Below are 72,089 nucleotides of genomic sequence, written 5' to 3'. Positions count from 1 at the left end.
TTAAGAAAAATTTCCTCTTAAATTGCAGGAATTATATTATTTATTCAAACCGTTAGAAAATTGCTGAATATAATATAAATGAGTATGAAACTTTTCACATTACTGCCATGAGCTACAACACGAACCGTATTCAAGGTACACAAACGTTTTGAAAATTTCTAAAAAGTTTTTGAAACCACAATCAAAATTACATCATTTCACAACAAAACACTTAAATTACTGAGCCATATCCACGTTGTTGGATTGTCATTATGCCGCCACATTACAGAAAACGGACTGGATAAATAATTATAGGGGCAACGAACATATTATCCTCATATTTAAAATTAATTATGGAACCAGTCCATTACGCTACCGATACGGAAAAAATAGGCAGACCTGAACATAAGAAAATAAATTATGGATAGATTCAAATCTACAAGTACTTATGTTCAGCATATTGTTTAAATGGACGGTTATTCTTGTGTGGTTAGCAGGTTACAAGCACCTCTTGCTTTGTCATTTATTTCTGATTCGGTTCCCTCACTATATTCCTGCGTTATTCATGTAATCTATGTTGTATTAAAAAGATAAAAGTATTCTCGTCTGGTAAGGAGGCTCCCTAGCACCTTTATCTTAGAGATTTATGAGTATTTTTGGACATGTCTGGTTAATATCCTGCACATCATTTATGCAGAGTATGGCAATAATGTAAGGATTTATGTAACAACAGGATAGTACAGTGGAATAAAAATAAATCGACTGGGAGAAAGTGTTAGCAAGCTTCCTTCACCTTTCACGTCCAATGGCAGAACAAGACAGTATTCTACATCCTTTCGACAGCACTTCTTTGTAACTAGCACAGACAATACTACGGCTCTATATCCTTTCGACAGCACTTCTTCGTGACGAGCATCATATTCTACTGTTAACTTTGTTTCAAATCGGCATTCAAGATGGAGATAGTAAAAAAAAAAAAAAAAAAAAAAAAAAAAAATGCAACCTGTCATCCTTTCCACAGCACGACTTCGTGACTAGCATCATATTCTAGGGTTAATCTATTGTTACGTCTGCATTCAAGACAGAGATGGCGATAAAGACACTATATCCTTTCCTCTAAGCACTTATTCGTGACTAGCACCATATTCTAGTGTTAATCTATTGTTGCAACTCCATCTAAAGCCAGATGCCTTGTGGCCACAAATGTGAGAGAGAGAGAGAGAGAGAATTAACTGTAGAGAAACAAGGGCAAAATCTGTATTACTTTCTCCAGGATAGTCACAACGGAAAAGGTCTTACGAACCCTCCATCTCCCCTATAAAACTACCTATATAGCCTATCATATTTTATAAGCCTTAAAAAAAAAAAAATCACTAAAGGAACGAATGTAGCATGAGACTGACTAGGAGAGTATACATACATTGTACACAGATACATTACACACGTACATACATACATACAGACTTTTTTATGCAAGGAAGAAGGAACCAAAGGCCAGGAGCCCGATAACCGTTCCCTCCAAGAATAAACAGCAACAATACAACAGAGTGCTAAATTCAAGATCTGTTCATTTTGAGATGCCTGGACTCACTGCGTTTGAAAGACTGGAGATCATAGAAGCAGGAAATACGGACAAAGGGAGACAGTTCCAGAGATGACATACATATAGATACAATGTCAAAGATAAATGCAGATAGATAGATAGACATATATGTAAAAATTGATTCCAACATACGGTCCAATTGAATGGCAGATAAAGACAGTGTAAAGTAGATAGATGGATACAGATAGATACCACCACATGGTCAAAAGAGATTGGTAGATGCAGCAAGTCAGATAGATACAAATATCAACATACGATGTAAATGGTAGAAAGATAACAGGACAGACTGACATATAAAAAGATAAAAGTCGGACTAATACACTGATAAATGTGTGGATGGATATGGATAGGTAGGTAGGTAGGTAGATGGACAGATGGATGAATGAATAGATAGATGGATGGACAGGTGGATGGACAGACGGTGAGAGAGATGGATAGAGACGGACGTACACATATACGGGTACAAATAGACAGAAGATAATCAAAAGCTGAAAGTAATTAATACATTGTATAATAATATTTAAATAGAAAAGAATGAATATATAATAAAACGAAGTTTCTCTCTCCCCCTCTCTAACGTACAGTACTGTATGAATACCTAAAGCTTTCAGATGTCGTGATGGGATTACACGTTAGATCAACCCTACATATATCACTAAGGGAGAAGGTCCTAGGAGTGAGTATCAGTAACAGACTATCTCTGGGTGACCACATAAGTGAGACGGTATGTAACATGTATACACTGCTTGCTAATATGAACAGCATTCACATATATAAATGAAGACGTGCTGAGAGTGATAACGACATCATTCATCAGACCAACCCTGGAGTATGCATCAGCAGTATGGAATCATCTAAAAAAACACAGAAAAGATTGAAAAAGTTCAAAGGGCAGCTACAAGATTGGTACCAAACTCAAGGGATCTAAGCTACAAAGAAAGACTAGAAAAGCTGAATCTATCAACACTACAGGAGATAAGGAAAAAAGGAGACATGATTATGTTATATAAATGTATCTCTGGGAAAGAGAAAACAACCAAATGAATAAGGTATATAACCTAAGGGGAAGCATCAGCAAGAGGACACTGCAAAATACTGCATAAAGAGGCGATAAAGACGTATGAAAATTCAGTTTCCCTAATAGGGCAACTGATCAGTGGAATGCACTACCGCAAGTGTGCCAAAACTATTCATTAATATTAGGATATGTATTATAAAAATGGTTTAATACACGGGACAGTACGAGCCTGACTCATTCCTGTAAAGATAGTTATGTAAGAACAATTAGGTAACACACACACACACACAATACTGACAGATTAGGAAAATACAAGTAACATCTACTCATGGAAATAAGAGTGGCAAGAGACTTAACACTGATAACACATTCACCTACATACCAGTTTCATGTGTAGTTGCTCGCCATATCAGGCAAATCAGTTCTCTAGGCAGAGCAATCCACTGCTCTGCCGCGATGAACAGCCCACCTGAAAATGGGAACAAATATTTATATTTATTCATGGAGGTAAGACTGACTGTCAACCCTGATGGTTAAGAAAATAGTAACAAATATATTGGTGGTAGAGACAGACATTTCTGAAGGTGTTAATACAGGCACCTGCATACCAGTTTCATGTGTAGCTACTCACCATATCTGCAGCTCAGCAGTTTTCTTGGGAGGGCAATCCACTGCCCTGCCGCGATGAACAGCCCACCTGTGAAAGGGGCAAAGTATTGGCACCTACTGTTAGTAGAGGATGAAGAGAATGAACATTCTGATGGTCTTAGGAGATGGGAAAAAATAACTACCTGTCTTCGTTCACTTTAATTGTCAAGGTCAGTTCAAGCCGTGGGTGTATTTCAAAGTGCAACTCCCGTTTTGGTCTTACTTGAACCAGTCGTAATGGAAACGTTAAGGGTCAGCCAAACAACTTTTTTGAATGTCACGAGGCAAGATGTAACTGCGAAAAGTTAATTAAGTTTTGATCTGATTTAAACCCAAGTTGATGGATGTTAAGTTAGAGCAGAATGAAATATAAGTAATCAACGTCAATTACAGAGCAAAGTAAAATATTTAGATCAGTAGTTGGTGGGTGTGGGTGTTGCTTTGAGTTTTGTTATGGCTTTTACATTTATATGGTCATGTGGAGACAATAAGACTGACTAGAAATGGGGTGAAGGAGGGTAGGGGATGGCCAAGGATGAGACGATTGAGGTGCATGTAAGAGTGGGTGAGTTAGAGAGGGGGCAGCCTGATGGTGGAGGACAGTGACATTCAAGGCGAGTAGTCTGTGGCCACGCCTTTGGGATTTATCTTACCAGCTGCATAACCTGTTGTTTTTCAGGTTGACTAGAAAAGACTGCTTTACAGTATGTGTTGCACAGCCACCATAACCTGACAAGTGTTTAGATGACTGCGCCATGCTTGCTGCCATTTGGTGAACGTCACCCCAGCTTCACCGAGTCGGCTGATGATTCCCTCCTGTTTGGTCTGCCTTTAGGTAAGCAGACTTGTATTTTCTTTATCTGATATCAGTTTTGTGGTTTGTGAAGTTTCATTGTCGCGATCACTGATATAATATTAGCCGACACATTAAAAGCTGATAAACTGCAAAACACTGACATTCGGCTGATGGCTACCTCCTGTCTTGATGGCGGGAGGTAAGTAGTCCTGTTGTTTTCTTTTTTTTCCCAGTTGTTTTTATCATACATTTACATTTGGTACTGATGTATAAGGTGATACTATATACGATTTTTGCCCTGACAATACCTCCTCGTCCTTCTCCTCCCCCTTGTCTCCTCTTCCTCACCTACCTCCTCCTCCTCCTCCTCCTCCCCTTCGTCTCCACTTCCTCACCTACTTCCTCTTCCTACTCCACCCCCTTGTCTCCTCTTCCTCACCTACCTCCTCCTCTTCCTTTTCATCCCCCTCCTCCTACAACACAGCATCCACAATTCCCCCCACAAATACCCACTGGTCTTTCACTACAGTGCTGGTGGCTGGGACGCACCAGGGAGTCCAAACACCTGGTACACGAAACTCCACATAAGAAGAGAGGATAACTGCAGTAGGCCAGTTGGCCCACGTCCCACACATGGAGCTGCCTGTACTTCATTACTATAATTATTATTGTACACTAACCTATTTTCCATCCCTTGCTGGTTCTAAGGTTGGAGCAGGTACAGTACACCAAAGACTATGTACAGTAGGTTTATTTCTAGCTGTCTAGGTGGATGGATGGGCTAGAAAGGGTATTAGGAAAAGAGGAATGGTGATGGATTTTAGGCAGGCTCTTTAAGCAGTTTTCAGCAGAATATTAGGTAGCTGGATTTTAGGTAACTAGGCAACTGAATTTTAGGCATCTTTTGGTTCCGTTCGTCTGCGGTCCTCGTTCTGTTTTGTGACTGTCAGTTCAAAAATTTCTTCCCACTGCTGGAGCACCAATGTATTAGTTTCCAGACGCTGTACTAATAATTTATGCAACTGTCACACTGCAGGGTGCAATATGTGATAAATTTGATTCACTGACTTCTTTTGGCAGATGGATGGGCACACAGGATGCCTTTCATCCACCTCAGATGAGAAACTGAAATATAAACCTAAAGTCTCTGGGTGCTATGCGGTGCTTTTAATTAGATTTGCATTACCAGTGGGAATGGAAGATAATGTATTAGCACCATCAGAGTTGAAGCTATAGGTTTGACGTTAATATCACTGCTTTCAAGTGTGTTTGGGAGTTTTATCACTGCAGAGCTTTAGATCAAGTGTTCATCGTGGTAGATCAGTGGATTGCTTTGCCTGGAGAGATGCTGAGCTGCTAGATACGGTGAGTGACATTTAGCTGGTATACAAGTGGCTGTATTAACGTCAAAATAGTCAATCTCTACCAACAATTGATGTTTTGTATCAATTTCCAAACCATTTGAGTTAGCCAACACTATCTCTTAACACGAATAGATGTTAATAGTCATTAAACACCATTAGTTATGACAAATATTCTCTTAACAGTATCCTTACCATCAATAAATATAAACGTTTACATTTTCAGGCGGACTGTTCATCGCGACAAAGCAGTGCATTGCTCTGCCAAGAGAACTGCTGTGGTGCCAGAAGCAAAAAGTGAGGGCCACAATGCAGCAGAAGAACTATCATGGAATTTTCACAGGAAAGATTGAAAGGAAACTTTTCCATGCTATCTTAATCTACATTGCTCATCTCCATTACATGAGGCCTTTGAGCCTGTGGTGGGCTATTCAGCCAGTATCCTGAGATACAAGGCCACTGCATCATTCAGTTTACCACAGTTACCTCTCCTAGGTGTTACCCTAGGTACTCATTTCACCTATCAACCCACAAAGGGTGGATAGACACCTTAGGTGAGCGATGCCAGCAGCCCACGCTATGATTCAAACCCTGGTGCTACAGCTACCAATGTTTACAATCACTGCAGCAGTATTAAAGGGGTTTATTAACCCCTTCTGTACTGCAGTACTACTCTGTGATACCTGTGTACCACGTAAAAAAAAATGTCCGTGGCATGCTACAGAAACTGAGTGTGGTATGCATGCTGGAGGTGACTCGAGGTGTAGTACTGTGCCTATGATTCCCTCATGCTGGCATCAACATCAATGCCGAGGATGAATAAAATGACTTCGTATGCCAAGGGGGGAGAAAAAAAAAAAAAAAAAAAAGAGTAAGGCCTTCATTCAAACAGTCCATCCTATAATGGGTAAAGTAGACAAGGCAAGAACAAGATGTTGCCAGGCTCAATGGGTGAAGTCCAGTCATGTGTTTCTGATACAAACAATATCTGATAGGCAATATAACTTCCTCTTATGGGTATACTGTAATGCATTCTGAAAATAACCATTAAAATCTATGGGATATGACCAGAGGTCTAACAGGATAAGGCAATGTGACAGGACCCACAAAAGGTTTCGTCTAAGGAATGGTTGCGATGCACTGCCCATAGTGCCACACAGAGATGAGCTTAACTTTTTTTTTTTTTTTTTAATAGATGATCCCATTAGATCTTGAGGTAAGTATAATTAAACAAGGTTTGCAAAAACAACTAACATGATATCTGTTTTCACCCAGTGTGAATACATCTTATGCCTTATAAAAACACTCATTCTCCTCACCAGTATGCCCAACATTTCTCATTAACTGAGCCTAAAATTGCCATCATTTTAATGCCGAGTGGAAACCATAGATGAACACCATGGAATGATGTTATTCATGAAGTGCTATGAAAAGGATGTATAACCATGACATTTTACCACTGAGGTACATGAAATAAGCTGCGAAAGAAATCTGGGCCAAATTATGATGAAAGACCTATAAAATCTATCTATCTATCTATTGCCAGACGCCTCAATCCCGTTTGGGGTGGCCACAAACAAATTGCCTCCAAGTCACCCTGTCCCCCGCCATTTCACTGCCCTGCTTCCAACTCACACACCCCCTCTCTCATACACCTCTCCACCCCATCCCTCCATCTCATCCTCAGCCTCCCCCTCCCCCTTCCCCCCTCCACCTCACTCACATACACTCTCTTCACCAGTCTTTCACCCTCCATCCTCTCCACATGGCCAAACCACCTCAGTGTGTTCCTCATAACGCTTCCTATCACATCCACATCCACACCACAACGCTCCTTTATATCCTCATTCGTCAGCCAGTCTCTCCATGTGACTCCACAGGCTCCTCTTAAATAACTCATTTCCACTGCTCTCACTCTTGACTTGTGTCCTTCCAACAACATCCAAGCTTCACTTCCATACGTAAGAGTTGGTATCACAATACTGTCATGTAGTAACTTTTTCACTTCCATGCTCACTTCCCTGTTTCTTATCACTGCTTTCAAAGAACCAGCAACCTTTCTTCCCTGCTGTACCCTTTCAAGCACTTCACCATCCAAACCTCCATCCTTACTCATCACACTACCCAAGTACTTAAACGTACTCACATTTTCCAATTCCTCACCATCCAACCTCGCTGTACATTCACTGACTTCACCTCTCTCAAAGACCATCACTTTACTCTTCCCTACATTCACCTTTAGATTCCATTTCTTACACACTCTCCCAAACTCATCCACCAAGCCTTGCAGCTCCCCTTCGTCTTCACTCAACATCACAGTATCATCTGCAAACAACAGTACAGGGAGTTTCCAAACACTACACTCTCTCACCACGGCCACTCCAACATCCACTACCCTACCTTGTACCTCTTTTATTACCCCATCCATGTACAGATTGAACAACCATGGAGACATGGCACATCCCTGTTTCAACCCAACTTTCAAAGAGAAAAATTCACTTAGTTCACCATCCACACGCACTGCAGCCTTCGCACCATCGTACATACTCTTCACAGCATTCCACAACTTCCCATCTACTCCATATATTCTTAACACTTTCCACAATCCTCGTCTATCCACCGTCATATGCTTTCTCCAAATCCATGAAAGCCGCATAAAACTTCTTTCCCTTCTCTAGAAACTTTTCCACTAAAGATCTAAGAACGAATATCTGATCTACACAACCTCTTCCCTTCCTAAAGCCTCCCTGTTCTTCTCCAACTAATTTCTCTGTTCTTTCTCTAACTCTGTCAATAAGTATCCTACCATACACTTTTCCTATTATACTAAGAAGACAAATGCCCCTATGATTACCACACACTTCTTTTTCCCCTTTTCCTTTGTACAAGGGAATAATTATACCTGACTTCCAATCCTCCGGGACTCTACCTTCCTCCCAGGCCAATCTGCACATCTTCCACATCCATTCTACTACTATCTCTCCCCCATGCTTCAGCATTTCACCACACACTCCATCAATTCCTGGGGCTTTCCCCGATTTAACTTTCTTCATTGCTTCCACAACTTCTATCCTACTGATTTCTTCCTGTCTTCTCACCTCCCTCCTTCTCCCAGCCATTCCCCAGCCACTTACACTCGCATTACTTCCATCCTCTATGTTCAACAATTCCTTAAAGTATTCTCTCCATCTGCTCACTTTTTCTCCCTTCTCCACTAGTAATCTACCATTTTTATCTTTCACTCCCCTGCTAACTTCACTTCCACCCTGTCTTACTCTTTTCACCTCTTTCCAGCTATAAAATCGCTTCCTAAATTATATGGTAACAGTAAGAACAGGCTGAAAAGAAGTCACCTGCATCACAGGTGCTAAATTGACTGACTTGCAAACAAGAATATGCAAGACAATGTAAATCTTACCAGCAATATAATGAAGTCTTGCTGATGCCATAAACTGCACTGTTTTCAATCCAGTCTTCCAGGTCACACTGCATGCTCCATTCCTTTTCACACTTCACATCATCTTCATTCTCAATTCTGCTCTGGCTTTCACTAAAAGGGACAGTTCTCTTCCACTCTGAAGGTCAGGGCACTGATCATTCCACTCAGCATTCTTCTTCTTGTCTCTAGATCCTGAAAGAAAACCCAGTGGGTAAGAGGCATGAGTCAAATATTTACACTCATGGAAAGTGTATAAATAACATATGGTAAACCACTAACAGCCAATTCAATTAGCCCTTTCACAGTGTACAGTAGAGGTCCAGAGCCAAGATACTGTATTCTCTTTGCAGCTTATTTCACACATCTCAATGACACACAAGAATACTATGACCTTCCATTCTTTTTTATGGCACTTTTTATTTTTATTTTTTTTATCTAGCACCATACTCCTGTGTTATTCTCTCATTAACAGCTTTATTTCACATAGTTCAGTGACAGAATAGGTTCAAAACATTTAAGGATGGGGGACACACCAACACCCTTGATACCATTTCACGTGATACAAAAACCTTTGGTCAATGGTAAGATTAAAACAGTTATCACATAAGCTAAAGCCCTATCTAGTCTGAAAGCTCTACCTCTAAATCACCAGGCATCAAACTTGTCAGACCCAATGCCCTTTCCAACTCAAGACCTCTACCACTAGACCACTGGGCAACTAAGACAGGTAAGTGCAAGTAACCAGACTACTGATATCCAAATTTCTGCTTCCCTGAAAGGCCAATATTTTGTACCAAAACATTATCCAATTCAGTATTCCCATTTATCTGATTTCCATTTAAGGATACTAATGCATTAACAACACAAACTGATATACCCTGCCAAACCCCAAGAATGTGTGTCCACCCTATTTTTTTTGTAACAAACCCTCCATGACTACTCAACAACCCCATAACTAATGTGTCACCGAACTCTCACACTGTTCTCTGAAATATCTCTAACTGGAACCTAACAAATATGACACCTTGGGATGCAGATGGGAGCCTCTACGAGGGCCTGAAAGTTTTTCCTCGAGACCCGCTGATATATATATATATATATATATATATATATATATTTAAAATACCTGAAGTACCCTTGTCTAAAACACGTCTGGCCTCCACTGTCAACCCATGAAATCCATGAATGTCTTACCTTGCTCTATTTTTGTTGTTTCCCCAAGAATTTATGCACCTTCGGGATGGTTTATCCTCTAACCAATTCACTGCTACAGGTCTTCCAAAGCAAAATAAAATTGGCTGGTAGTTGGGAGGAAAAAACATTTTGGGGTTAACGACTGCACTCATGTGAGATGCAGCCTGTTTAAATTTCCAAACATAAATCTGCCAACATCCTGAATGCTGAGCTATAACAGATTAACACCAAAATGTGGTGCCTGTCATGAAATATGAAAATGTGGACCCGTAGTACAGTACTGTCCTTCTGGTACAGTTATAAGAGGCTGCAAAAGGTCAGAATCTCCACTAAGTGAAAATAAACATTTTACACTAACTACAGGCATTGTACATTATGGTGGCACTGAGATAACTACGAGGTTCCACTGCTGTTGCACATTCAACTCCCTATCACCCAGGTGAATGGACTGTGGATGATTGGGAACTTCAGCCTGCAGTCTGCTAGGTTCACATATGAACTGGAGATTGCAACTACTAATGTTTCGAGGAGCCTCTGCTACAAGGAATTATTAGCTTTTTTTTTTTCTATGCAAGGAAGGAACAAATGTCTATTAGCCTGCAAGACTGTTCCCTGTCAAAAAAAAAGTAAATAAATTAATAATAATAATAATAATAACCAAGATTAGTTAAAAACGAGATGCCTGGATACAATGCATTTACAAAACTGGAGGTCATAGGCATCCCATCTAACCCATTCAGTCTACAAAGTCCACCTTAAAATGAATGATCACAAACATTAAAAGCTCAATGGACTGGATTCGTTAAGGAAAAGTCTTCAGCGTAAAGGAGATGTAGCTAAGGGTACAGCAACCTACACCTAAGGTATTATATGATCAGAAAAACCGTCACTTCAGTTTCACACCCACACACAAGACAAGGGTTTCATGACTAGATTAACCACTCTATTAATCCATTCGGTACAACTGCCATTTTATTAAAACGGAGCATGACAAGCATGCTAAGTTCTAATTCCTGAAGCATGTCAAAACCAGACATGGTAATAGTAATATACTACAGTAATGAGACAATTACAGGGTTACACCAAAGATAATGCAACCTTTTAAGCGTAACAGTAATCCCCGATTATCAGTCAATTCGGCCATGTTGGATAATGCATTTTTTCAGAATGCCATACTACCGTCCCACAGCTCCTCTACAGGGAATACATATAACCCCTAAACTGTACTTTACTGTATAACTATTTGAAAGGAGAGAAAAAAAAATGTACCTGATAAACAGAATCGGACAGTAGTATACTGTACCGGTAAAGCAGTACTGCAAACGATTCTGTACATTATTTTCATGCGGTCAGATGTGGTAAAGGACACGTTGTGTTAGGTAATTAAATATACTACTATAATTTCACAAAACTTTCCTTGTCAGATAATTACGTTTCTTAGTCAATGTGGCGTCGGATAATTGGTGTATTACCGTGAGGTACTTTGATAATTAGGTTTTCCATGTTAAAAATCTATGATTGAGGAGTTGCGAGGATGTATGGGGCTGGAATGTACCGTACACTGATGTAACGGAAGGGGGGGGGGGGGTAGACTGAGATGATTTGGGCATGTTTTAGAGGATGGAGATTGACAACTGGGTGTGGACGGTGAGAAATAGCTATAAGCGTCGGGGGTTGAGCTGCAAGAGGTAGACCGACAAAAAACTGTGACAAGGGCAGAGTGCGACCTCAGGGATAAGGGTGCTGAATAGGGAAGCTGCCAGTGATCGAGCTGCGTGGATAACCATCATTAGGTGATCAAGGTCGACGCATGCATGCATGTTGGAGCCTTTATAAACAATACAATATCCCATTTGGCCCCTTCAAAGCATGGGAGCCCCGAGGCTTGGCTACTCTAGTTAAGATCATTAGAAGAGTAAAGGGCCAACATAAACCCCGAGTAGAATTTCCATGCTTCAAAAACCACTGCAACTATAAGTTATATTTTGCAACCGAATTCATATATCATTCTAGCAAAACATGGGTGCTAATGAATTAATAAACTTTATTAAAATAAATGTAACTATACTCAGTTTTTCTAATCGAGGCGAAGATGCACTTACAGGTTGGTGATGATTGGCTGCAACATTACCTCATAATCTCTTTACTCGTTAGCATTATTAACAACTTATGTCCGAGGGGGAAATTTGGGCTAGTAAATGTTAGTCGGACATGTTGCAGTCAACCAATCATCACCAACCTGTCAAGTGCATCTTCGCCTCAACAGAAAAAAAAAAAAAAAAAAAAAATGAGTATAGGTATTTTTAAGATACATTTAACTCATGCTGGGAAAAACCAATGGCCCTAAATTGGAGCACCTAAAATCATAAGCAATTGTTCTTCTACAAAAATCTCTTGGAAAGCAAACTAAATTCTTCTACGATATCCTGGTGCGTATAAACAGGACATCATCCTATTTGCACACTACCATTTCCCCGTCGCTCACAGACAATACAACATGGTTAGCTCAAACACAAAATTATAGGTGTTAAACCAACCTAACCCAACCCTAACTACGTAAGCATTCATGGATATGTGGGGTTAGGCTAGTTTAATGCCAGTACGTGGCTTTGATGATTGTCAAATTAGTTGAATTTTAAAAATCCATTCCTATTAATGATGGCTGTACTGCTAACATCTGAAACTTTAATTTCAGATGGATGTTTTCACAAGGAGCTATAATACAGGCTTACTGGTTTTTCTCAACAATTACAAACGAACATCCTCCCCTACAAGTATGAAGGAAAGTTGCCTCCCTTCCATTATTTTACAGATACTCTACTCTTATACCAAACGCTCAGATGTAGTTGCATTAATTATGCGACCTCTCTACGCCTTCCCCTGTGGAACACAGGCATCTGGCACTGCTCATGACTTGAATGTCACAATACCATAATGCAAAACTTCTGCCTATCAGAATTTATTTATTCTCAGAACTACCTCTTTGGAACTCTTCCCCAGATTAGTTTTCCCCCCAACTTTCAACAAACAGCACTGCAAGTTCAACTGTAAATGATTTTTTATAAAAAGAGGACACCTTTAATCCGGTCCATCTATCTACTAGGGAGACAAGTGTCCCTATGATTACCACACACTTCTTTTTCCCTTATTCCTTTGTATTGGGAATAATTATACTTCCGATCCTCCTGGAGTTTACGTTCCTCCCAGGCCAATCTGTATATTATATGTATCAATTCTACTGCTATCTCCCACCTTTGCTTCAGCATTTCACCAAACACTCCATTAATTCCCGAGTATTTCCCCATTTTGACTTTCTTCATTGCTTCCACTACTTCCATTCTACTATAATCATTTCTTCTCATCTCCCTCTTCCCAACCATTTATATTAGCGTTACTTTCATTCTTTGTTAAATTTTCACTGAAGTGTTCTCTCCACCTGCTGACATTATCTCCCATCACCAGCAATCTACCATCTTTACCTTTCACTCTCCTACTAACTTCGTCACCTAGTCTTACTCACTCAACCTCCCTCCAGAACATTTTCTTACATTCCCTCCAAACTCTTCATTTACTCTAACTAATCTTTTCACCTCTCTCCTCTATATACTCGCAACTCTCTTATCTCTCAACTTCCTCCACACCTCTGCTTCCCATTCACTCACTCTTAAGCTTTCTTTTGTGCCACAGACTGTCTCACCTCTTCATTTCACCATGCTGTTCCTTGCACCCCCTTTAGTCTTATCTTCATCCCTCACACACACACACACACACACACACACACATATTAGACCAACCCTGGAATATGCATCAATAGTCTGGAGTCCTCATCTCAAAAAGCATATAGACAAGATTGAAAAAGTTCAAAGGGCCGCTACAAGATGGATACCAAGCTTAAGGGACCTAAGCTACGAAGAAAGACTAAATAAACTGAATCTACCAACACTACAGGAGAGAAGGAAAAGAGGTGACATGATAATGCTATATAAGTGCATATCAGGAAAGGAGAAAATAGACATAAATGATTACTTAACATATGGAGAAGCATCAGCAAGAGGACACTGCATAAGAAGAGAGGTGATAAAGACGTAAGGAAATTCAGTTTCCCAAACAGAGCAATTGATCAATGGAATGCACTACCGAATGAAATAGTGTGTGCCAAAACAATTCACAAATTTAAGGATATGTACGATAAATATGGTCTAAGACACGGGACAATACGAGCTTGACTCATTCCTGTAAAGATACAATTAGGTAAGAACAATTAGGTAAGAACACACACACACACACACACACACACACTGCCTTCCATTCATCCAGCTCACCATCCACCGTTCTCATCACTCGCCATGTATACCTGTGGATTATTTTGTGCCTCAGGAGAGGCTTGAGCACCACCATTCACATCTACTCCTGCAGTCAAACCCCACGCACCAGCTCCATCCACCTTAACATTCCCTAGTTTTCCATTCATATCACCATCAAAAACATTCACTTTCCTTTCAAACTTTTCCCTACATGCTTCCACATTTGCCCAGAACTCATCTTTCACACTCCTGCACGGTCTTCTGCCGGCGCATACTGTACTGTATACACATAATCGCCCACACTGACTGTATATTCCTACTTTTAATCTTACCCACACAATCCATGGACCAACTGACCCATGCTCTCTTATAGCCTCCTTCCATCTCTTGCACACAATACATGCACCCTCTTTTTCCCTCTCAATCTCACCTGCTCCTGCACATTCATTATGCTCAATCCATACCCCCCTCCCCTCATTCACACCCACCTCACCATTTGGTCTCTGTCAATCCACATATGTACATTTCTGCATCCTCAAGCACCTGAACAATCTCTCACATCATTTGCACCCCTCACATTCCATGCTGCCATGCCCATCGTGTCTAGGGTATAGAATTTTGTTTTGGTTTTCCTTCCTCAGTTCTAAGTTAAAAATATATAGGTACACTACCGGTAATAATTCTCCATAGACGGCCCTAAACAGTCAGCATTTATTTTCCCTTATTACCACTGCATCAAAGGTAAATCTGTTTACTACCAAAGACCACAATAAATATGAAATTAAACAAACTTAAATATGACGCACATACACGTAAATCGATGGAATTCAAATAAGCCATTTTGTAAGCATAAGGCCGCTTTCACAAGAGGCCATAGGTGGCCGTAATGAGTTGCCTTCCATAGTTTTCAATGGAGCCTTTCATACGAGGCCACTGCGGTTGCCCGGCCGGCAACCAGCTCCCGGCGGTGGCACTCGCTGTAAAGCATATTTTCAAATCGCAGCTTTCATACGTCTACACTAGTTGCCGGCCCCTTCACACTAGGCTACCAGTGGCGGCCACCGGTGGCCTTGTGTGAAAGCGTATTACCTGTAAACCATATTACTTGTACCTGAAACTTAACATTAACAGGCCTTTTATAGTACCTTAAGCTTTCCACTGGAAACTGGCTGGGAAGAGCTAACATGGAGAAATGTATCATCATTCCCACATCCGAAAATTGTACTTTTACTGATGCTGTAAAACATTAATACATTCCCACAGAATATCTTACTCTTTTACAAACTTAATCCTTTATCTCAGAGTCTTCAGTCGGTGGACCAAGTGAATAGAATGCTGAAGACGAAATACGGAGGCCATTATTTCCCCGGCATCGGCACCATATATCTCAAACTAAAAGCCAGATGGGAATCCCCGTAACTTTACACTGTCTAATTTATATGCAATTAAATCTGAACGCAACTATCTGCTTACCTCATGCTTTTCACCGGGTAGAGTAGATGCAGGATCAAGCTCAAGTTCCCCCAACATACTGCACCGAATCAAAATGTCATCCTCGCAGTACTGCCACGACTGGTGATGACGTCAGCAAGACAGTTGCCAATCATAATGGCTAATAAGCTTGGTCAAAACTAAAAACACAACCTCACTATACCCACGATTTCACAAAAAAACTCCAAAAGTATTTGTAAATCGTTATATTATAGCCAAAACGTGGGAAAATGAAGTAAAATGCCAACAATGCAGCAATATAACCGATCACCGACCACTTGCCCGAGTTGCCATATCTAAGCAGTAAATCATCAAAACTCGAAAACAACTCAAAATGTGCTATAGCAGAACAACAAACACCTCACAAGGGAATCCCAAGAGATCTATTGAAATTTATATTGCAAACAATTTGGGGGGGGGGGAATAAAATTGTAAAGAAGGCTACCTCAGCCTAACCAACCACCTACCCAAGTACTGTAACCATAATAGCAGATTTCGTTAAACTTGCCCTCAAAACCAGCAAGGCTTGCTCAAAATGTACTTAAATATCAGGATAAGCCACTTAGCCCTACAATATGGAAAGGTTTTCTCATGGGTAGCGCCGCGTAGTTTGTGTGCCCGCCGCCAGGGTCCCAGGGCAGCGCTGATGTAGTGGCAGACGTGTATATGCACCTCGCCTGACGCCCGCGCCTTTTGAAATCAGCCGATGAATCCGGAAATTATAGTGCCATGGTCCACTGCGCAGCTTACGGACACAACAGCGAAACAGAGACAGTAACTATGGTGGAGGCAACGAGTGCGGTGTTTCAATATGGCGGCCAAAGTCACGCTCGCCGCGGAGAAGGCCCCTATATATTTTAGAGCTCAGTAGAATAAGCCCAACTCGACTATGACTGTGTGTGTGTGTGTGTGTGTGTGTGTGCGTGTGTGTGTGTGTGTCGTTCATGCTCATGTCTAGAAGCTTAATATATGACAGTTAATATGAAATAGAAGACATCAGCATCACTGGCAACTATATAGGGGTATGGGTATACTATGTAGTTCTGGAGATTTTGTAAGTCATTATAGACTGTGCACATTATTCTCTTCTATGGTACTGATGCCAACTACAGAAAATGCTAAAGTGTAATATGCAAAGTAGATAACTAAAGATGAGATGCTTGGAAGCCTATGCCACCCATAACCTGATTTAGTGAGGACAAACGTAAGCAGGGTCATGAGTTTGAGAGTGAAAAAGCAGCCACGATCCATGACATGAACTGTTAAGTATACCTTACATGCTTTTATGAGACTGTTTGCAACATATTTACCATATGCAGCCATCTTCTGTGCTTCCTTCATGCAGTCACTGTGCTCAAAAACTTTTTACTCTGTTGTCCTGTATCGAAGTATTATGAGTACTGGCCAGTTTCTTGCTTGAGCCATTCTACCCTCTACAGTAGTTTCTTTTCATACTTACCTTTCTTTTGTCGCCACTACCACAACCATCATAGTCATCAATATGATTCTTATTCCAATTAAAACGTGGTATACAGTGGCATCATCATCATCAAGACCCATCATCATATCATCTGCAGAGTCAGTTCACTTCTGGACAAAGTCTCTTCCAGGCTGTTAGCCTGTTCAACACGGTAGCAGCAAATATCCAAATCTACTCTCACCATCTTGTTCTGTTCCTTTTATTCTAAGTTGTCAGTCAGCTACCATTATCTGTTATCTGCTGTGATTACTCTCTCTACTTCCATGTTCCTATATCTAGGATGCACTACTTTTTAACTCTTCAGTAACACCTACTGTACATGTAACATAACTTTCCACTCCTTTTTGAGGGCTCCTGTTTACAGTATATTTCCTAGAATCCATGTTTCCAATCCACAAGCTAGAATAGAGAGGGCACACTGATAACGTAACCATCTTTGACAATGGCACTGTCACTTTGTTGGCTGGCGATTTAAGGTACAGGTACATCGACCTCAACAGAGAAGCATAAACATTATGGTTTATAAACTTCTGTATTTGAAGCCTTTTTCAGTAGTCCCATCCTGGAGTACTTAATAATATTAATATAAATCATGAATGCCTGAACAAGTGTATGTTTCATGCACTGTGATGAAAGACTGAAATGGTCATTCATCGGTTGGTCGGCAGTCGCAAATCCAGGGACCTGCGTCATTCCAAACCGAGTACAGTACTCTCGGAAGAAATTCATCCCTATCAGCCTACAGTATATGCTAAGAGCCGTTTGATCTAATACTGCATTACACAGGGTTGCCTGGTACGGCTAAAGCGATGGGAGATAGACAATACCAGATATTAAAAAACTATACCCTAGGTTCTGATCACCTCCCAATCATCGTCACTGCCAAAACCAGAATCACTCCAGCTGGCCACAAACACACATACACTAATTGTAAGAGAGCCAAGTGGGAGGCCTTTGTAACTGAAACAGAACAGTTCGAAACACTAAACAGTACACCCATCACAAACATCAACATCGCTGTGCACACTTTCAATACAATCATACAAAACGCACACAAAAGACACATCCCTAGAGGCAACAGAAAGAGAGACAACCTCAACTTCACACCAGAAATTCAAGGCCTCATCAGACAACGGGACACACTGCGACACTCCCCAACACCCCATACACAAGACACCATACAACAAATACAAGAACTCAACACTCAGATAAATAATAAAATATCAGAACAGCAAACACTAAACTGGAAAAATTACCTCCAAACACTTGACCACAAAACAAACATCAGCAAACTCTACAAAACACTAAACAGCATCACACTTTCCAACAGCAACACCACACAATCACACGCTGCCATCACAACAACAGACACCATACCCTCAAACAAACAAAAAGCAAACACTCTCATCAATCACTTTTCACAAGTAAGCCATCTAAACCCCCATCCCGAAGACCGACGTATCATCCGACGTAAGAGACAGTTCCCCACAGACCCAGACTACGCACCTTTCACTTACAACCAGACGAAGCACATCATTAACAACCTCAAGCACTCATCTGCCTATGGACCAGACAACATAAGCAACATTCACCTTAAACACCTAGGACCACAAGGCATACAAGCACTCACCAACATATCAAACTACAGCTACTCACACATAATACCCAACATCTGGAACCATGGCAATATCATCACTATCCCTAAACCCAACAAAGACGCCACGTTACCCTCCTCACATCGCCCCATCACACTCCTCTGCACCCCCTCTAAAGTCACTGAACGACTGTTACTACAACTAGTCACACCTCACATTCCCCTAGCCCAGTCACAACATGGCTTTAGGCCACTACACTCCACAAATACCCTTCTTACAGACCTTACGCAGAGAGTTTTCGATGGCATGAATTCAGCTAGGCCACCACACAGAACACTCCTAGTCACACTAGACATTAGCAAAGCTTTTGATGCCATCCCCCGCCACAACCTCACAAACAAAATACTCAACACAAACATGCACAATAACACAAAAAAAATGGCTGGCAAACTACTTAGCAGGCAGATGTGCACACGTAACATTTGCCGGTCAGTCTTCTAACACCAGAAACTTCACAAACGGCGTCCCCCAAGGATCTGTTTTGTCCCCTACATTCTTTAATCTATACATGCACGACGTACCCACACCCCACACACCACAGATACACATAGCTTCCTATGCAGATGATATAACATTTACATGTACGCACCAAAACGCAAACACAGCTGCACACATCATTCAACCTTACCTCAACACACTACACGAATTGTTCACCACAAACAGGCTCAAAATAGCCTCAGCCAAATCTACAGTGACTCTTCTCACAAACTGGACAGCAGAACACAGCCACATCCCACACCTCACCATAAACAACACTCCCCTACCACACACATACACACACACACACAAAATCCTTGGTGTAACATACAATACATCTATGTCATTTAAACAACACATCACAAACATTAAAAATAAAATAACACCAAGACTCAATGCTTTGAGGTCACTTGCCCATACAACATTCGGACACAACAAAGAAACCACCACTACAGTATACAAACAATACATACGTTCAGTGATGAATTATGCAAGCCCTGCCTGGGCTTCTAACCTGACCAAAACACACTGCAACACTCTACAGACCATACAGAACAAGGAAATAAAAATAATCACAGGCTGCACAGCTACTACACCCACAGACCACCTACATCAAGAAACCACAGTCCTGAAAGTCAAGGATCACCTAGACATGAGAGGCACCCAGTTTCTTGCAGCAGCCTCCACAAACCCACAACATCCACTACAGTACATGGCAGCACATCCACCCACACCAAGGAACATCAAAACAACAACCAGCACACGATACCATATACGAGTACAAATACTGTCATCTCTCCCTCCTCAGACCAGCTTCCAGAAGCATATCCACACTCACATCACTCACCGCTCCATTCAGTCACTTAAAGACAACACACAGCTGCATGCACGGCCTCCTGATATCCACCCTTCTGAATCCTATCTTCCTCGTGAGGACAGGGTCCACCTGGCCAGGCTGAGGTGTGGGCACCATCCAGCCCTCTTAAGCTACCAGAAGAGGCTGGATGACTCCGTCGCTGAAGCCTGTCCAGGATGCAACACAGCACCCCATACTATTAAGCACAGTATGGAAGACTGCATTGCACACAATCACCTACGCCAACAACACAACATACTGTGGGAAAGCCCGGTCTCGGCCATGGCCTTCCTAAGGGACTCGGGGCTGTTCAGCCAGACTCCCTAGCGAACAACTACTACTACTACTACTACTACTACTACTATACCGCTGGATGGATTTAATGTTCCTGAAAAATGTATAGCTTACCATAAGTACATGGAGAATCTTGCATGAGAACTCAGACGCACTGGATTATTTCTTCTGAAGTTGGCAACGAGTATTATATAAAACACTGTCAAACATTTTCAGCACTAAAGACGAAATTACTTGAGAGGGCATACTTTGCGATCACAATTTTGACTTTCTTACTGCATATTATTTCCCCTGCTGCCTTCACTCCTACCCACTTCTGGTTATTCTTGTCACACTGTGCCACCATCAACATTTTATCGCTAATGCCGAAAATTGTACCGTACGTATGTATGTAGGATGATGAAAGGAATCAAACTGATCCCTCAAGTTCGACATTGCATTACTGCTTGCTGCCACCAGACGATTTTATTTAACTTCTTGCAATGAAGACGTTAATGTAGGCTCCAGTATATTTCTAGTTTGAAGTTTCTCCAGAGTTAAATTGTATAAATAAAGCAAAAATTGAGAAAAGTCATCGAATTACAGGGATTAAAGGGGTTCAATAAGCTTTAGTGTACCTCACTCCCCATGCTTTGTTACTTAAACAGCTACCAGTGAGAGGAACCACTCATCATTGTGGCACTGACATGCCAATGTCCTTTAACATTCAGCTGCAAAAATCTTTCCAAATTCTCTCCCTATTCATTAACACTCCTTCCCTCAACCCCTCCCCTCCCTTTCACCTGTTTCCATCACTCTTTTAACTCACATTCTTCCCCTTGCCTACCTCTCCTTTATTGCACCTCATCACCCTCTCCCAGTTTCATTCCATTCCCTCTGCTTCATTTTCCTTTGCTACAAGTACATGAATATCTTTGCCATAACACTGAACCCTTTCAGTTCAGTGATATATGTTAACTTATTCTTCCTACTTCCAGACGATTTATCTGGCTATGGAGGACCTCTTTTGAAAGGCTATATCTAACCCCTCCTCTGTTAAGTCACCCCAAGTTGAATAAAGTGGTATGAAGAAAGAATATAATGAAAAATGAAATTACCATAACAAAAAAGTATATATTAAGAAAGTTTGCAGCCAAACCTGACACATTCCAGACACCCACGATTTGCAGACTTTCTTTGAGGCTAGCCTTTAACTTTGCCTAAGAGTACTGTACACTAGAAGAAAGGGTTGACATATGAATACGTTTACAGTGGTTTTTATGTTTACATATTGATTTCGTTCCTCCCAAAAGACAGAAACGAGAGACGATATTGTATAAACCGCAATGTTGGATATTTTAGAACCAACAGATTGTTACCATGGTAATGTGACATCACCTCGGCTCCCTATTAATTATACCATACATCATCATTTTAATCTGCAAACTATGGTACATGGCTGCTTGCTATTTTGGGCTTTCAGGTTGACTGGGCCCCAAAGGTCATTCCATCACCAGTTTTTTCGTCCAACTTTGACCACACCAAATTATAATTCGGCCAAACTTTACACTAACCAAACCAGCGACTTAGAGATGAATGGATTTTAAAGCTAAACTGCTCTGATGATCCCTGCAGGATGCCACTGCCAATTTAAAGAAACCTTACCTTACTGCCCTTAGTATACTGTATGTTACTTTTGTGGCACATGAGTGTCATAAAGGAATATATAAATGTCAAACCAAAACTTTGCCACATATTTGTAACCAGTTAAAAGGAGCTCACCTAGACTTTTCAAAATGACTTATGAAGACATCTTTGATAGTAAAAAATTGTGCGTAGGAATATAAAGAGAGAGAACAACTGTTATAAACTGCTTGGTGCATACTAAGCAGCTCCTGCACACACAGGGATAGTAAAGGACACGTTATAAGCGTGACCTCTAGCGTGAGTGGATGATAATGGGTGCTGGGAACTGGTACGGGCTCACAGAAGAAGAGGATATCTGTCAACCACTCAGGGAATGATGCACACTGTAGTTTGATAAGATCCACACCTGGTTCAAGGTTACTTGCACTTGGAATAAGGTTGGCTGAAGAAATGAGGCACTAATGTGATACCGCCTAAAGATGGGTGTTGTACAAGAGGCAGTAAGATGGGTAGGGCTGGTGTAGAAGAAAGGGTGGAATAGGTTAAGACAGTGGTTTGGCAGGGTGGGTCTAGTACACTGTAAATATGACCACTGTAGGTTATATGATATGGACATTGATGACCACTGTCGGTCATATGATATGGGAACTGGAGCTTTAATTCTCCAGCCAGAGGAAAGCAGGCATGCGCTACTCATACACTTGGTGTCTCACATGTAAAAACGGACTGCAGTGAGTCCATGTATTACGCAGGTAATGTGGGGAGTAAGATTCCAGCATAAATGGTCCCATGAAATATGCTGTTACCAGTAAACAGTATGGCTAAGACAGGGGGAAGACCTTCAGAAAGTTTTAAGAAGTCCCTATTACAGCCCTATTAAAAGCTGAACCCTCATCAAGCACATGCTTAATACACACTGATCATCATTAGACCCTCAAAATCACTCCCCCCAGAATCATCAGGTGAGTCTAGTGCAAGGTCTACTGCAGGAGAAGTCTGGGCTGCAGTGAGGATGATGGAGGTGGCCAAGGTGGTGCCTGTTGACTTTCGAAGCAAGTAATAAGTTGCTATGAAGATTTGCTGATCATCTTATTTAACAACTGCTTATCATTAGCCACAAGCCTGTCGATGTCTGCGTAAATTTCATACAACCTCTTAGTTAAGAGATCCAGGGTCAGACATGTATCCTTCATTATGTCTGCCAACTCAAGAGTGCAGCTAAGTTGTTTGCAGGTGGAAACTCCAGGTGGCCTCTGATTCACCAATATTTCATCTTCCTGCAGCTGTTCCTCTACCTCATTCGTGATGCCATGATTGTCACTGGTGCCTGTAAGCCAACAAGCTGCAGGATATCTTCCCTCATAATGTCTCTAAAACATTTCTCCCAAGATGGGCCTTGCCACAACTCTCAAAGCATCTGTGATCACACGTGGAACCACTGGGTAATCATGAGGTAGCACCTTCTCCATCTGTGCTGAATTATTTCTAGAGTTACCTTATACCAAGCAGCAACAGCATTTAACACACAGGCTTTTGTGTTACATGGCTTCAAGAAATTTTTAATGGTCTTAGCACTTCTCTTCACAATCAATACATATTTCAAACTAATACTCAACCCACAAATCTTGCCTGCCATATCCACTCCCATATCCATTGCTGGTCAACTGGTTTTGCATGAAACACTGTAATGGAAGCGCTTGAGAACATCATGTGTTTTTTCAGTAGTATGCATCACCAGTTTGCTCTTGCTACCAGACCAAGGGCTCTTCTGTTGCTTCAGGGGGTATAACTGTTCAAGTCATGCAGGATAAGTGTTACACTGATGGTGAATTACATGAGGTTCCAACATATGCATAGGTCAAGACCATGACACAATGCAGAGTTAGTGAGGGTGAAAGGGACAAGGGAAGGGCACCCACAGTGGTGTATGTGCACGTGTCAAGGTCATGGTGTCTGTGTCCAATGACCACCATGTCACCGTACAGGTATTCTGATTGATGAAGGAAGCAATCTAGGGTTTGTCAGTGCAATCTACCAGAGTAAACCCTAGAATGGCCAGCATAAAAAGCAGGAGGCTAAAGATTCGGGGTGCTGTGTAAAGGATGGTTGGTGTACTTTATGCCTGTGTAAAACATGGGACTGCTGTATTCCATTTCCTCTCACTCTTCCTTATAACTGGTTATGCTACCCAGGTATTATGAAAAACAAATCTTATTTAAAAAAAAGTTTATTAAAAAAATCAACTGGAATTTTCTTTATCCATGTATTCTAGGATAATTACTGTATATACCCGAACTCAAACGTCTCTCGTACATAATGTAAATAAACTAGATTATTTTAGGGGTGGAAAGGATCAGTACAAACCATCTCTTCCTCCCCATGTGGGAAATCGACACAAACTCTCCTTATGCACTAGGCTGGTTGCCAAGAGGGTTCTTCACTACTATGATGACGGAGTCCCCTCTTAGGAACATCTTTTGGATGTATCTGTCAAAGACACAAAACCATAATATAGCAGCCATTCTTGAGAATGAATGATGATCTCTTAAGCCTGAGGCTGCAAAACTTACAATGCAGAGAGACAACACCTGCGATCATCATCTCTGATGCCTCGCTCCCTTAGGACATGGGATGACCATAAAAGAAGAGTCACCTGACTCCTGTACTTTATCCTCAAATACAGAAGACCTTGCTATAATGGACTAATTGGGGGGATGCCTGATCCAATAAATCTGACAGTCTGTTATATCTGATGGCCCCCAGCGGTGGGATTTCAAGAATGAGTTTGAAAACAAAGATGGCATCATCTTATTATAGTACTGAAAATGGTAGGTATACCCATTCTACACTGACTTGGCCCATAATTTCACCCTTTTGCAGCTTATTTCACATACTTGTCATATCATTTCATCATGACTTGTACAGTATTACTATAGTCTGTTATTACAATTCGGCAATCAACATGGAAAGAGGGCAATTTCAGGCCAAGTTGGAGTAATAAGGGTAGGAAGGACATGTATTGCGACGAACTGCACCTGATTTAATGGACATTGTTCATTATAGCCAACAAAGTTCAGTGGGTTTCATGGCATCCTTTAAATTCGATATCCACCATAATGGATTCCATCATTGCGAAGGTCTACAGTTTTCACTCAGTCTCTTTCACTCATTTTTAATATAAATTTTGACATGAGGTGATGTTCCTCATATGTTGTTTTGGCAGGGCTAGGCAAGACTGAGTACAGTATCACCATCAGCATCCTTGATCTACATGTGAAAAGCTGACAATACAAACCATTCATGACGCAATTCACATTACATTTTATCTTTACTTAATTATACTTGAAAATTTTGATTTAAGTATGAATACTATGAGGTTTTAGGTAGGGAAGAGATTATGTATTTCAGATATTCAGTCTTTAGTGGAAAAGTTTCTAGAGAAGAGAAAAAAGTTGTAAGTGGCCATCATGGATTTGGAGAAAGCATATGACAAAGTGGATAGACAAGGAATGTGGAAAATATAAAGAATATATGGAGTAAATGGGAAGTTGTTGAATGCCATGAAAAGTATGTATGAGGATGCTAAGGTTGCAGTGCATGTGGATGGTGAACTGAGTGAATTTTTCTATCTGAATGTCGGATTGAGACAGGGATGTGTCATGTCTCTATGGTTGCTCAGTCTGCATATGGATGGGGTTATAAAAGAGATACAAGGTAGAGCAGTGGATGTTAGAGTGGCCCTAATGAGAGAGGGCAGCGTTTGGAAACTTCCTGTATTGTTTGCAGATGATACTATATTGTTCAGTGAAGACGAATGGGAACTGTTAGGGTTGGTGAATGAGTTAAAGAGATTATGTAAGAAACAGAATCTAAACATAAATGTAAGAGTAAATTTATGGTCTTATAACAGAAATGAAGTCACTGAATGTACAGTGTGCTTGGATGATGAGGAAATGGAATATGTGAGTGCATTTAAGTACTTGGGTAGTGTCATGAGTAAGGATGGAAGTTTGGATCATGAAATGCTTGAAAGGGTACAACAAGGAAAAAAGGGTGCTGGTTCTTTGAAAGCAGTGACATGAAATAGGGAAGTGAGCATGGAAGTAAAAAAGTCGCTGCATGACAGTATTGTAATACCAACTCTTAACACATGGAAGTGAAGCCTGGACCTTGTTGGACGGACACAAGTCAGTGAAAGCAGCGGAAATGAGTTATCTGAGAGGAGAATGTGGAGTTACATGGAAAGACAAACTGACAAATACTGGAAGTGAAAAAGCATTGTGGTGTGGATGTGGATGTGATAGAAAGCGTAAGGAGAAAGACAGTGAGGTGGTTTGGCCACATGAAGAGGATGGAGAGCAAGAGACTAATGTGGAGAGTGTACAGCATGTGTGAGGTGGAGAGGAGGGGAGTGAGGGAGGGGGAGGCCATGGATGAGATGCAGGGATGGAGTGGAGAGGTATATGAGAGAGGGGGTGTGAGCTGGGGGAAGGGCAGTGAAATGGTGGGGGACAGGGTGACGTGGAGGCAATTTGTGGCCACCCCTTACGGGATTAAGGTGTCTGGCAATAGATAGATAAATGAATACCACAAGTGTAATATGAATAAGTTCCTACCTTTTATTGTGGTAGGTGGGGGAACCCGCCATCCACTCACTCAATGTAGGGATGCCACATGGTCTCTACACTGAGTAACAAGGCAAATGATTTCCTGTACCCAGGAAACCATTTGCTACGCTGGGTGGTAACCACACAACCAGGATTTTTGGCCGGGTTAAAGTGTCCCCCAGATTCCCCTATCTAAAATCACTTAACCATGACAAACATTTCAGAAAGCCTCAGAGGGCCTAATACCTGCCCAGGGCCCCAACCAAATGGGAAGATTCGCATGGCCATGTGGAATGTGAGAGTGTGAATGAGGAGAGCAAGAGGGTGGAAGTGGTGAATGTGTTCAAGACAGCAAGATATGCCATGCTGGGAATGCGTGAAACAATGATGAAAGGGTGTGAAGTGGGGGAGTGGGCGGGTGTAAAGTGTGTAAGGTCGGGCATGAATGGGCAAGGAAGATGCAAGGAAGGAGTTGCTTTGTTGATGAATGAAGTGTGGCAGAGTGGAATGAGAGATTATACAAATGTGTCAGCTCAAGATGTATGTACCGTATGTCAAGTTCAAGACTGAAAAGGTGAAAGTGACTGATTGTTGCATATGCACCATGTGATGACAGGAGTGAGAGGAAGAAAGACAGGTTTTGGGATTAGCTGGATGAAGCAGTGGTAGATATGCCCAGGAGCTATAAAGTGATCATAATGGGCGATGTGATTGGAAGGGTAGGCACTGGTCCTGTGGATGACATAATGAGTTGCAACTGAAGGATATGTGTCAAGAATGGAGGTTGTGCATTTGTAACTGGTATTTCAAACACAGAGATGCAAATAAATATACATGGTACAGAGGGAATGGGGGTCGTGTTGAAAGGAGCCTGATTGATTACGTGCTCACTGAGAGGTCGATGCTGGGAATAGTTGCTGATACGAGAGCCATGAGAAGAAGTGGAGGTCTGTCAGATCATATGACTGTGGTATGCAGGATCAAGCTGATAGGAGTGAGGTGGACCAGAAGAGAGAGGAGAAGTCAGGGAGAAAGAATGAAAGTCAAGATGCTGTGGATCAAACAAATGGCGGATGAGTATAGGACCACAGTACGAGAGAATTCAGAATCAGTGAATTGCAATGATATGGATCTGGACAGTTTGTGGAATGCATACTGTATAGGGACTGCTTGGTTAGGAATGAAAAGCGGTGTGTGTGTGTGTGTGTGTGTGTGTGTGTGTGTGTGTGTGTGTGTGTGTGTGTGTGTGTGTGTGTGTGTGTGTGTGTGTGTGTGTGTGTGTGTGTGTGTGTGTGTGTGTGTGTGTGTGTGTGTGTGTGTGTGTGTGTGTGTGTGTGTGTGTGTGTGTGTGTGTGTGTGTGTGTGTGTGTGTGTGTGTGTGTGTGTGTGTGTGTGTGTGTGTGTGTGTGTGTGTGTGTGTGTGTGTGTGTGTGTGTGTGTGTGTGTGTGTGTGTGTGTGTGTGTGTGTGTGTGTGTGTGTGTGTGTGTGTGTGTGTGTGTGTGTGTGTGTGTGTGTGTGTGTGTGTGTGTGTGTGTGTGTGTGTGTGTGTGTGTGTGTGTGTGTGTGTGTGTGTGTGTGTGTGTGTGTGTGTGTGTGTGTGTGTGTGTGTGTGTGTGTGTGTGTGTGTGTGTGTGTGTGTGTGTGTGTGTGTGTGTGTGTGTGTGTGTGTGTGTGTGTGTGTGTGTGTGTGTGTGTGTGTGTGTGTGTGTGTGTGTGTGTGTGTGTGTGTGTGTGTGTGTGTGTGTGTGTGTGTGTGTGTGTGTGTGTGTGTGTGTGTGTGTGTGTGTGTGTGTGTGTGTGTGTGTGTGTGTGTGTGTGTGTGTGTGTGTGTGTGTGTGTGTGTGTGTGTGTGTGTGTCTGTGTGTGTGTGTGTGTGTCTGTGTGTGTCTGTGTGTGTCTGTGTGTGTGTGTGTCTGTGTGTGTGTGTGTCTGTGTGTGTGTGTGTCTGTGTGTGTGTGTGTCTGTGTGTGTGTGTGTCTGTGTGTGTGTGTGTGTCTGTGTGTGTGTGTGTCTGTGTGTGTGTGTGTCTGTGTCTGTGTGTGTCTGTGTCTGTGTGTGTGTCTGTCTGTGTGTGTGTCTGTCTGTGTGTGTGTCTGTCTGTGTGTGTCTGTCTGTGTGTGTCTGTCTGTGTGTGTCTGTCTGTGTGTGTCTGTCTGTGTGTGTCTGTCTGTGTGTGTCTGTGTCTGTGTGTCTGTGTCTGTGTGTCTGTGTGTCTGTGTGTCTGTGTGTCTGTGTGTGTCTGTGTGTCTGTGTGTGTCTGTGTGTCTGTGTGTGTCTGTGTGTCTGTGTGTCTGTGTGTGTCTGTGTGTCTGTGTGTGTCTGTGTGTCTGTGTGTGTCTGTGTGTCTGTGTGTGTCTGTGTGTCTGTGTGTGTCTGTGTGTGGGGGGGGGGCAAGGTCACAACAAAGAAGAAAGGTACGGCATGGTGGGATGAAGAGGTTTGGAGAGCAGCAGAGGAAAAGAAGAAGTGGCTAGAGTGGTTACAGAACAGGCACTATCTATCTATCTATCTATAGCCCGACGCCCTAATCCCGCAAAGGGTGGCCGCAGACAAAACGCCTCCAAGTCACTCTGTCACCCACCATTTGACTCCCCTCCCCCCAACTCACCCCCCCCTCCCCCATATACCTCTCAACTCCATCCCTCCACCTCATCCTCGGTCTACCCCTCCCTCTCCCTCCCTCCACCTCACCTACATACACCCTCTTAGTCAGTCTTTCATTCTCCATCCTCTCCACATGTCCAAACCACCTCAGTGTATTTCTCCTAATCTTTTCAACCACATCCACATCTACCCCACAACGTTCCTTCACTTCTTCATTTGTCAACCTGTCCCTCCATGTCACTCCACATGCTCCTCTCAAGTAACTCATTTCCACTGCTCTCACTCTTGACTTGTTCCCCTCTTGCAAGGTCCACGCCTCGCTTCCATACGTCAGGGTAGGGATCACAATACCATCATGCAGTGACTTCTTAACTTCCATACTCACCTCCCTATTTCTCATCACTGCTTTCAGTGTGCCAACAACCTTCCTTCCCTGCTGTACCCTTTCACGTACTTCATCCCCCAAAGTTCCATCCTTACTCATCACACTACCCAAGTACTTGAATGCACTCACATTCTCCATATCCTCACCATCCAACCTCACTGCACACTCTGTGACTTCATTCCTCTCAAACACCATAACTTTACTTTTGTTTACATTAACTTTCAGCTTCCTCCTCCTACACACTGTCCCAAATTCATTCACCAAACCTTGCAACTCCCATTCATCTTCACTCAACAATACTGTATCATCAGCAAACAGCAACACCGGAAGCTTCCAAATCTCACCCTCATTCATTAAGGCCACCCCCACATCCACTGCCCTACCTTGTACCTCCTTTACGACCCCATCCATATATATATTAAACAGCCAAGGAGACATTACACACCCCTGTTTCAGTCCCACATTGAGATCAAAGAACTCACTCAGCTCACCATCCACTCGCACCGTAGCCCTAGCTCCCTCGTACATACTCTTCACAGCACTCAACAATTTCCCCTCCACTCCATATATTCTTAATACCTTCCACATACCTTTCCTATCTATTCTGTCATAAGCTTTCTCCAAGTCCATGAAGGCAGCGTACACTTTCCTTCCCTTCTCTAGATACTTCTCCACTAAACATCTTAGAACAAATATCTGATCTACACACCCTTTTCCCTTCCTAAATCCCCCTTGTTCTTCTCCAACTAGCTCCTCTGTCATATGCCTAACCCTATCAATGAGTATTCTACCATATATTTTACCAGTCACACTAAGAAGGCAAATACCCCTATGGTTACCACATACTTCTCTCTCCCCTTTTCCTTTGTACAGAGGAACAATTATACCTGATTTCCAGTCCTCTGGAACCCTTCCCTCTTCCCAAGCCAATCTACACAACTTCCATATCCACTCCACAACAATCTCACCCCCATACCTAAGCATTTCACCACACACTCCATCAATTCCTGGGGCCTTTCCCAGCTTAATCTTCTTCATCGCTTCCACTACTTCCGACCTACTGATCTCTTCCTCCCTCCTCTCATCTCTTCTTCTCCCAGCCATTCCCCAACCACTTATACTCACACTGCTCTCACTCTCTACATTCAACAAATCCTCAAAGTGCTCCTTCCATCTCCTCAATTTCTCTCTCTTCTCCACCAACAATCTATTATTCCTATCTTTCACTCCCCTACTATTTCCCCTTTCACACTGCCTTACTTTCTTTACCTCCTTCCAAAACAATTTCTTACTCTCCCTCCATTTCACACTCAGATTCCTCCCAAACTCTTCATCCACTTTCTTCTTACTCTCCTTCACCAGTCTCTTAACCTCCCTTCTCCTGCTCACATATACCTCTCTCTTCTCTCTCTCATCTTCTCCCCTACCTCTACTCGCCAACCATTCACCATATGCCTTCTTCTTTTGTTCCACAGCTCGTTTCACCTCATCATTCCACCATGCTGTCCCTTGCACACCCTTGCATCTCCTCCTCACTCCACAAACCGCCTCACACGCTGTGCTTATCTCTCAATTGAAAAAAAAACTGAATATACTGAGATCAACAAGCATGTAAAGAGACTAGTGAAGAGGAAAAAGGAGGGAAATGATAATCTAGAAAGAAAAATGGATACAAATTACTCTGAAAATAGGATGTAATTCTGGAATAAGGTGGAAATGTAGAAGTGACAGCAGAAAGAAATATTAAGTGTGAAGAATGTAAGTGGCAGATTATTACCCCATGGGGATGAAGCAAGGACCAGGTGGACAGAATACTTTGAAAGCCTGATGAACGAGAATAGAGACAGCATAGCTGCTGTAAATGTGATTGGTTTTGGCGGGTGTGCAGAGAAGGAATGCAGTGCCAGGAAACGTGACACTCACACAGGTGAAGAATGCTGTGAAGTGGCTGAAAAAAGGAAAAGCAGCTGGGTTTGATGAGGTGTATACAGTGATGATTAAGTGTAGTGGAAAGATGGAATGAAGTGTTTGTTGGAGATATTTAAGAAGGCATGGATGTGTGAAACTGTGCCAGCTGACTGGAAAAAGGTTGTGATTGTGCCCCTGTACAAAAATAAAGGTAAGTGAAGTGAGTGCAAGAATTATCATGGCATAAGTTTATTGTTGCAGAGAAGGTGTATGGAAGACTTATTAAGGAGAAAGTAAGAGAGATATCAGAAGTCCTAGTGAGTGATGAACAAGGTGGCTTTGGATGTGTGGATCAAATATTTGCAGGGAGACAGATGGTGGAGAAGGCTTGTGAGAAGGACTATAAAGTGTTTATGGCATTTATGGATCTGGAAACAGCATACAACAAAGTAGACAGAGAAGGACTGTGAAAGGTTTTGCGCATGTACGGTGTAGATGGTAAGCTGCTAGGTGCCATCGAGAGTTATTTATGATGGCAGTGAGGCATGTGTAAGGGTAAATGGGCATCTAAGTGAATGGTCCATGACCAATGTGGGCGTGCGACAAGGTTGTGTGATGTCCCCATGGCTGTTCAATTAATATATGGACTGGGTGATGAGAGAGGTAAAATCAAGAGTAATGGAGAGAGGGATGGGGTTGGTAATGAATAGTGATAGATGGAATATCTAAAAGCTGTTGTATGTTGATGATGCAGAATTACTTGCAAATACTAGACAGGAACTTGGTAGATTAGTGGAAAGTTTTGCTGATATCTGTGAGCATCATGCCTTGAGAGTAAATGTAGAAAAGAGTAGAGTGATAGTAAACGTGAGAGAAGGTGCCCAGTGATGTTACAGTGAATGGAGAGAGAATGGAATTGGTGAGAGAGTTCAAATACCTAGGTACAGTGATAGAAAAGAGAGAAAAATGTGCAAAAAAAGTGGAAAGCAGAGGGACACAAGGAAGGAAAGTAGCTGGTGCTATGAAGGCCTTGATAAGAAACAGAGGCTTGAGTGCTGCAGCTGTGCAAGACGTACATTACGGAGCGTTAGTGCCAACTTTAACATAAGGATGTGAAACTATGGTGTGGCATGAAAATGAAATGTCAAGAATGCGGGCAATGGAGATGGGACTGCCGAGGAATGTATGTGAAGTATGGAGGTGGATAGGATACGAAATATAGATTCGTGAAAGATGCGGGAGGAGGAAGTCTGAGGACACCAGAACTGAAGAGTGAACTGAGGTGGTATGGTCATGTAGAGAATGCATAACAATTGAGTGGTGAAAAAGTTATATCTGAGCAAATCTGAAGGAGGGAGGTGGCGAGATAGGCCAAGAAGAAGGTGGAGGGATATGGTGGATGAGTGTGTGAGGAAGAGGTATGGAATTTAGTGAGGCTAGGGGACTGACGGGAGATCGAGCTAGTTGGATGAATGTTGTGAGAAGAAGTGATTCGGCACCCTTTTTTAACGTGATAGCATCCAGATTGACTCTATCGGATATGTTTATGTCATACTACAGAATGTGGTGAAAGTTTTTGGCATGTCTGATAAAGCAAGGATTCCAGAGGCTTGAATGATGACTGAATGGAAGCGTGGCCCATAGGACTGGGCAAACTTGGGCTGTCTGGAAGTTACTACTCCTCACCCTGCCCTAGCGTGGGAAAAGAGCTCCGGATGATGATGAAATATTGAATTGTTGCAAATGAACTGTCATAACTCATGTCTCTCCTTCCAACACAATTATCTCTGCTATGGTCTCAAGACGAGTTTAAATTCCACTGTTATTACCAATATTCTTGAGAAATCGATATCTAATATGCCTAATGATGATTGATGAGTTTGTTTGAATGTGTCTGGTGCTGGTACAGCTTTCAATAGGGACATAATAGGGGCTTTGTGAATGTATGTATGAATGTATGTACTGAATGTGTATATGTATGTATATATATATAAAACGGTAAATAACTTTCATGATCTTCCCTCCCATTTTAGCCGTATCATAATGAGTCTATTGGTTCCTCTTATGTGATCATCAATCACAGGGCTTGTCTACTCCCCCCTCAATTAACTGCAAAAACGACGAGGCCACTGTAGGTCTACTTCTGGTAATATTTCAGCAATGTCAACTACATTTTGTGTTTCACCAACACCAAGCACTTTTGGGGCACCTCCTATCACACCATTAGTGGAGTTTTACAGCACCTCTGACTTAGAATAAATGAGCTGCTCATTCATCTACAATACAGTACACTCTCAATTATCCAGCATAATTCAGCCAGGCCCTAGGTCAAATAATGTGAAATGGTGAATATCGCATGGTACCCCCACCCCCAACATCAGCTCAATATTCAGCATTGAACCAGATACTGCATTACTATCTGTCACAAACCTCTTTCCTAAAAACTTTCCCATGAGTAAAAGATGAAAAATATGCATAAAATACAATAAAGTAATACCATGCCGATTGGTTACAGTTTTCGAGCAGGTTTATACACCTCAACGCTGGATATTGAAGAGAACCGCCAGTTATGTCCTGTTTCGGTGCCAGATATTGCTTTAACAGAGCAAAGCCAGCAGCACTGGGAACTGCAACGAAGGAAAATTGAGAGTTTACTGGTCAACGCAGAATTTCCGTTCAACTCTTCGATTAAAGTACAGTACCCTCGCATCTCAGACGGGTTTGTCCAAGATGTTTTGCGTCCCAGATGGAGACCATAAATAATAATCCAATATATTGCTGTAATATGGTTGTATATGTCCAATATGGATCCAACGGTTCATAACAGCCCAAATCTGAGGAGAATGCAGCTATGACGGTCTCACCTGGTCCAACACAGCTCCCGCGACCAGGAGAGTGACGCGGCTGTGATGTTGTCCAATGAAATATTGGCATCTGGTCACATGATAAGCAGGCAGGGTTTCCTTTTGTCTGTCTCACCAAAGCGTCATGGACACTTACCGCGTGTTGCACTCAGCATTTGCTCCTAGGTTATTGCCTCTCCTTATGTAACCATGCCTAGCAAACCGTCTGCTAACCCCTTAAAGCGCCGCTATCTACTTCAGGCTACTAAGCTAGAGATAACTGAGCTACTATGCTGAAGATAACTAGCTCAGAAACACACATTTTCAAGGTGAGGAAGTTTTTTCTGGTGCCAAAATAGGTCTAGGTTGATGATTTTAGTGGCATTTTTCGAAGATACATCGACAAAACATTAATTTTTTCCACAAGGTCTTGTGTTGGTCCAAGATATTTCTCGTCCAAGAAGGGACCCCTCAGGCGACAATATTACCGTCTTGGACGCGAAGGTACTGTATAAGAGGTGTGTTCAAAAAGTATCCGACCTTTGTTCATAAAAAAATACTCGTATCCAGATACAACAAACTTACACTAATCTCCTTCAAAGTAGTCCCCTTGGGCTGCCACACACTTCTCCCAACGATTCTGCCACTGTCGGAAGCAGCGCTGAAACGCCTCTTTTGGGATGGCACACAGCTGGTCCGTTGCATTCCGCATGATGTCTTCTCTGGACTGAAATCTGGTCCCTTTGAGGGGCATTTTCAGCTTGGGGAAAAGCCGGAAGTCACACGGAGCCATGTCGGGAGAGTAGGGAGCTTGACGAAGCACAGGTGTGTTGTGTTTGGCCAGGAAACTCTGTATCACATGTGAAGAATGGGCGGGTCCGTTATCGTGATGGAGCTGCCAATTGACCGCTGCCCACAGGTCCGGCCGTTTGCGTCGCACAGCATCATGAAAGTGACGCAGAACCTCTTGGTAATACTCCTTGGTAATGCTTGTGCCGCGTGGTGCGTACTCGTGATGAACCACGCCACTGGAGTCGAAGAAGACGGTCAGCATGACTTTGACATTGATGCAGACCTGCCATGCCTTTTTTGGCCTCGGGGATGTTGGATGCTTCCATTGTGATGACTGCAACTTGGTTTCTGGGTCGTACCCATAAACCCAGGACTCATCGCCAGTGATCACTGTGTTGAGGAAGTTGGGATCGCTGTTCACAGTCTCCAGCATGTCCTGTGCGATCTCCAAATGGAGTTGCTTCTGCTCAATCGTTAGCAGCTTTGGTACGAACTTCGCTGAGATTCTCCTGAAGCCCAAATCCTCCTTCATAATGGAATGAACGGATCCAGTGCTGACGCCCACCTCGTCTGCAAGTTCTCTGATCGTGATTCGACGATCCTGCATCACCAGGGTCCTCAATTGGTCAATGACGATCTCATTTCGGGATGTTGAGGGCCTACCAGAATGTGCTTCACTCTCCACTGATGTGCAGCCATCACTGAAGCGGTTGTACCACTCCTTTATCTGTGTGTTGCCCATTGCTTCGTCCCCGAAGACCCGTTGAATCTTGCGGATCGTTTCCACTTGGGAATCGCCAAGCTTTACACAAAATTTGATGCAGTAGCATTGTTCAAGTTTTTCCTTCATTTTGTCAAAAAAGAAAATCTGACGACGCTCACTTACACTTCCTCACTCATCGGCAGTCTGCCGTCGAATGACAGCTTCTGCTGGTGGGAAAAAATTCATGCATGCGCATTAGGATCGCCTACATACATGCACCAAACCACGCCTCCCTAGCTTCATTTGTTTACGCACGAAAAATTAAGGTCAGATACTTTTTGAACACACTTCGTATATCATTTACATACCAACAGTCCCAGACAAAAGACACGGTACGGATTGCGACATAGATGTACGGGGTGCAAATGATGAGGTGGAAGAGAGAGTGATTGTCCAGGTGCTTATGATGCAATAGTGGATGTATGTAGAAAAACTGAGACAAAATGGAGAGATGAGACTGTGAGAGTATGGATGGGGTATATGTGCGTGAGTATGTGAAAAGAGAGGGCAAAAGAAGAAGTTTGTACTGTTGTGTGAAAGAGATGGAGAATATAAGACAGTATGGATCCAATGGCTCAAGGATTGTGTGTATAAGACTGAAAGTTGGACTACAAATGTGGGTGATCGTGAATGTGTATGTGAAAAAGCAATATCATGCAATTATAATGAAAGAAGAGTTCTGGACAAATGTGGGCGATTGTTTGTGTGTATAAGCCTATGCAAGATCATGCAAGTGGAGTGAAGAAGAGTTCTCGACAAATGTGGAAGCATGCATGGAAAAGTTTGAAAGGAATGAGTGAGTGTTTTTGATTGGAGACATGAATGGAGAAGTAGAGAATGTGAAGGTGCATGGAGTAGTTGGTGAGTGGGGTGCACCTGCAGAGGTGAATAAGAATGGCAGTGTTCTACCGGACAATTGTGCATGGAGGTGGTTGGTGATGGACAATATCCTATTTAGGCACAAAATGATCCACATGTATACGTGGCAAGTGATGAGAAGGGAGGGTGGTGCACTGAATGAACAGAAGGCAATGATTGATTGTGTGTGTGGGTGACAGAATGAGAAGGTGTGTAATGAATGTAAAGACAGAATGAGAAGGTTTGTAATGAATGTAAAGACAGAATGAGAAGGTGTGTAACGGATGCAAGAACATACAGAGGTTGGGGAAGTGGACTTTCTGACCGAGTCAAAGTTTTTATGAAATAGAGGAGGAGGAGAAGGAAAGGACAGGAGGAAGTAGTCCATACAAGAAGTAGAAAGGTTACAAGAGGAAGGAAAAAAAAAGGCAGAATATAAGAAAGAAATGGAGGAGCAACTGGGTAAATATGATTTGGAGCAGATGCAGGACCTGGAAGGTGTGTTCAAGATATTCAAAGAAGAAATCTGTGCAGCATGTGAGGTGGTGTGTGGGGTGAAGAGAAGACAAAAGGGAGTGCAAGGAACAGCATTGTAGAGTGAAGAGGTGAGATTGGCTATGACGCAAAAGAACAAAGAATACAGACAGTGGATGAGAAAGTGGGGTGAGGAGGAAGCTGAGAGACAGAAGAGACAGTTATGTGTAGAGTGGACAAAAGAGGTGAAAAGATTAGAGTAAGGTGTAAGTGGATGAGGAATTTGGAAGGAATTTGAGTGTAAAGTGCAGGAAATGTATGAAAATGTTCTGGAAAGAGGTAAAGAGAGTTTGACAGGGTGATAAAAAAGAAAGCTGGGAGTGAAAGATAAAAATGGTATACTGCTAGTGGAGAAGGGAGAAAAAGTGAGCAGATGGTGAGAATACATTACAGAATTATTGAACATAGAGAATGAAAGTACTGTACTGTAATGCCAGCATAAGTGGCTGGGGAATGGCTGAGAGACGGAGGGAGGTGAGAAGACAGTACGAAATCAGTAGGATGGTATGGTCCTTTCGCAGCAAGAAGTCCGTTCAGGGTGTGGCAGAAGTTGGAATTCCCCCGAGTGCGACGTTGCCAATTTGACCACCAATTATCGGATTATCACTCTGCCTCCCTACCTTCCCCCGTCACACCTGTTTCTCGCTCTCTCTCTCTCTCTATATATATATTGTATATATTTATTATTTATTTTCAATTTTTTTTCCACACCACTTATGAGGTAAAAGTCTAGGCGCGTTTTATTTTAAGAGGTTTCCCCTGTAGGCCTAATCCTCTCTCTGATCTTTAATCATAATCTTCTTCGTCATCAGAACTTTCTGTTATATTGACGAGAGAGAGAGAGAGAGAGAGAGAAACAGGTGGGATGGGGGTAGGTAGGGAGAGAGTGATAATCCGATAATTGGTGGTCAAATTGGCAACTCTACGGCATGGCAACATGGGAAAAAAGCACTGCCACGTGTCATAGAATTCATTCAAATCGTTGTTATAATTCTAAAAAGTGATACTCAATGTACTATATAGCTTCCTTTACTATATACAGAATATAAAAAACAATTTTAAATAGCACATAAATGGGAAATAAGAGAGAGAGAGGCATGTACTACGGTTGATTTGGCAGCATCGCTAGAGGTGATTCACCAGGTGGGCCCCACCCTGAACGGACTTCTTGCGGTGAAAGGACCATAGTACTGACAACAATGAAGAAAGTCAAAATGGGGAAAGCCCCAGGACTGATGGAGTGTGTGGTGAAATGCTAAAGCATGGGGGAGAGACAGTAGCAGAATGGATATGGAAGACGCGCAGACTGGCCTGGGACGAACGTAGAGTTCCGGAGGATTGGAAGTCAGGTATAATTATTCCCCTGCATAAAGGAAAATGGGAAAAAGAAGTGTGTGGTAATTAAAAGAGCATTTTTCTTCTTTGTGTAACGGGAAAAGTACTGTATATGGTAGGATACTTACTGAGTTAGGGAAATAAAAGAGGAATTAGTTGGAGAAGAACAGGGAGGTTTTAGGAAGGGATGAGGTTGTGTAGATCAGATATTCATTCTTAGGTCTTTAGTGGAAAAGTTTCTAAAGAAGGGAAAGATGTTCCTTCATGGATTTGGAGAATGCATATGACAGGGTGCACAGACAAGGATGTGGAGAGTATTAAGGATATTATGAAGTAAATGGGAAGTTGCTAAATGCTGTGAAGTGTATGTATGAGGGTGCTAAGGCTGCAGTGCATGTGAACTGATTGAATTTTTCTATCTGAATGTTGGATTGAAACAGAGATGAGTCATGTCTCCATGGTTGTTCAATCTGTATATGGATGGGGTTATAAAAGCTATACAAGGTAAAGCAGTGGATGCTGGAGTGACCCTGATAAGAGAGGGCAGTGTTTGGAAACTCCCTGTACTGTTGTTTACAGATGATATTTTATTGTTAAGTGAAGACAAATAGGAACTGGAAGGCTTGGTGAATGAGTTTAGGAGTGTATGTAAGAAACGGAATCTAAAGGTGAATGTAGGGAAGGGTAAGTTATGGTCTTTGAGAGAAGTGAAGTCACTGAATATACAGTGTGGCTGAATGAGAAGGAAATGGAAAATGTGAAAACGTTTATGTACTTGGGTAGTGTAATGAGTAAGGAGGGAAGTTTAGAGGGTGAAGTGCTTGAAAGGGTACAACAGGGAAAAAAGATTGCTGGTTATTTGAAAGCAGTGATAAGGAACAGAGAAGTGAGCATGGAAGTAAAAAAAAAAAAAAGGCCACTGCGTGACAGTACTCTGATAACAGCTCTAACATATGGAAGTGAAACTTGGACCTTGCTGGAAGGACACAAGTCAAGAATGAGAGCAGTGGAAATGAGTAATTCAAGAGCAGCATGTGGAGTTACATGGAGAGAGAGACTGAAAAATGAGGAAGTGAGGGAGCATTGTGGTGTGGATGTGGATGTGATAGAAAGCGTTAGGAGAAATACACTGGGGTGGTTTGGCCATGCGGAGAGGATGCAGAGTCATAGACTAAATAGAAGAGTGTATGAGAGTGAGGTGGAGGGAGGGGGAGGCCGAGGATGAGATGAAGGGATGGAGTGGAGAGGTATATGAGAGAGGGGGTTGTCAGCTGGGAGAAAGGCAGTGAAGTGGCATTGGACAGGGCGACATGGAGGCAATTTGTTTGTGGCCACCCCTTACAGGAATGAGGCAACTTGCAATTGACAGATTTATACAGCTTTACTAATTTACAATTTTTCAGTTATATAAGATGCATACATAGGTGATCATTTAGGAATACTGTTATTTTTATCTTCATCGGCAACTCTAAACATTTGGCGTCATCAGACACCCACCTCTCATCCACAGTTCTAAGGTCCTACTGTACTTGATTTACATACTTCTGCTTGTGGATTTATACACTTCTCCAGTCTCATTATTAATTCATATGATCAACATTTACAACACAGACTGATACATGTAAGGCCCTTTGAAATTTAGAAACAGGCTAACATTCTCACTGACCTCTCCCTGTTAACTGGCTTGGCTTTCTTCTGTCCCTTGGCAGTCTTTGGTTGTTCCATCCAGATTTCCGTCACATGTTCCAGGACCATGTTGAAATGACGGTCGAATGCCTTCACCCGCCCCAGGAGCTTCTTATTATTGCGACAATTGATCAGAACCTGTGGGATAAATTAAACTGATGTATATACAGAAATGTCCCCCCACAACTGCAACCTTTTTTTGATATATCTGATGCTGTAAACTGGGTGACTGGCATATTAGCTTTAAAGACACCTAAGAAACTTTAAAGTGACAATTAAAAAAAAATGTATGGTAGTGAGGTCTGGGCAGTAAAGGAAGAGGATATTTGTAGGCTCAAACATACAAAAATTACACTGATTAGATAGGTATGTAGTGTGTCCTTGAATGCAAGGCTTGGGGGGGGGGGGGTAAGGGGCTAGGATTGCAATAGAAGAGTTGAGGGAAAGGATGGGACTTGAATGTATGGTGCTGTGATATGGAGGGATAGACTGGGATGGTTTGGGCATATTGAAAGGACGAGGCGCAGAAAGTGAGAAGTGTGAACAATGGGAGTAGGGATGCAAGAAACAGACCCCCAAAATATCTGAGATTAGGTCATAGAGTGCGGTCTCAGGGAGAAGGGACTGAATAGGGAGACTGCCAGAAACTGAGCAGTGTGGAGGGCTGCCATTAAGTGATCAAGGCTGACACATGCATATTGGAGCCTTTAAAAATGATATGAGCATGTAAGGACTTGTTTTGGAGTACAGCTGTATTAACATCTTCTGGCCACAATGTCATTTCTTTTCTTCCTGCTGCTACCAGTTTTATTTAGTTTCATTAAGAGACTTCAAACAGTTGAGGTCAGATATCACCTTCCACAATCTTGTCACCACAAAAGGTCTATGATACCCTAAGCTGAACAGAATCATCTGGAAGCAGCAAGAAATATATATAAATGATGTCCTTTGGTGGAAGAGGTAGATGTTGGAACAAACTGGGACACATAATGAACTTACTCTTACTTACCCTGTATGCATATGTGAATACTGAAGAAGCTATGGACAAACAGAGACAGAGAGAGAGAGAGAGAGAGAGATTCTTGTCAGTAGCTACCTGTGTGTTATTCTGAACACTCTCATTGAGGATGCGGAGAGGTCCTGTGGCAAACTCTTCCTTTTCCAAGGCTGCAAGCTCCTCAGGGTTCATGTCACTTCGACGTTTCTGCGTTGCACTGATAACAAAAACAGGACCATTATCATCCTAACCCATAGTTCAACAACTACACTTAAAAAAAAAAAAAAAAAAAAAAAAAAAAAAATCTCCAACTGCTTCAAGAAAAATATTACAGGCAGGAAGAGAGAGCAGCTTGGAAAGCTGCCATTAGGTGATCAAGGCTGACGCATGCAAGCATGATGGAGCCTTTATAAATGATGATACGATACGAATCCTTTTGGGAAGCTGTCAAACTGACTAGGCTTCCAACCAAGTCATACTGTACATCTATGATTCTGTTTGACATCTAACAAACCACTATAAACTTTGACTGCCGTGTGGCTACTGTAATGTATTTACACTGAAATTGTAAGAGATTTAATCAAAGCCACATTTACAGCTGCAGTGTTATCAACTGTTTGTGCACCTTACACTTTCTCCTTGTGCAACCTTAGGATACAAAGAGACAGTTTATTTTACCTCACAGGCCACCTGTGTCAAATGAACGTTATTTTCCACCCTGTAAAGTACAGTACTACATAATTTTACTGGTGTTAATGATGAACGACAGCACTACTGCTCCTGCAGTAGCTCTTGATATCTCTAAAGCTTTCAATAGAGTATGGCACCATTCCCTGCTGTCCAAACTCCCTTGCTATGGACTAACGTCTTTTGTTCATCTGATTTCTTCATACCTTAGTGACAGGAAAATAAGAGTAAAAGTAGATGATGCATATTCCAATTTCCACTCAATTAATGCCGACGAGACACGGGGATCAGTTCTGGCGCCAACCCTATTTCTGGTTCATATTAATGATCACATATCTGTCACCCACAATCCCATTCACTCATACGCAGATGACTCAACACTACATAGTTCATTCACACTCAGACACCTATTTACAGAAGTCTAATATCTCTATCTCTCAACTCAGTACAGCCATCTCCATAAATCAAGATCTATCTACGATCAGTGAATGGGGACAAAACAACCTTGTCTCTTTTAATGCTAGTAAAACTAAATATATACAGTTTACTAATAGACAGATATTGCCAGATTCATACATTACCTTCAGTGCTACTACTATTCCCATCTCCGAAAGTACTGAAATTCTTGGCGTCTCACTAAACAGTGCCCTCAGTTGGACCTCTCATGTCAGATCACTTGCTAAAACCGCCTCAAAGAAACTTGGATTATTGTAGAGTCCGTAACTTCTTCGCCGATAAGCAGTTAGCTATAATTTATAAGAGTCATGTGCGCTCTCAGCTTGAATATTGCTCACCCTTGTGCAATGGTTGTGGAGAGGTTGCATTAAGACAACTAGAAAAAATTCAGAACAAAGCTGTTAGAATCATTAACAACTCTGTCATTACCTATAAACTACCTCCCCTGCATGTAAGAAGGAATGTTGCCTCCCTTGCATTATTTTACAGATGTTTTTTTGGCAAATGCTCAGACGAAGTTGCGTCCATGGTGCCACCTCTCCATGCCTTCCCTCGTGCTACACGGGTATCTGGTAGCGCTCATGACTGGAATGTCACTCAGCCATACTGCAGAACTTCTGCCTATCAGAATTCTTTCATTCCCCAAACTGCATCTCTCTGGAATTCGCTTCCCCAGAGTTGTTTCCCTCCCAATTTCAACCCACAGCTGTTCAAGTCTAACTGTTACAGATATTTCATGAACGGACGACACCAGTAATCTGGTGCATGGATTGTTTTTTTTTTTTACTCATTTGTTTTTCCTTCCTCCATTGTTATTGAGGGGAAAAAAAAAAAAAGTGATGATAATGCCATACCATGAAAAGGGGGAGGACGGAGGTAATGTTCAGATACCTTAATGCATGCTGGGAATACATCACTGGGCAGCATAACATCATTCTGTGCATACTATGCCTAAGATGTATACTCATTAAGTGGCTGAATTTTTACACCTCATTACATACCTACGGTAACACTAAAGCAATGTATACTCTCAAGGAATCTCCATATTAGGGCTGACCATGGTAAAGTTCATTTTGTATATGGACTGGAAGCTAAGCCAAGTGTCAGAACCAATTAATTCCCAAACAGTTGCTGGAAGTTATTTGGGAAAAAAAAATCTAAGATACATAATATGATATCAATGTAAGTCTCAGTTTAAACTTGGACTCAATGAAATTATGGCTGAATGTTTCTAACCTGAGAATGATGATTATATGGCTGGTTATCAAGCTTGTAGCCATATTTCACTCATGGCACAGTACCTCCCAGGGTTGATGAATGCCACCCATCGACTACCTGCAACACCTCAATACTTTTTTCGTTTCCTTTTTGAAGGCTCCAACATGCTTGCATGTATTGGCCTTGGTCACCTAATAGCAACTCTTCACACCACTCAATCTCTGGCAGCTTCCCTACTCAGCTCCTCATCCCCGAGGTCACACTCAATGACCTCGTCCCAGGTCTTTTTCTAACTCTCGCAGCCCACCCCTAACATTAATACTTCTCACTTTCTGCACCCAATTATCACCTCCCATCCTCTCCACATGCCCAAACCATCTCAATCTACCCCTCCTCTCCTCATCACAACACCAATATACTCCAGTCCCATCCTACCTTTCAACTCTTCCATTGTAAACCTACCCCCCCAGGCCTCACATTCAGGGATGCACTGCACATCCACCCAACTCATGCCTGAGCCTGCGAATATCATCTTCCTTTACTACCCAAGTCTCACTAAAATACAGCATTACACTCCTAACACATGCTGCATGTATATAAAGATTCCTCAGCATGGAGAGAGAGCCCTCTCAAGGTCAGGAAAGGCAACAGCTCCCTGAGCTTCTTCCAACCACTCCTCACTCTAGCCACAGAGCCAGCTCCAGTCCCACCCCCAGCACATAACATGTCTCCCAAATAATAAAATGCTTCCACACACTTAAGAGACTCACCAGAAAGTCTCTTGAGTGCGTTCAAGAAAATTACACTCCAACAACACACATTGGAAAATGCTTACTACAGTATATACATTTCAGGAAAGTGAAAGATTTTTCTTTTTCTTGGATAGTTTATTTCTGGGGGGGTAAAAAAAAAAAAAAAAAAAAAAAAAAAAGCCTTAGTACAATATGGAGGTTTACAGCATATTTAAGACAATTATCCCATTCTCTGGAACAGGACACAACGGTGTAGTAGGTGTATTGGTCCTCAATGAACTTGAGATGTTTTAAGTTCTGGTGGAATGTTATATACTGTATACGATGTTCTAAAACTGAGGAATGCAATGAAGTCTTCATACACTGTTCTCATCAGCACCAATGTTCAATACCTAACCAGTTATTTTGTATTTAAATATTATCCTCTTGCATGTTACTAGAATCTTGTTAATACTGAACAAGTCAGCACTAACTGTACAGTATGCAGACTTAATTGCCACTAAAATTTACTAATCGTAGGAAAGGTGCTCATGAGACTCAAAGCCCACAGATATAAACCTGAAACCCCCTCAATTCATGACATCTAATTTTTATCTTATTCTTGCCATTTCCTTGTGATTTTATTTATCACGAGATACCAAACTGGAAGCCTTCTATAGCCATTAACCCTTACTATAGTACTGTACTTGGGGGCCACTTCCCATATATATATATATAAAGCCTTGGAGCAGCAAGAATAAAATAAATGATACCCCACTGTTGTACTAGAACTTGCACTTTTTATTCAAGTCCGGATGCAACTGTTCTACCTTTGCAATGTGTTTGATGCCAGTACAGTTATCTTTAACTTTGAGTTGTTTCATTACTAAACTGCTGATGAACTACAACTTTTCTTCATTTATGTTCGTGATTCATTGTAAAGTTGTCTGGCTAAAAATAACTTCACTTTTACCTGTTATCCTCAAAATCAATACTGTGGTGTCAGATTGAGGGAACGGTGGTGACCCATCACTTTTACCACTGTCAAATTTCTATTTCCAAGTTGCATATTAAGGAGTCTGAAGCACTTAAGATGGACTAACGAACAAATGTACCATTCTGCAGTGAAATGTAAAGGGACAAGATAGCTAACTAAACCTACAGCCTCATGAATGCATCTGTGCATGTCTGGATTTTGTTTCCATGAAGGGCCAAATTCAGTCATTACGGTATTGTATCTCTGAATTTTGAGCTGTTTTGAGGTCTGCCTACGATGATAACAATGTGCAGGTTAAGCATGTCTGAAACTTGTAGTGTGTGCTATAGCTGAAGGACTCCAATCAATTCACCTCCCTAGTATATGGTTTAATATCTCCCTACTATATGGTTTAATACTTTGTTGAGATTTGGGTCCTCATGAGAATGCATACAATAAAACTGGTGTTTAGAGAACAAGATACGTAACTTGACCTGCTAAATAAGTTCCAGTTGGGAAGGGCCAAATAACTGTGGATGGAGGAGTGCTACAACTGCTGAAACCTTTCTAACCTCATCAACCTGAGGATCTATTTTCTATTTTATCTTTGCAACCTTGGGAGGGTTATTTTATTCAGCTTAAATAATTTCAAACTTGAGGAGTCAAATGCAGCCTTCATAAGCCCCTTCACTGCTAGAAGTCTTTTTCAAGTAAAAACAAAATACAGTAGGTCTCATGGCAGCAAGACTAAAAGAAAAGGCATTATTGTACATATCTGAGTTAATAATAACAATAATAAAACTCTTGGACCAGAAGGACACAAGTCGAGTGACAGTGGTGGAAATGAGGTGTTTGAGAGGAGCATATGGAGTTACATGGAGAGTCAGACTGACAGATAAGGAAGTGAAGGAGTGTTGTGGTGTGGATGTGATAGAAAGTGTTAGGAGAAATACACTGAGGTGGTCACGCCATGTGGAGTGGATGGAGAGCAAGAGACTAGTGAAGAGTGTAAGTGAAGTGGAGGGGAGGAGAGGGAGGGGAGAGGCTGAGGATGAAATGTCAGGATGAGTGGAGAGGTATATGAGAAAAAGAGGTGTAACATGGGGGGAGGGCAGTTAAATGGCAGGGGACACGGAGACATGGAGGCAATTTGTTTGTGGCCACCCCTTATGAGATTAAGGTATCTGGCAATAAACAGATACTGTACTGTGAAACCTCCAAAATAAAATATAGAAAGACTTTATTGTATCAACAGGGTAATATAAAAATCTTGCATGAACTTAATAGGAAAAAAAAAAAAAAAAAATTAAAAGCTTCACACTAATCATGTATGGTGAAGAAAGTTTTCATATCCTACTTTATCATTCAAAACAGTACATACCATTTTTTTTTTTTTAATAACAAAATGGACACCAATTGACTAAAACTAAAGATGTCGAAGGCACAGTTGTATCATGAGTTCTGGTGAGGGGAAAGAAAAAATATAAAAATATCTTAACAAATAAGTAACATACTGTAGCTACTGGTCACTTTTTCATCTTCACAGAAATATAGTACAGTGGCCTCAGGATCAACATGCATTTCCTTAATATGGTAGACAATTATCAAAGGCATTTTTTTTTTTTTTTTTTTTTTTTTTGGTGGTGGTGGTAGGGGGGAGGTCTCCTATTCTGGGATGTTTAGTGTGCCACAGCCAATGAGAACATGCTTCGGCCAGGAGATGCACCATCACCGGCTGTCATTTTCCTTCTGCTTGGTGGCATGCTAACACCATAGCAACATGATGGAAAGTACCATTGTGTGTGTGTGTGTGTTTACCTACTTGTGATTTACGGGAGAGGAGCTATGCTCGTACTGTCCCTGTCTCCATAACTACTAATGTCCAGTGCGTGAGTGCGTGTGTGTTATTTTAATGTTAACTAACCTTATCCCTATGCCAAATTGCTATTTTGTATATCCACCTATCTTTGTTTACAGCATTCTAGGGATTCTCAGGTTTTAAATTAGTCTTGCTGATATACATAATAGTTCTCCCTATGGGTTATTATTTGTCCAGTACAGCAGTGTTGTCTGATCTTAATTACCTTAATGGGCATGAAGTCACTGTTCCAGTAGCTACTGGAATACAAGTTTCTCCAATACGGTACAGTATCTGAATAAAGAATACAACTAGACCAGAATAATTTAACTCTTCAAAAACGTACTTTTAATACAGTATACCCAATTGTAAAACACTGCACTTTCATGTAAAAAAAATGTCCAAATCATACAACTGACTGTTAATGCCTACATCATCAACCTTATTCCTGATAATGAAATGCCAAGCTTACGACAGAAAATTCTTAGTATTATACTACAACTAACTCCAGGTGATTTTCTTCAGTTGAGTGAGTCATACGAACTTGAGAGTTAGACTGTTATTGCAAGACAACAGGCTATACATACATAGATAACTTAATCTGTTTTAAACTGAGAACATGATTTATTATCAAGTTGTTGCAATCAAATTTTTATTTTTATCTGCTTGAAACTCTTAAACCATATGCAAGACTTGTGCATCACTTCAAGTTAAAGTATATCTTATGGCAGCAATTCATGTAAAGTTTAAACACATCTTGGATTTCAGTGAAGGTGTTGGTCCCATCCTAATAAGTACCATATATTACCGGACAATCTTAACCACAAAATCCAGTTACATAAATACCATTTGCAGAACACCATACACCCTTTAGCCTAGATACCTTTTTAGTTTCGTTATTGCTACTTTTTTTCCTTTTACTTCAGGAAGGTATCTGCCAGCAAAAGGGGCTACAGCAGGCTATAACTCCTACAACAGTAATAATAACAGTAATAATATTAATAATAATTATTATTATTACTGTAATATTTTTTAACTTATTTTTACACAGTGTCCCTTTTTTCAACAAGGGCTAAGGCGTTACCACTGGGTAGAGGACTTTGGTTTAGGAGCATGTATGGTAGCACTTTATGACAAGATGCCCTTCCTGATGTCAACCAATGACCCTTGGGTGGACTCGAACCTCCGACCCTTCGGTCAGAGTGCTATAACTCACTGAGCCATGGCTGCTGCTACTACTACTACTACTAATACGGTAATGTCTCCCAGGCTGAATAAAAGAGTCTGCTGGTTTAACTGAACTGAAAGACTTAACTAATAAAACTGCAAAATGAATACCCGTGTACAAAAAGGTACTGATTTTTTTTTTTTTTTCCCCGTAAAGCTCAACAGCATTTACAATTACATGACTGTAATTGCAAATGCATAAAATAAACAAACTGATACCTGAATAACTCACTCTAACCCATCCTTACAAAAATATATAAATCTGATGGGGTTAATATCACAATTTGATATATTTGTACATTTCAATCCTACAATAAATCAATCATTGACTAAGGTGGCCAGGAGAGCCTTATTAGCCACAATCTTCCTTGTGTACTCTTCATATCTGCCATACATGGTTACTAGGTCCTCATTAGCATCCACCACCAAAACTGGGCATGGCAAGTCGAACTTCTCCTGTTCAAACCACTCCTCGTAGCGGTCGTGCAGCTGTTGGAAATACTCAAGGGGCAGTTCTTTCTCCTCAGACCTGGCCCGACTCTTGGCCCGCTCATAAACAAGTCGGGGATCCGTGCGCAGGTATACTATAAGATCAGCATGGCAGTCAAAGACCTCATTAAGCTTCTTGTACCATGCATCATACACAAGATACTCTGCCTGCTTCATTTTCCCACTTAAGTACAAGTTTTCAACAAAGCAGTAACGTGCACTGTGCAATGAGCGCTCCATGAGTTTCACAGGAGCTGAAGACGACTGCATGTGGCTCTCAACCATTGTCAATTGCACATAACTTTGAAATGCGTAAGCCCACCGCTCAGGGTCCTGGTACATGAGATTCAAGAGATTGCTACCCTGCAAATCACACCACTTGTCAACACGCTCTGGCACAACCTCCACCTCTTTGAACCTTGAAAAATAGTCCAGCAAGGTTGATTTTCCACTGCCAATGTTGCCCTCGATGCACACAGTCAGTTTGGGCTGAACCTTAAGGGACTGGGATCCACAACCATCAGCCATCTCACCGCCTGTTCCAGCTGGACCTAAAACCCTCCCAACACCTGAGTCCTTCAATCTGGGCAGCTTCAGGGATAAACCTCGTACTCTTGATAGAACACTCCACATACTGAAAACTAAATGCAGCCACAGAAGTGAACCTCTTCCACGACGTGCTTGGTGTGGGGCGGCATGTCAGACGGGGCGCAGTTGCAGGAGTCTAGTTCCATCCCTGTCTTTTAACTGGCAACAGCACGTCGTCACTGCCGTGTTGCGTAGCCGTCTGCAAGTTGCAACAGGCATGTTCTCAGGGAAGCAGGTTATCAGGTCGATAACGAATGGCGTAACTCACCCCAACATTGCCATTGTTCGCTTACCCCCTGGTTCAGTTTACGGCTGGTCGTAAACAGGTTCTATATATTTAAAATCAGTAACAATGACCAGGTTACTTCCTGAGAAATAGATGTAAACAACTTCCTACGACCGAGCCGCCGCCGTACCAGGCTAACACCTCGCTTCACTCGACTTATCATCGGGCTCAAGGCCCATCTACAAATACAAAACTAATTCAGTAGCATGGCAAGATTACAAAAAAGACTATTACTATACTTACGCCATTGTGATGGAGGTATTATTTCGAGATTTTCCCCGAGCTTCAAAAAATTTCAAAGTGCTAAACGTTTGTGACGGTGCTGCCACCTGCCCCTACACGCTACTACAGGCTGTCCGATTCGTTCAGCGTGATTAATGTTGTCAGCACTTTCTTGAATTTATATTACTGAGTCTTCTTCAACCTGCCACAAAACGTTTACATATTTTACAAACATTTATAATTAGCTATGTGACCAGTTGTTTCAGCTGTACAAAATTAATTCCTAATTACAAAATTGAAGTCGAAGCTGTTGCTCGAACGACTGCAGCGTTCGCATATGTATTCCTCTGTGTTCAGGCCTGTTTATTCAGCCAGTAATACTTAAACTGTGAAAATAATTTGTGACCATAAATACGTTTCTCGTATAAACATACCCGTTACAGCAACTATAACACAACATGATTGACACAAGACATTGTTTACCATTTGATCCACGGGACATTTCAAAGAAAATGTAGATTATAAGGCAGACTTATTCATATTCATTTCATTCTAGTGCTGTGTGTAACAAAATAATGTTAGTGCTTACTCGTGAATTTAGTAAATGAGGTGTAACAAGGAGAATGTATGAGTGGACAAACGTATATAAAGGGATAATAACACGAAGGCAAGCCTGTGGAGTCATGGATATGTAATCATAAGCCACATTTTCGTGCAGTCATTTCATGTCACTATAGTCGCAAACTGCAGTTTGCTGGGTGTGAATTGTGGAGAAAAATCTTGATTGGTGATACAGGCAGCAAAAAAGTGGAGTTAAAAACTGCTCAAGAGAGATAACAGTTATGCTGCAGAGCGTAATGTCAAAGAAATGGAAAGTTTATCTCTTAAAATTTTAAACCTGAGGAAAATATATAAAAGAATGTGACATCCACTCCACCCACTGCCAATGCTCAAACATCTCAAACGATTATTTTTACTTGTTCTGCAGAATTTTTTAAAGATACGTAGACAGCCAGACGGATGGACAGACAGATAGATAAAGACTGATATATGGACAGACTGACAGAGAGACAGACAGAGGTAGGTAGGCAGGTAAGCAGACAGGAAGAGGGAGACACAAACAGAAAGACAGGCTGAGACCGAGATAAACAGATTAGATAAAAGGAAGGAGACATCCATAGACAGACGGATATACAGATAGATAGATAGATACATTAGATAGATAGATAGATAGATAGATAGATATGTACACAGAGTGAGAGAGAGAGAGAGAGAGAGAGAGGGGGGGGGATCGGCATAACAAAGAATGAATGTAAGGATGACGATAAGCAAAACAGATATGGAAGAATCGAGAGATAAGAATATGGGTGGAGACATGGAGAGGAAGAAGGAAGGAAGGAAGGAACAACGCTGGGGAAAAAGAGAGAGGGAAGGTGGGAAGGAAAGATGAAGAGAAGGAAGAAAGGAAGGAGAATGGAAGAAAAGGAAGGAGAGAGACAAAGAAGGAAGGATCGATGAACGGACAGGTGGAAAAAAAAAAATGACGTGAAGAGGAAAGGAAGGAAGGAAGGATGAAAGGAAACACAAGAGAGGGAGAGAAAAACGGAAGGAAGGAAGGAAAGAGGTCGGACAGAACGACGAAAAGAAGGAAAAAGGGAAAGAAGGACCGAGAGAATGATGACAGGAAAGAATAATGGAAGGAGGGAGGAAAGAGCGAGGGAAAGAAGGCAGTAGGGAGGGAGGGAGGGAGCAAGGCAGTAGGGAGGGAGGGAGGGAGCAAGGCAGTAGGGAGGGAGGGGGGGAGCAAGGCAGTAGGGAGGGAGGGAGGGAGGGAGGGAGGGAGGGAGGGAGGGAGGAGGAGAAGGAGGGAAGAAGGAAGGAAGGAAAGAGAGGATAGGAGAGGGATGAAGAAAGACTGAAGTTCTTCTGAGGGACGATGAGTGACTTTAATCCCCTCCCTTCACTCTCTCTCTCTCTATATGAGTGACTTTAATCCCCTCCCTTCACTCTCTCTCTCTCTCTATCTATCTATCTACCTATCCATCTATCTGGGGTAACAATGCATCCTCCTTCCCTCGCCTCTTCCCTCCCCCCCGCTCTCTCTCGGCAATGCATAATATTATAATATAAAAAAGTTAAGGTCACCCGCAGGAGACTTGAGGGAAGAGAGTGAGAAAGTGAGTGAGTGCCGCATATGCAGAGAGAGAGAGAGAGAGAGAGAGAGGTGTATTCTATTTCCCTGATTCCCTCATGATGTTTTTCCAGAATGAAGGATTTTTGTTGGGAAATAATAAATAATAATAAAAAAAGGCTCGCACACTTGACTGAATAAAAGAAAATATTATTAGAGAAAACACGACCCACTAAGTCGAGAGGGTTCGCCGAAAATTCACTCCTGTACTCTTTTCACTTCAACTTGGCCTAGATTTTCGTCCTATGGCAGCTCATATCGCGTCGCTTAATGGAAGAAAAAGACAATGTTGCGGTCCTGTTTTCTTTCTATATTACTCCTTCGTTCCTAGCACCGTAATCTAGCGTCAATCTAATCTTACAACACAGCAGTCAAGATGAAGGGATGGGAATCTTAGGCCAAGTTTGAGTAAAAATAAAAATACTTTGGATCGCTGTGTTCAAATTTAAAATGCTGAAGGAAAATTTGTACAGAAGTGTGGAAAGTAAGCAATAAATCTCACTTAAATCCAATAACTAATAACGAAGATATTGACATTATTTGGGGGCGTCAATGAATCTACCTGAGGCTTCTAATCATCAACCCTTCCAATCCTGTGACGTCTTTTACTTTTCTCTCTCCAGACGATTTTATTCAGCTTCAGAGACTTCGATCTGGCGGGGTTGGATACAGCCTTCTTAAACACCCAGGCTCCAATGACTCACTCTCAGTTGAATAAAATCATCCAGAGTTGTCCTGATCATGACATGTGTAATAGCGGCAACAGCAACACTCTCAGGCTTCCATGACTCACTCCTAGTTGAATAAAATGGTCCGGCGTTAAATGAAACTAAATTATATTTTTTCGACCGTGAGAGGGTTATAGGTGGAAGTATTACCACTCTCTGGCTATTACCGAGTTTTTTTTTGTTTTGTTTATGCAAGGAAGAAGGAACCAAAGGCTAGAAGCCCGCAAGACTGTTCCTTAAAAAAATAATAACAATAATAATAATAATAATAATAATAATAATAATAATAATAATAACAGTAGTAATAATAATAATAATACTGTAGTAATAACAGAGCCAAACCGTTTGCCGTTGACTGGAACACAACATTAGAAGTCTGGACCAAGAGCTAAAAAAAAAAAAAAAAAAAAAAAAAAAAAAAAATACACAACTGGCCATGCATTTTAAGATTTTTCCCCTTTTAAGATTTTTTCCCTTGTGCATATTTTTAGCTTTTAGGAACCTGTAAAAAATATATATATATAAAAAATGAAGCCCATGCGGTCGGCTGGAAAGTGCACACATCCACCAAGCTTAAGTATTTCCTCCACAACACAGCCGTTTATGACTCCAACACTCACTACGCCTTCACGCGGTGGCAACGATATAACTAGACCGGTGAAGCTGCCTGGTTAGACAAACGACTCTCACTTTCCTCCCTATCCCCCCAAACGGAGGATGGTGGTGTGTGGGGGAAGGGTAACTTTAGCCTGCAGTCCACTGGGTTCATGTGTCAGATGAACCTGGGGCTACAACAAGAACGACGACAACAACAACAACAACTACTACTACTACCACTACTACTGCTGCTGCTGCTACACTTATTACGCTAACCAAGACGAGGAGTCAGTTTATTATTATTATTATTATTAATGACGCTGAAATTAAGCTAGTTGATATCATCCATAATTATCCTTTTTTTTTTTTTTTTTTTTTTTTTTTTTTTTTGTAACTGCAATTTACCCGTTTGACACCAAAACTGAGGTTAAAAGGAACTATATGATTATCACTAGTGCTGAATTCGGCTCCCACAAGAACATAAAGTAATGGTGTAGCCAAGAAGAAATATAGTGATGTACTTTGCATGACACTGTACAAGTTCTGTGGTGAGAAGTAGTCATTCCATCTCAGTAAGGGTACATTTTTAAAACCTCAGATTATTGTATTCTGGATTCAACAACTCCCGTAATTTGTTCTTATATTAAAATGCCAGTTTCCTACGGCTGAGCTGATGGGCGAAAGACTAATCCAGGCATAACCTTACCGCAAGATTTAATTCTAGAAACTAAGATTATCGATCGGTGATTTTGAAACTTGTACTGGATGAAGATACGTTTTAGAATGTAGATACAGCGCCTGCCATTCTCTCGTTTGTCGCTACTAAAAGCACTATAATCATACAAACTACAGACCGCTATAAAGTTATTTCAGTATTTCGCCTCGATGTCTTGATGAGGTAATGGAAAATAAATCAGTTGCCGACAAAACCACAAGTCTCTAATTCTGTAAACTTATTGCACAGAGTACGGGCAGTTATTAGAAAAACTTTAACACGCCCATTCCTCTGACAAAGGGAGTTTGGGATATGTCCTTCCTTGATTACAGTTTATGTTAATGAGGTGGAAGGAGAGGGTGCGGAGAGGGAGGTAGAACACGTGGGAGAAAGAGACGGAGAGGTGGAGGGAGGGAGTGGGAAGAGGGAGACCGAGGACGCTGGTTCACAGACAGACAAAGAAAGATGAACACACACAGACAAAGATAAACACATAATAGACAAAGATAAACACAGACAGACAGAGAGACAAAGATAAACACAGACAAAGATAAACACAAAGATAAACAGACAGACACTTCATTCTCCTTGTTACCAGACGATTTTCTTCAGCCTATGAGAACCCTGTAGCACTGAAGGGGGTTTAATGAAGGCTGTATCTAACCCCTCCAGCACCAAAAACCTGAATTAACGGGAATAAAATCGTCTGGGGAGAGAAATAATATAAATGGTGTCCTTGTCGGGGAAAGGGGGTTAATACTGAGATCAAAGACTTTCTGTAATTACGTGTGTGTGTGTGTGTGTGTGTGTGTGTGTGTGTGTGTGTGAGAGAGAGAGAGAGAGAGAGAGAGAGACAGGTAAGCCTCACAAGCCCCCTCCACAAGTTTCCAAAAACCATTTCCTCACCGCCACATCTTCACCCCTCTTCTCTCTCTCTCTCTCTCTCTTTCCATTTCCCATTTCCTTGTGCCACATTTCCATTCCACGCTGTCTGGCATTTCGCATATCGTAAAACAAAAACACCAAGAACTGAGAAAAAAAAAAAAAAAAAAAAGATCACGGACAGACTCCATTTTCTCCCTCCCTCTCTCATCCCATTTTCTTTTTCTCCCATAATTTCTCTTTCTTTGGGAGACCTCGCTTTCTTTATTTTTTATTTTTATTTCTTGCGTTACTTTCTAGCCTTCACTTTTCTCAGGTAAAAAATGTTCCCTTCCTGCCATAATACGTCATTTTATTTAATTCATGCTGTCTCCAGGCGATTATGATAAACTGGAGAGGATATTCGAACTTGTGATTTTAGATACAACTTTCATTAATTCTATCGTTAAAAAAGATATCCCTTAAACTGAAGAAAATAGTTTGGTATACTCCCTTTTTTTACTCTAACCTGGACTAAAATTGTCGTCTGTTTTTGATACAAAATTGCAACTACAGATTAAAACAGGGATATGGTGCTAGTCATGAAGAAGTGTTGTGGAATGGATGTAGAGCCACTGGACTGTCATATGCTGCCACCGAACTACATCAAGCTCCACAAAGAAAAAAAAAAAAGAAGGAAAAAATTAAGGTTAAAGGAGTATAGTGGCCTGATTAAAACAGGCCTGGGGGTAGGGGGTTTTCAAGAATACTCCCTCAGTATCCCTGCTTGTCGTAAAAGGCGACTAAAAGGGTTGGCGGAGGGTTAGTGCCCCTCCCCGGAAAACAACTAACTAAAAAAACAAACAAGAAGCCTCGGACAAGGACTGACCAAACGTTGACGACCCAGGACCGGACAAAGGACTTGGTAATGTGTACATGGAATGTAAGAGGAGCGAATGATGAGGTGAAAGAGAGAGAGATTGTCCAGGTGCTTGAGGATGCGAAAGTGGATGTATGTGGAATAACTGAAACAAAATGGAGAGGAGAAAGTGTGAGAGAATGGGAGTATGGATGGGGTATATGTGCAGGAGTAGATGAGAATGAGAGGGCAAAGGAAGGAGTGTGTATAGTTGTGAGTAAAAGATGGAAGAAGAGCATAAGACAGTATGGATCAGTTGGGTCAAGGATTGTGTGGGTAAAGTTGAAAGTTGGAATACAAATGTGGGCGATTGTGTGTGTGTATGCGCCAACGCAAGATCGTGCTAGAAGAGTGAGAGAAGAGTTCTGGACAAATGTGGAAGTGTGCATGGAAAAGTTTGGAAGGAATGAGAGAGTGTTTTTGATCGGTGATATGAATGGTAAAGTTGGTAATGTGAAGGTGGATGGAATAGTTGGTGAGTGGGGTGTGCCTGCTGAGATAGATGAGAATGGGAGTGCGTTAGTGGACATCTGTGCTGGGAGGGGGTTGGTAATAGCCAATACCCTCTTCAGGCATAAAATGATCCACAGGTATACATGGCGAGTGATGAGAAGGGTGGGTGGTGAACTGAATGAAAGGAAGGCAATGATTGATTATGTGTGTGTGGATGAAAGGATGCGAAGATGTATATTGGATGCAAGAGTTTATAGAGGTTGGGGGAGTGGCCTTTCTGACCACTACTTGGTGGTGGCCAGAATTAGGATGCAAGTAAGATGGAGGAATAGAAGAAGGGAAAGACAAGAGGAAGGAGTAGTTGCAAGGAGAGTGGAAAGGTTACAAGAGGATGAGAAAAAGGCAGAGTATAAGAGAGAAGTGGAGGAACGATTGGGCAAATATGAATTGGAGCAGATGGGAGACGTGGAAGGTGTGTGTAAGATATTTACAGAAGAAATATGTGCAGCATGTGATGTGGTGTGTGGAAGGAAGAGAAGACGGAGGGGGGGTGCAAGGAACAGCGTGGTGGACTGAAGAGGTGAAACAGGCTGTGGCACAAAAGAAGAAAGCATACAATGAATGGATGAGAAATAGGGGCGTGGAAGAAGTTGAGAGGCAGAAGAGAGAGTTATATGTGGAAAGGAAGAGAGAGGTGAAAAGATTAGTAAGAGAGAGTAAGAAGAGAGTGGATGAGGAATTTGGAAGGAATTTGAGTGTAAAGTGGAGGGACTGTAAGAAAATGTTCTGGAGAGAAGTGAAAAGAGTAAGACAGGGTGGAAGTAAAGTTAGCAGGGGAGTGAAAGATAAACATGGTAGATTACTAGTGGAGAAGGGAGAAAAAGTGAGCAGATGGAGAGAACACTTTAAGGAATTGTTGAACGTAGAGGATGGAAGTAATGCGAGTATAAGTGGCTGGGGAATGGCTGGGAGAAGGAGGGAGGTGAGAAGACAGGTAGAAATCAGTAGGATAGAGGTTGTGGAAGCAATGAAGAAAGTTAAATCGGGGAAAGCCCCAGGAATTGATGGAGTGTGTGGTGAGATGCTGAAGCATGGGGGAGAGATAGTAGTAGAATGGATGTGGAAGATGTGCAGATTGGCCTGGGAGGAAGGTAGAGTCCCGGAGGATTGGAAGTCAGGTATAATTATTCCCTTGTACAAAGGAAAAGGGGAAAAAGAAGTGTGTGGTAATCATAGGGGCATTTGTCTTCTTAGTATAATAGGAAAAGTGTATGGTAGGATACTTATAGACAGAGTTAGAGAAAGAACAGAGAAATTAGTTGGAGAAGAACAGGGAGGCTTTAGGAAGGGAAGAGGTTGTGTAGATCAGATATTCATTCTTAGATCTTTAGTGGAAAAGTTTCTAGAGAAGGGAAAGAAGTTGTATGCGGCTTTCATGGATTTGGAGAAAGCATATGACAGGGTGGATAGACAAGGATTGTGGAAAGTGTTAAGAATATATGGAGTAGATGGGAAGTTGTTGAATGCTGTGAAGAGTATGTATGATGGTGCTAAGGCTGCAGTGCGTGTGGATGGTGAACTAAGTGAATTTTTCTCTTTGAAAGTTGGTTTGAAACAGGGATGTGTCATGTCTCCATGGTTGTTCAATCTGTACATGGATGGGGTAATAAAAGAGGTACAAGGTAGGGTAGTGGATGTTGGAGTGGCCCTGGTGAGAGAGGATAGTGTTTGGAAACTCCCTGTACTGTTGTTTGCAGATGATACTGTGTTGTTGAGTGAAGATGAAGGGGAGCTGCAAGGCTTGGTGGATGAGTTTGAGAGAGTGTGTAAGAAACGGAACCTAAAGGTGAATGTAGGGAAGAGTAAAGTGATGGTCTTTGAGAGAGGTGAAGTCAGTGAATGCATAGCGAGGTTGGATGGTGAGGAATTGGAAAATGTGAGTACGTTTAAGTATTTGGGTAGTGTGATGAGTAAGGATGGAGGTTTGGAGGGTGAAGTGCTTGAAAGGGTACAGCAGGGAAGAAAGGTTGCTGGTTCCTTGAAAGCAGTGATAAGAAACAGGGAAGTGAGCATGGAAGTAAAAAAGTTACTACATGACAGTATTGTGATACCAACTCTAACGTACGGAAGTGAAGCTTGGACGTTGTTGGAAGGACACAAGTCAAGAGTGAGAGCAGTGGAAATGAGTTATTTAAGAGGAGCTTGTGGAGTCACGTGGAGAGACAGGCTGACGAATGAGGATATAAAGGAGCGTTGTGGTGTTGATGTGGATGTGATAGGAAGCGTTGTGAGGAACACACTGAGGTGGTTTGGCCATGTGGAGAGGATGGAGGGTGAAAGACTGACGAAGAGAGTGTATGCGAGTGAGGTGGAGGGTGGAAGAGGGAGGGGGAGACCGAGGATGAGATGGAGGGATGGGGTGGAGAGGTATATGAGAGAGGGGGGTGTGAGTTGGGAGCAGGGTAGTGAAATGGCGGGGGACAGGGCGACTTGGAGGCGATTTGTTTGTGGCCACCCCAAACGGGATTGAGGCGTCTGGCAATAGATAGATAGACAGATAGTGTCGATGGAGTTAGACGATAGTAAAACACCCGTATAAAGCACCCGTATTTCGGACTGTCTAAAAAATAAATAAATAAAAAAAGGCCCATCGGAATAACAGACCCACAGATAATCAGGCTGACAAATATAACATCATACTCTTCCTCGCAAAGCTACATAATAAAGCAAAGCAAGAAAAAGCTGCAAACATCAGTAAAGAAAGTCTAAAAGTAATTTCTTGTTACACCACACACAAACTATCATTAACACCAACACAGGTCCACCAACTACATGCAAAGGAAAGGATAATAATGGTGAACGTGAGATGCGTGAAATTTTGGAACTTTCTTTGCATCTGTATTTCCAGCAAAAAATAGACGTATAACTCCGTGCATCTTCCCTCATACGCTCAGAAGGCAAAATATTTACCAACATTATTAGTGTGGGATATACTGATCAACCATTCCACCTGGTTCAAAGTCTGCAAACTATTTTTACTACTGATAAATACAAAGTAGTTAATATTGATAGTATATATGAAACTTAAATATTCTGTGAATACCATCATCATCACCATCAGGACCTTCTTTCCCACGCTAGGGCAGGGTGAGGAGAAGCAACGCCCAGACAGCCCAAGTTTGCCCACTCCAATAGGTCACGCTTCCATTCAATCATCATTCAAGCCCCCGGAATCATGGCTCTATCTGATACGAATAATAACTAATAACATTAAACTCAATAACATGGATCGAGAAAAGATTTTAAAAGTAATCATCAGAAAATATCGACAGTACACAGATGCACTAAAAACTCCTGACAAATTAACTTTACCATTTTGTGAGGCAAATGAATTACAAGATTATGCTCCTCACCTTGTATAATTCCTTAGCAGGACCGCACCTAGAGTATTGTGTTCAGTTTTGGTCACTGTACTGGAAAAAAAAAAAAAAAAAAAAAAAAAAAAAAAAATTAACTGAAGAAAATAAAATGGAATGACAAAAAATGATTACGAGATTAAGAACTCTGTCTTGAGGTAAATTTGTTTTTATGTAATATATTTTTTTTTTCTCTCTCTCTTATGATTACCTTAAGAAAAAGGTGGTAACGAAGGGATCTAGTCCAAGCTAATTAAAAAAAAAAAAAAAAGGATAACAAGGCAGTTAGTAAATATTTCAAACCAGTCAGACCGATCGAAATAATGGAGGCAATGATATAAAAAAAAAAAATGACATGTTTTTAATTAATTGAACCAAAGGATTTCTTCAACTGCGTAGAAATAGGAATCCAATTACCAGGCAGTTTGGTAGGCTGTGATGCAATAATGGCATTTTAAAGTCGTTTGGGCAATTATCTAGCTTTAATCTCCAACTAATCACATCCACATCAATTAAAAAGATATATTTCACATTGTTTTTCTCTCATCCAGGTCACTAAGGATACAACAACGGCGCAACACTGGTAAGCAATTACATTTCTTTTTCTGTAGTTTTTAATCTGCGTGTTGTGTGTGGTAATCGGTGAGTCGGAAGCGATGTAATGATCTTCACCCACCTGTCTATCACTCACTTAAACAGACGTGCACAAGGAAGACATCATCTCTATTTTCCTCTACGTACTTCACTAATAATGTTTAGTTTTAATTTTTCTTATTACTCGGTATAACGTAACAGTATACAGTATAATGCATGTGTAATCGTAAATTGAGAATGCATTATTTAGTAATTCTATTTGGCCCATTATTCTAGTTTATTGTTTATTAGTAGCTCTTGTTGACACTGACACTTGAACTACTGCGCGAGTCTTGTCCTTGGATATACTGCGTAGGTGTAGCATAGTATACCCTTATTACTATAACCTGGCTCGTCCTCTTGCACCCTAATTCATGTATAAATATCTTAGTGGAAGAATAAGACAATGCGACGGCTCTACATTCCACCCATAGTACTTCTTCTTAACTAACATCAAGTGCTAATCTATTGTTACAACTCGGTATTCACAAGAGGGAGATGAGAATTTAGGCTGTTAATGTCAGTATGTCTTCTTTGTGCTTATACGCAGTTGTCTCGAGGTTCCACAACTCCTTAGCTGGATGTTGGGTATTCCAGCCACTATACAGTTTGATGCCAGTGATTGTAGGTCGCTGTGCTGGCCTTGCTTGGGGGTGCAGCTACCTCATCCATTTGTTTTTATATCTGTGTGCATGTGATGTGGGCGAGGTGTGAAATAGAGCTGGCATTACTAAAGTTCGTACATATATCTCTGAAATGTATGATATGTCCGTAATCTTTGTCCTTTAGGTGAACTAGTGGATGAATATAGAGTGTATTTACTTAATTCTTGGCACAGACGTCGACTCGAATCTACTTATATTATTAAAGCAGATTTTGTTTGCACCTCTTCTTCTTCCCGCCTCTCTACCCCTCCTTCCCTCCTCGCCTTCCCCATTTCATTCATTCTCCTCCTTTTCCCTTCTCTCTTTCCTTCCTCCTCTAACCTTCTCCCTCCATCATTTCCTCTCTCCTTTCTCTCCCTACTTCCTCACTTTCCTACTTGTATCCTCTCTTCTCTCCTCTCCCTGTCATCTCCCTCCCTCCTCCCCTTCCCCTCCCTAATCTTTTCTTTCCTCCCCAACTCCTTCAAAAAGCCTCTAAAGTCTCTCGAAATCGGAATGAGAAAAATCCATCAGGCTTTTTCTCACTACCCTCCTTCTCTCTCTCTCTCTCTCTCTCTCTCTCTCTCTCTCTCTCTCTCTTTCCTAGACCGAGAGTAAATCATTAAAAACAGAAAGACAATATTCCAAGGACGAAAAAACTTTGTATCAATTATGGAAGCCTCTGAAAGAATATGTATCGTGGGCTACAGGCGATCAGGGACTATGGTAAATCAAGCTTATCCCATTAAAGTTAGAACCCAAATCCCAGAATCGACCTATACTTAGACGACTGATCATCCAAAATGTGCCTAACCCTCATTTGCACAAACACAACCTTTTTCTTGTGAAGCAACGCCAAGACCTCTTTTCAAAACCAACTCCTTCAAGAGACGCGTCCTCATCAAGGCAAAATTATTCTCTTACCACATCTGCAAATGTTGAAAGAAGACAAAGTATATTGTTTTTGTTTTATCTTTTTTTTTAATCATTACAAGCTGAAAGGCGTGTTTTGGGGGGATACATTACGGAAGGGCGAAGCAATGCCAAAAAAAGAAAACAAAACAAAAGAAATCTGGCTAATACAGGGCGCTATGGGAGAACTTGTATATTCAGGGAAGTTAGCAAGAGATTTTCAACAGCCCTCCAACATCCCCCAAGGTTAACCCTCTCGTGGCCCCCTTCCTATGTGTTCAGTATCTAGGCCACTAGTAGAGGATTTGTCTCACTTGGGAATAAGTTACGGAAGCCTGAGAGTGTTAATATAGTTTGCATTAATTCTCCCATGGTCACGTCGTCTATTTTATTTAGGCTGTCACCAGACGATTTTATACAGCTGGAGGTGCGTCACAGGAGCCTGGCAGTGCTAATACTAACTCCAATAATTCACTCACATTCATCTCAATTCTAGTCATTTATTTGGGCCAACACCAGGCGAGTTTATTTAGCTGCAGATGAGTAACAGCAGCGTAGGAGTGTTAGAGACAGATAATCATTCTGAATTTTACGAGGAATGGATTAGTGAAGCTTCGAATGATAACGTCCTCCAAACTTCCATTACGGTAGGCAGTCCACGCAAGGAGTCCCAGGGAAGGAAACCCTGGACTGACTGCTTAGTTACAGATGACATACACGAATCATATATGGCTTGTGTCAGCTCTTCTTCAATCAATGAGGTTCGATTTATTTATTTTTACTCTACGCAGAGGACCTATATCCTATGCCATACAACAGAACTATGCGAGATACTACACATTTTTCTGTTTTTCTTACTAATAATGATGAATCTCTCCCTCATAAAGAAATACAATACACACACCCAGGACCCAGGAACGAAGCCAGAAGTCGGGATAGGGCTACAACGACCAAAGATACACCTCTCCCCTCTTTCTATCAGCTTCCACTTAAATCGTCGAGCAGGATCTGTTTTACCTAGACCGCGAACAAAACAAGGATAACCAACATCGCCCTAAAAAGACCTAGGCCTAAAACCAGAAAAGCCCTTACAATACAACTTCTCTGGCGCAGAAAGCGACTGGCCATGGAGAGCATACCTCAGAAGCAATGAGAGAGGCCTGGACGCAGGTGGACCATGTTGTTCTATGCACGTGTGGTCTCAATGCGTTGATCCCATTCTCGTGTCTGGAGATTGCGTCCATTAACACAAGCCTCGCTTCGGGTACACTAGAGAGGGTTTCTAGGGTACACAGCTGGAGTCAGTTTCACGCAGAGGTAAATCTGTGACAAGCAGACCTCGTGGATGGCAAATACATCCTCATCCCGACACATACAGTATATGCGTCTAATATAAGAACCAGTGGTCATTTCGGAGCACTCCATCAGACACCCAGAGGCTGGTCGTACAATCTTGCTTTAGTTAATATCAGAATCGTTCGTCCACCCACTACGGACAAGACTGAACATCATGTCCTGACCCACCCACAGTCCTGAATCAGCTTACCAGTCGATACGCTACACTGTCAGCCACTACCAGTCCCACCACGACCGTACCAGTAACTTTGTACGCTCTCTGCTAGAACACTGACACCTAAGACATGCTAACCAACTGGACACACACACATTAATCCCTACCTGTCACGTCCCTTCTTCCTCCTTTTCTTCTCTTCTTCCCACCCTTTTCTCTCTCTCTCCTGTTTCCTTTCCTCTTCCTTCCATACTCTTCCCCTTCCCTCCTCGTTTTCTCCTTCCCTCCGTGATTCCATCCCTCCTCATCCCTTCACCTCCTTCCTTGCTTACCTCTTCCTCTCCCTCTCTCCTCTTCTCCCTCCCCGTGTTAGTAAAAACAACACTACGGATGCACTGACTTTATTACAACAAAAAACACAATATGTACATCTACTGTATATACAAAACAATTAATATGATCTACACTACCATTATGTGTTAGTGGCAATATATATACAAGATTAGTACAATATATATTACAAGATTAGTACATATATTACAGTAGTATATTACAAATTAGTACTGAAGTAAGGAAGAAACTGGACAACAGACACGTTACGAAATAAAGGTTTGTTTATATTTATTCAATCATTTTAACCTCAATATTTTCTTCAGAATGTATAATGTACATACGAAAGTTATTAAAAAAAAATGACGTAGTTACAAAGACTCCGGATATCACAATGGGCATTTGAATTACGCGCCAAAATTCGAGTCTCCCGGCCGTATTCTCACAGGATCAGGAGGCTCTCTGGTACGCTTTCCTTATAAACATAGTCCTCGTTACATTCTGACCTTATTTTATTTATTTATTTATTCATATACTGCTTTAATAATAGTAGTGCCCATCATTATTATTATTATTATATTTTTGCTTATATTTTACCTCAAGATGGCCCGTCCTTGAGTTCTTTGCCATAAACCTCAACACTTCCTTTTTTCTTAAACCTTTATGAGCCACAAATTGAAGAGCCGTAACCCAACAGATCACCAGGCGACCATTTCTTGGGATACCATCATATGTAGTTACTTATTTCCTTAGTATGGCACCATTTGGTTCATCACAGCGTGGATTAACATGTAGACAGCACTACATGAAGTGAGTGGATGGTGGGCGCCCTTACCTACCGATGTGTTAATTCAGCATCACACACATTAATAAGCTGAGAGGCCAGAGAGTTAAGGTGTATTTTTATTTATCTATTTTTCTACAGAAGATAAACAGAAGAAGGAAAACGAATTAGGTAAAAGAAAATAATAAAGATATATAAAAACATGGAAAGTAATGGTAAGAAGCCTCATCACCCCGCGAGAATACAGCTTTTGGAGGGTAACAAGGTACAGTACTGTAATTAAGACTGTACAGGATAAATGGACTTGTAAATACTTATACCTTTTCACAACACGTCTTTAACAGCCTGTACCCATAACGTATACGGTATGAATCACCACTTTATATACTGGGGGGAATTCGGGTGTGTTTTGGCCTTGTTCGGTCGTCGTTCATCTGGCAGTGTGCCTCCCAGCAGGATGACGTCATAATCTCGTATTCTTGTTCGTCCACGAGCATCCGTATCGCCTTTTCCTATACGATTTATTTTGCCTGTCACATCTTAATTTCGTGACTATTACTGATGCAAACTGTGTCGATATTTGAATGACATAAGTAGTACACAAGAGGACATTTAAGTGTAATCCTCCCATGCTAACGACACTACGGGCCACAGAGCACTTAAGCCACCAGCCAGAAGACAGTCATCTGATCAGGAGATAATTTAGCAAGCTTCCCGTGTGATTTAATTGTAAGTTAAACATGAAGATAACATTATATCGTCACACAAAGTAATCTCTGCATTTGGCCTTAGATTATGATACTGTATTTGAAATTTTTCGTTCTGGTACTACTCACCAACAGGATATTATACACATTTTACGTACCTTGGTGCTAAAATATGTTCCTGTATACCTGCTCATACGCATATCCATCTCCCACAGCACTCAAACATCAATACATACAGATCAAACACACATAGTCCAAAGGAAACCAAGCCATTAAAAGACAGCTATTTTTTTTTTAACCCGACAACCAGCCACAGTCCCTTCCAGCTTGGTTGATGGCCAGGTGTACACAAACTAAAGGATCTACTAATAACCAAAGAGAGTTATTCTTATCTCATAACTATGGCTCATTAAGTTTCATGTATCCTCGAGTTTGTATTCAAGTTATGAGTGGCGCAGTTCGGTAGGCTGAAAACGGACTAAAGTATAACCAGAAAATTACTTTAGCCTATAAACTTAAAAATCAATTCTGCTATTAGACACTGATTTCCATATTTCGATTCATAAATGTCAAACCAAAGCTGTCTCGTACAATGACAAACTTTTCACAAATGTTTATGTGATGCATGACTTCTGGCTGGCGGTGTGTGGCATCTATGACGTCATGATTCACAAAATGGTGGGCTGTGTTGTGGCTGGCTCAGGGGTCTCTCGTGCTCTGAGCTCCCATGGCATCAGTACACACGGTGGAGGAACAAGGAGGGGCTGAACATGTCTACAGAACCTTACTCAGACTTAACCAAACGTAACCTAAACACTGGATACAGAAGGTAATTTAAGGAGAAACGGAAGTAATGTGATAATTAGGTTAGGTGAGAAAAATTCAAGTAAAGCGACGTCAGGACAGGGTAGGTGAGGTGAGGTAAGGTTGTCAGGCTAGGTTTGGTTAGGTTAAATTAGGTCTGTCTTGTTAAGCACCGTACTCAGTTATCCATGCACCCCTTCACATGCTACTCAGGCAAAGGGAGATCTGTGCACAATAGAATCCTGAAACGTCGGAAGAGGGGGACTCTCAGTACAACAAGCGTGACGTCACCAGAATGCTCTTACTGGATTGGTCTTTCTGTGTGACGCCATTTAATTGTGTTTCGATGATGAGGAATTGCTGGGACCTGGCTACGTGACGTCACCGCCGCTGAGAGTATATCAGTTTAAAAAAAAGAGAGATGTAACATTAACTGGCTGACTAGTTTGACTTCATAGGCGTTGCTATGACGATGGAGGATGTGACGCCATTCATGGCACTGTTGCTGTTCCGTGTGACGTCCCAAATTGTCATGACGTGATTGGCTGTCCACCCTGACGCCATTACGGACTGGGAAGAAAGAATTTTTACCTTAACAACGAAAACAAAATAACATATTGCTAACGGCATAATGGTGAAGGAATTGGCATTACGGCTGAATAAAATCTACTGGCAGCAGCATGAACAAAATCACTAAATACATCGCCATACAGTGCTCATGGAATAAAGTGAGAATATAAATAGCACTTGTCGAACACATCACCAGCCATGTCTGCAAAACCGTCAACCGACATAACCGTCAGCAGGTATAACTCTGAAAATATAACCGTCCAAGAAACAACGGTCGTGAGTGGTGAGGGAGGGGTATGCTAGGGGAAGTACGGGAAACAGAAAAATATATTGCTCACGGCATACTGGCAGACTATCATTACAGTTCAATGTATCTAAAAAAAGAACAACAAATAGATATATTGGGTCATACGGATTTCAAACAAGCCTCCTCCACCACCTGTAGCCTGCCCACAGTACCGTAGCGTAAAATGGGACACAGATCAGGCTAATGGGAGGTGTTTGGCGGTGCAGGGGAGATGGAATAACGTCATTAGGGCAGACACGGATGGATGGTGATGTCAGATGAAGCCTTTACAATGTGACGCTGGTGAGGTTTACGTCCGTCAATCGCGTTTGTGTAGTAGTGGACGCATTCTCCTTCACACATTATGTAGGGGGACTTAAAATTTTATTCTTGCTACCGCCAGACGATTTTATTCAGATTATGGGTTAACGCTCGTACTGAAGGGGATTAATGAGCTAAATAATTAGTTCTGCAAGAAGTTGTGTACTTTATTTTTTATACAGTATTAATATTATACTAATATGAAGATTATATTACCTTTTCACTACTAATAATTTAAGACTATATTATTATTCTCGAATATTACTTCATTATGACTACTACTACAATTACGACTACTATTACTACCACTGCTACTACCTCCAAAACCAAACTAACACTATTACCACTAAACCACACAACAATCACCTTCCTAGGAGAAGGAGCCAGCTAGAAGCCACCACACTGCTAGGAGAAGCTGGGGGCTAGGGGAAGAAGGAGGGGGAGGAGAGGGGAGAGGAGGAGGGGGAGGGGAGACGCCCCTCCCTCCCTCACCCCTCCACTCACCCCCTCCAGCTGCACCGCCGCTCTTAGTTCGTCTGTGGGGGAAAAAAAAAAAAAGAATTAATCTATATCAACCTCGTCCTTAATGCATCTATGGAGGAATATCACGAATAAATCCAAACAGAATATTAAAAGGTTAGAGATCTTATTCGTGTTACTGCCACATTATTGTATTCCGTATAGGAAAGCTAAGAGTACAGTAAACATACGTCCTTACAACCTAAACTGTTCATTTATGTTGATTTTATTATTTACGCGTTTTTTTATGTACTGGGCTCCAGGTATAGCGCAAGCAGTCCATTCCCTGAGACCTAACAATCCTTAAAAAAAAAAAAAAAAAAAAAAAAACTATCTTCAATATTTTGCCAACTCGTTCTTCAGGCCAATTCGTCCCATAGCCAACTTATGTTCACGATTAACTTTTTTTTTTTTTTTTTTTTTTTTGTACAGTTCGTTCTCCTGTTCAATGCAACTTACCACAAACAACTTCACCCATCTAAATGCAATGATCTACCTAATTCAATCCCTTCATGTTTCTTCTCGCGTGCAGCCAACAACTTTGGCAATTTTACTTCTCCCTCATCTTTCACTCCAGCTGGGTCGTTGCTGTCTCTTCATCTGGTAAAAGAGAACCCTTTGTATAACTTTTGCCCTCAGTTCCAATAAAGACGCTTCCAGCGATCTGTCCAATTTCTTCTAAAACGTTTCTTTTCAAATCATACTTTCTTCCCTCCCTGACCTCAATGACACTCGGTCCTGACAGGCTCACTCCATGTTATTTTCATGAACTACACTGTACTTTCGTGTTCATGCTTGTCCAGGCTGATTCGTTTCTGTACAAGAGCTTGCATCATTTCTTGCTGGATTCTTTTTCTCTTCAAGGTATGAGTCTACCACGAAAAGGAAAATTCTGAAGCCTTCATCATATAATCTTTTTCACCACATACATGGATTCCGCCAATGATACTCCTCCGGTGATCTTAATTCCTTTCAGACTCAAGGTTAATGTCCTATCTGAACTTTAGTAAGATTCTTTTCTCAATATTTTTCTTAGAGAGATCGCATAACTTCTTTGGCAAATCCATCGTCTAAATAGTTGGATGTGCTCAGACAATTCCATGTTTTCTTCATCTCTGGACAACTGCTAACTTTGTACAGGAGCCTTATTTGTTCCTGTAGTTTTCACGCCTGGGGTAGTTCACGACATACAGCTCTACAGTACAAACATGGTGAATACAAAGGCTTTCCCTCTCATTAACTCCTTTCCTCTCACTGACTCCCTTCTCCCTGCCCCCCTCCCCTTCTCTCTTCACTTCAGTACTGCCTCATACTTTGCTACTGCTGGTACAGTGGATGTGTAATGTATATGCCTTGATGTATAACGCTTTGTATATTGTGGTTTTAGGGAATGCATTGTTCTTTTAAGCTCACTGCGTGCGTGCCTCCTCCTTTATGGTCGACACGCAGCTGTTGCACACTCACTCCTTTCTGTTTAGCTCTCCAATGCAAGGATTAACAGGAATTCCCAACTTGTTATGATTACCTCTGCCAAAGAAGTTGGAGGAGGTTATGTATTCACTCCTGTCTGCTTGTTTGTTTATGTGGAAGATATGTCAAAAAGCTGTTATCGGTCTTCAATGCAATGTGGTGAATACGTGGTCAGTGGGTCAAAGGAGAAATGATACACTCTGAGGTGGATCTGGATCAGGAATAACTCATGTATTTTATTTGCGTGGGCAGAGGTATGCGCCTTATGAGATTTAACATGGCAGACTATGACCGTAGAAATTAACAACTACACAAGACCGTAAAATATTAGTACGGTTCGATTCTGAGATGTACCCTGACCCAGACGCAGCAGTAAGTCATGAATTTTACTGGCGCTGGCGGGGGGTTCGCGCTCTCTGAGTGTTTTCCGGTACTCCATGGTGTACAAATACCTCTATAACACTGTCTCAGTACGTCCTTTCCTTGTTCACAACCTCCAAACTTTTATGTAAACTGTGTCGAGGCATCACGGAAAGAACAGATCTTGAATTTGGCTGTGATGGTTAACTTTCTTGGGATGTGACGATTTTGGACGCTCCCCTCCTCTGATTCACTGTATGAGTATTTGCGTTAGAAAATTCTTTATTCTTACATACAGTCAATTTGTCCTTCTGTCCAGCTTGTCCCTATGGCCATTTCGTCCGCTGGTTAATGCTGAAAGCTCCAAAGTGCCGCAATAATAATAACCTCTGGATCTCCGCCCATTATTGTTTACAGAGCCTGGCCATTTTGTTCGTAAATGGAGAAATGATATGTTGGGGTAGAGGGTATTAAAATGAAAGCTGTTTGGAAAATTGAGTGGAATGAGAGAGAGAGAGAGAGAGAGAGAGAGAGAGAGAGAGAGAGAGAGAGAGAGAGTACAATAATGATATTAATAATAAAAATAATAATAATAATAATAATAATAACAATAATAATAATAATAATAATAGTAATAATAATAATAATAGCCAGCCCTGTTTAGAAATTCTGGAGTATAATCGCGCACTTATTTCTCGGGGACAAATAAATGCGCTTGTTTTATGAATATTAAAATTAAGCCTGTTTTGGAAATGAGAGGTGGACATGTTTTTCAGCTTTACCAGGCGTTTATATCATTTTTATTTCTTTTTTTAGTATACTTATGCATCTCTGTATTTTTCTTGGAGTTCTTAAGTTTGAATGTCTTGTTAAAATTCCTTGAGTCACGTATTCTTATTTTTAGTGTAATGTGGCCATGTGGAGAAGCTGGAAAGATTAACTAAGAGGGTGTTTGTCCGTGAGGTGGAGGTGGGAGAGGAAGGGGGAGACCGAGGATGAGGTGGAGTGATGAAGGAGATGAATACGAGAGAGGGGGTTGTAAGTTGTGGCAAGGGCAGCGAAATGGCAGGGGACTGGGCGATATGGAGACGATTTGTTTGTGGTCACAACTTAAGGGATTATGGCATCTCGCTACAGATAGATAGATAAGTAGGTAAGTGGGAAGGTAGATCAATATAGACAGAAACTGATAGATAGATAGGTAGGTAAGTAGGTAGGTAGGAAGGTAGATCAATAAAAACAGACACTGATAGACAGATAGACAGATAGGTCGGTAGGTAGGTAGGGATAGATAGATAGACAGATAGACAGACAGACAGACAGATAGACAGACAGATAGATAGTTGCTCTCCAGACAATTGTATTCTGCCTGAGAGAGACTTTTCACACTGGAAGAATAATTTTACGATCTTCATTAACCCCTTCACTACGAGGACGCCATCTTAAAAAAAAATCTAGCATTGTCATCATCATCTGTATCTTTATATCCCCTTCAGGAGCGTAGGGGTCCAGGGCTAGGCTACAGTGCTGATATTTAAAGATAAGAGTGATCAATCGTTCGTCCCTGAGTGGCAGTATGTAATAAACCTCACTCATCCGTCTAAATTCTTATACTACACTACAGCACCAGGCATCTCTCTGGTTATATGGTTACCACCCAACGTAGTAAACGACTAAATAGCCTGCAGGATATCATTTTGGCGTGTTATTCGGCGTACAGTCACCTGAAGGAAGAACTACATCAAATGAGTGGATGGCAGGCGTCCCCTTCTATCACCATTAGTAGTGGAAATAATAAAAAGAAGTCACTGTAGTGAAGAGGTTGAACATGTATACTAAAAAGTGTGTGTGTGTGTGTGTGTGTGTGTGTGTGTGTGTGTGTGTGTGTGTGTGTGTGTGTGTGAGAGAGAGAGAGAGAGAGAGAGAGAGAGAGAGAGAGAGAGAGAGAGAGAGAGAGGTTAGAGCTTGACTTCCCTATTTTCTCTAACACTTCCGGGTACACAGAACCCATCACAGTAGAGAAAATATAAACTCTCTCTCTCTCTCTCGAGGATATGAGAGAGGCCAAAACGGGAGTTAGGATGAGG

The 72,089-nt window shown here is 41.6% G+C and overlaps 2 protein-coding genes, 1 long non-coding RNA gene and 1 pseudogene across 3 annotated transcripts in view; 1 reads left to right on the top strand and 3 right to left on the bottom strand.

Moving 5' to 3' along the window:
• Positions 1-4,036, top strand: part of LOC145403968 (uncharacterized) — a 76,451-nt gene extending 72,415 nt beyond the window's left edge. The window contains exon 3 of the long non-coding RNA XR_013898104.1: positions 3,928-4,036. This is a non-coding gene — a long non-coding RNA (uncharacterized LOC145403968). The remainder of the gene's footprint in view (positions 1-3,927) is intronic.
• A 20,430-nt stretch (positions 4,037-24,466) lies between these two features.
• SmD2 (small ribonucleoprotein particle protein SmD2) lies at positions 24,467-50,381 on the bottom strand. Its single transcript, XM_080275664.1, has 4 exons — positions 50,294-50,381; positions 41,634-41,751; positions 40,518-40,675; positions 24,467-24,708 (listed from the first exon to the last, which is right to left on the bottom strand). The coding sequence occupies exons 1-4, from the start codon at positions 50,296-50,298 to the stop codon at positions 24,627-24,629; spliced, it is 363 nt and encodes a 120-aa protein (XP_080131790.1). The 5' UTR covers positions 50,299-50,381; the 3' UTR covers positions 24,467-24,626.
• LOC145403922 (deoxynucleoside kinase pseudogene) lies at positions 49,006-49,809 on the bottom strand (annotated as a pseudogene).
• A 17,677-nt stretch (positions 50,382-68,058) lies between the features above and the next one.
• LOC145404040 (neurotrimin-like) overlaps positions 68,059-72,089 on the bottom strand; it is a 248,431-nt gene continuing 244,400 nt past the window's right edge. Inside the window, exon 7 of the mRNA XM_080275643.1 lies at positions 68,059-68,189. Within this exon, the coding sequence (XP_080131769.1) occupies positions 68,059-68,189 (131 nt within the window). The remainder of the gene's footprint in view (positions 68,190-72,089) is intronic.

This window comes from Coenobita brevimanus, chromosome 62 (genome assembly GCF_032717465.1).
Source record: "Coenobita brevimanus isolate Jiangsu-jjx chromosome 62, ASM3271746v2, whole genome shotgun sequence".
NCBI classification, from domain to species: Eukaryota; Metazoa; Arthropoda; class Malacostraca; order Decapoda; family Coenobitidae; genus Coenobita; species Coenobita brevimanus.
This window is presented reverse-complemented; position numbering and strand designations above follow the sequence as displayed.

Excerpts from the sequence above, each read along its gene's own strand:
- SmD2 (XM_080275664.1), bottom strand. Across the intron at positions 40,676-41,633 it reads GTGTTCAGAATAACACACAG|GTTCTGATCAATTGTCGCAA; the intron begins GTAGCTACTGAC and ends TTTATCCCACAG. Across the intron at positions 24,709-40,517 it reads AAGCCAGTTAACAGGGAGAG|ATACATCCAAAAGATGTTCC; the intron begins GTCAGTGAGAAT and ends TGTCTTTGACAG.